The 70,487-nt window shown below is 48.6% G+C and overlaps 2 protein-coding genes and 2 pseudogenes across 11 annotated transcripts in view; 1 reads left to right on the top strand and 3 right to left on the bottom strand.

Moving 5' to 3' along the window:
- LOC115899956 (IQ motif and SEC7 domain-containing protein 3-like) overlaps positions 1-292 on the bottom strand; it is a 40,214-nt gene extending 39,922 nt beyond the window's left edge. The window contains exon 1 of the mRNA XM_030938930.1: positions 213-292. Coding sequence (XP_030794790.1) covers positions 213-292 — 80 coding nt within the window. The remainder of the gene's footprint in view (positions 1-212) is intronic.
- A 9,459-nt stretch (positions 293-9,751) lies between these two features.
- On the bottom strand, positions 9,752-13,233 carry LOC115899980 (annotated as a pseudogene).
- A 6,521-nt stretch (positions 13,234-19,754) lies between these two features.
- On the top strand, positions 19,755-21,607 carry LOC115899981 (annotated as a pseudogene). Its single transcript, XR_004059625.1, has 2 exons — positions 19,755-19,876; positions 20,417-21,607. The product of XR_004059625.1 is annotated as an ATP-dependent DNA helicase DDX11-like (transcript).
- On the bottom strand, positions 21,556-39,129 carry WASHC1 (WASH complex subunit 1). 9 transcript variants are annotated; one of them, XM_010376045.2, is made up of 11 exons: positions 38,440-39,129; positions 33,963-34,116; positions 25,495-25,606; positions 25,143-25,289; positions 24,829-24,965; positions 24,446-24,581; positions 24,067-24,268; positions 23,814-23,978; positions 22,975-23,127; positions 22,174-22,242; positions 21,556-22,033 (listed from the first exon to the last, which is right to left on the bottom strand). In XM_010376045.2, the coding sequence occupies exons 2-11, from the start codon at positions 34,109-34,111 to the stop codon at positions 21,900-21,902; spliced, it is 1,404 nt and encodes a 467-aa protein (XP_010374347.1). In that variant the 5' UTR covers positions 34,112-34,116; positions 38,440-39,129; the 3' UTR covers positions 21,556-21,899. The 9 variants fall into 9 exon arrangements, 8 of the variants coding, with proteins under 8 accessions (XP_010374347.1, XP_030795097.1, XP_030795095.1 ...); XM_030939237.1 differs by lacking the exon at positions 38,440-39,129 and adding an exon at positions 37,350-37,367; XM_030939235.1 differs by lacking the exon at positions 38,440-39,129 and adding an exon at positions 35,846-37,302.
- Positions 39,130-70,487: the final 31,358 nt, after the last annotated feature.

The following is a 70,487-nucleotide window of genomic DNA, read 5'->3' as shown; positions in this document are numbered from 1 at the left end:
TATAGAGGCCATCCTTCCTAGCTTTCCTCTGGAAAAGCAGGCTTAAAAGAGTATCGACTAAAAGGGGCCACCAGGAAGAGGGAAGTCCTATCTTTAAAAAAAGAAAGAATTTTTTTAAAAAAGAGACACTGAGGCTCTGACCCATCTGAGCACAAAGTATGTGCTCGGCAGCATCTGTCGCAGCAGAGCAAGCACACACATGCTCTCCATACCCTGTGCTCCCGGCCCCCGTGCTCCCCGCACCCGTGCTCTGGGCACTCGTGCTCCCGGCACCCGTCCTCCCCATGCCCATGCTCCCCACACCTATCTGTGCTCCCATGCCTATGCTCCCTGCACCCGTGCTCCCTGCACTGTGTTCCCTGCGTCCATGTCTGCTCCTCGAGCTCTCTTCCTCTGATTTCCTCTGTACGTCCCTCTTGATAGTCACTGTCACCTCGAATCACCTGGCTAAATGGAGGTAAAGAAAAAGTCTAGAGTAGCACTTTGGAGGACAGAGTGGAAGTGGCTGTTTACCAAGCAGGGCTATGAGATGAGCGCATCTGAACCCCATTAATCCTGACGGTCAGTTGATTAGCCCTGTTCAGCAGCTGGGGACACTGAGGTGCAGAGGGACGGGCTTGCTTACCCCGGACGATGCTGACAGTGTGGGCCCAGCCCAGTCCCACAGCCACCAGGAGGAGGCTCCCGAGTGGGCAGGCGCGGAGGTGCAGCCCAGAGAACGCTTGGGACCCTGGCACAGACTCCTCAGGAAGGAAACAGAGAAAGGTCCACAGAGACTCAAGCAGCACAGAAGAAGGTCACCCACAAGTTCAAAATAGATGTTTGTGCTTTATCGTCCCAGCGTGCTAAAAATCCAGCTCGCTCACGCGAACGGCCTGACGTGAGCCCGGCCTCCTTCAGCACTGGGCTAAGCGAGAGCTGCACCTGCCCCTCTCCCGACAATAGCAGGCTGGGCAGCTGTTCTTCAACGTATTTGACACACTTCCGTGAGGATTAAGCTACACTGTCGACTCTGGGTAAGTTTAATCCCGACACAGCTAACCGTGTCGATCTGCAGTGAACAAACAACTTATTTTGAATGATTCTGTCACTGACAAAGACCCTGAATCTCCCAGTAAAGCTTAGTGACACGACTTACCTTTCTGTTTTCATTTCAGGTACACTGGCCCATAGGGTCTAGTTTACCTGCTGATAATGCCTTGGAGAGACCACCAGGGGGCCCCACACCATTTTCAGCTTTAGAGGGATGTGAATTTCCCTTTGATGACAAAGGTGATGAGGAAATAAAACAAGGATCCAAAACAGATGCCTGTGTGTTTCCTGGGAGTGATAAGGTCAGGAACTGCCGCTCTGTGTCAGGTGAGGGAGTAACAGAGAGAATGGCACCAACTCCTGAGACAGGACCTGAGCATGGTGCAGCCACCGCCTGTGGCCACAGAAATTCCAGGGAATGCAGGCCCCAGTTGCATGGTACAGCCACCATCTGCGGCCACAGAAATTCCAGGGAATGCAGACCCTCAGTCACATGGTACAGTTACCATCTGCGGCCACAGAAATTCCAGGGAATGCAGACCCTCAGTCACATGGTACAGCCACCATCTATGGCCACGGAAATTCCAGGGAATGTAGACCGTCAGACACATGGTACAGCCACCATATATGGTCATGGAAATTCCAAGGAATGCAGACCCCAGTCGCATGGTGCAGCCCAGCCTGCAGCCACAGAAATTCTGGGGAACAAAGACCCCAGTCGCATGGTACAGCCACCATCTATGGCCATGGAAATTCCAGAGAACACAGACCCTCATTCCCATGGTACAGCCACCACCTATGGCCACGGAAATTCCAGGGAACGTAGACACCAGTTGCATGGTGCAGACACCACCTGCAGCCACAGAAATTCTGGGGAATGCAGACTCCAGTCGCATGGTGCAGCCACCACCTGTGGCCATGGAAATTCTGGGGAATGCAGGCCCCAGTCTCTAAAGTGTTATTTGTTTTATGAACTTTACTGCAGTGAATGTGGAAGAGTTTCTCTCTGTGCAGAGCTCAGTATCCAGAAGGGAAGTCGGCCCTAGGAATGCCTTCCTCCTCTTCAGAGCTCAGGGCCCAGGGCTGACGCCCTTGGGAGGGGTCCTTGTTTGGCAACTGTGCCTGTGGAGGGTTCCCCAACACTCACCGTGCACCTCCTAGGAGCGGAGGCTACAACAGGGAGCCAGAGACTAAGCTCTGCTCAGACAACAGTGAGCTGATGGCCTTCCACTCTAAGTTCAACAGGGAACCAGACACCAAGCTCTGCTCAGACAACAGTGAGCTGAAGGCCCTCCACTCTAAGTTCCACCTGCACAGAGTGTGTATTCCATGAATGCTTGTTAAATGAATGATTCATATAATAAGGTCGTCTGTGCTGACCTTTGCTGGTCTGCTGACTGCGGGTTTCAGAGCATAGACCTCATTCCTGGAGCAGCCAGTTCTTCCCAGAGCGATGGCTGCTGGAGGACAAAGCCCAGGGCTTCTGTCCTGCAGCAACGTGCTCAGGACCCTGCACTGGGCATGCTGGGGGCCTCTCCAGCAGGAGATCCCCAGTCCTGACCTTGCAATACCAGTGAACCCCAGGGGAGTCCCAAGTGCTCAAAATCAAGTAAATGTCCGTTGTGATTGAACATATCCATTTTAGAAGAAAGGGCAGATTGCCACCTCCCTCCTCAAACTAGGGACCATAAATCGATCCATGGCCCTAAATGAGGCTCTGCCTTAAATCCTGCTAAAACTACCAGCCAAAGACTCAAATTTACATTAGAGTTAAAGGAAAAAAAAAACTAAACCCCTGTAAGAAATGGTCAAGTCACCTGTGATACGTCAACCCAAAGATTAAACATTAAAACAATGAAGTAGCAAGATATTAAAAGAATAGAAACTCTATGTACATCATGGTTCAAGGTTCTAAAATTACACAGAGACAAAGACTGGAATGGAAGGGGGATAGGTTTACAGATACATTTTTTATTTTTTAATTTTTAATATTACTTCTCTAATGTATGATTTGACTAACCAGATAATTCAGCAAAAAAAAAAAAAATCAATTATGCCTATAGATAAATATGTAAAGAATCCTTCTCTCTGATGCCAATGGAATTAGTTTGGGTCTGGCCCATAGTCTTTAATCTTTTAATGAAGACACAAAAACCATCTTTCAAGCTATTAGAAAAAAAAAAAAAAGATTTAAAACCAGGAGCCCAGAAGAAAAGGACCCGCTATGTATCACAGCGTCTCTCCACGCCTCTCCACCCGGGACAGTGCTCTCGCAGCATGCTTCTTATCAGCATGTAGCTACCAATATTGTGACATTATTACTGCAGAGTGAATGATGACTGGGACATCTTAACAGGATTTCTAGGGTGTTTCTTTCTGCATAGGTACCTCTTCTCCCTCCTACCCACAATTGACAAGTGCCCATCCACTCCAGCATTACAGATGCCACTAAATGGGAATTTTTCGTGGTCCCTCCAGGTGAGCCTTCCCAGACTTTCCTTTTTTCAGGAGCTCCCCCTCCTCTTCATGTCTAGCCATCTATCTGCTCTAACAGAGCCCACTACCCTGTGTCTTTCCAAAAAATAGTGAGGGAACGATTATTGGAAACCATAGGAAATGATATGCATGTAGATGAAAACTTTACAACTTACACAAATAATCACTCAAAATCATCCTTACACTAAAAATGCAAAACTATACAATTTCTAGAAGAAACTATGGAAGAAAAGCTTTGTGCCTTTGGGTTTGATAATGAATTTTAACAAATGACACACAAGGTTGATATACACAAAAGAAATGACAATGTGGATTTCTTAATATTTACAGTTTATATTCTGGAAAAGACCTTGTTAAGGGAACAAAAAGACAAGCCACATATTGAAAATAAAATTTGCAAAATACAGATCTGAGAAAGAACCTGTATTCAAAATATATACAAAATTCTTGAAACTAAACAATAAGTTAAACAGCTCAGTTAAAAATGCACACAGTTCTGAACAGACACCTCACCAAAGACGATCTACGGATAGCAAGTAAACATACAAAAAGATGCTCAACGTACTAGAGAATTGAAAACCACAGTGAGATAGCACAGCTGGTCTATATCTGTTAGAACTGCTAAACTCTAAAAAAATGACAAATTGCTGGAGGAAAAACAAGAACTCTTTTCATTGCTGGTGGAAGACAGTGTGTAAGACCACCCCAAAATATGATGGTAGAAAACCAGAATATGCCACCCCAAAATATGTCCCTTTGGCATAAGAATTATTCTGAGCTGATCACTTTGAAAAAAATGCTAAAAAAGGAAGTTCTGAAAACAGAGTAGAAGTTACCCTTGTGTGAGGAAAATTTACATCTATAAAAGAAATCCCCATTTAAAAGATTTCTCTCTCTCTCTCTCTCTCTCTCTCTCTCTCTCTCTCTCTCTCTCTCTCTCTTTCTCTCTCTCTCTCTCAGCACCAACCAAGAAGAGAAGGATGACTAAATCACTAAAGAGTCTTATCAACACAGAACACACGGAGTTAAGTCTGTATAAGAAAACTTACCCTTGTCTACTGTGCTTTTGCTTGTTACCTCCCCACTACTGAGCCTCAAATCTTCTTTCTTTAAGTTGAAGATAGCATTTACACTTGGATTGAAAGCCACCTGCTGGGGATTTACTCATTTTTCCCTGAGTATCTCCCATGTATCTATAAGGTATACATGTTTTTAAACTTGTCTACTTTTTTCTCATTTTAATCTGTAATTTGTTACAGAGGGTCCCATCTAAGAATTCCTTAAAGTAGAGAGAAAATTATTTTTCCTCCCCTATTACAAGTTGGGCAGTTTTTCCCAAAGCTAAACAAGTCTCACCTTACAATCCAAAAATCACATTCATACGTATTTTGATAGCTACTTTGATATTATTTCCAAACAAAAGCTACCATGCAATGATGTACAGAAGCCCTATTCATAATGACCAAAGGGAAAAAAGGAATCAGAAAGTCTTACAACAGATGACGGTGTGGGAACCCACTCAGACATCAAGAGTTGTCATAGGGGCCGGGCACGGTGGCTCATACCTGTAACCCCGGCACTTTGGGAGGCTGAGGCAGGTGGATCATGAGGTCAGGAGATCGAGATCATACTGGCTAACATGGTGAAACCTCGCCTCTACAAAAAAAAAAATACAAAAAACATTAGCCGGGTGTAGTGGCGAGCACCTGTAGTCCCAGCTACTCGGGAGGCTGAGGCAGGAGAATGGAATAAACCTGGGAGGCGGAGCTTGCAGTGAGCCAAGATCGTGCCACTGCACTCCAGCCTGGACAGCAGAGCAAGACTCTGTCTCAAAAAAAAAAAAAAGAAAGAAAGAAAAAGAGTTGTTATAAAGATTATTTAAATGAAAACATTTGAGATACTGAACATAAAGAAAGAAATCTTACCAGAACTTACTTTATCTAATTAAAGCAGAGCTCCCAGAAAATACAGGTGCCATTAACCCCATCCAAGGAGCTTCTTTGAAATTCAGCTGCCAGGAAGACAGCCTACTCATTCCCATTAGCACTGATAAATGAAAATGAAATCCTAAGCTCCCAAATGACTGAACAGACCCACTCTTGGCTGAGGGGATCCCAGAGTGACTTTCAAAACGGAATTCTTGGGTTTACAGAGGGTCCCATCTTAGAATTCCGTAAAGGTAGAGAGAAAATTATTTTTCCTCTCCTATTACAAGTTGGGCAGGATGGGATGACAAGGGTCAGATACACCTCGCTATACCCCCTCCTTTGCTAACCATGATGAGGCTTTCTTCCCTAAGGATTTAACAGAAACAAGCCTTTCAAAAGACTCCACCACTGATTTCAACCAACTGCCTGAAGCTGCCTCTCCTCTTGCCTGATAAGAGACCACCCATGACGGAGAGATTCTGGACAGCATACACAGGATGCACAGAGCGAATTTTCATATCCTCTGCTTCACCTTTTAATGTCAGAGGGCTGAAAACCCCACCCTGGGATCATGCTAACACTGCCATTTTTTTGTACATTGGACCCATGAAGGAGCAAGAAACTCAATTGCGCATGCATGCATTTCTCCTTTCAGAAATATGCATGATTCCTCCTAGAGCTTATTAAATATGTGTATTTGGCCATGCCACTCAGTATAAATTACTATTTCCTTTACCTCTCCCTTAAAGTGTCTGTTTCTGACTTCTGGCTGGAGGTTATGCTTCCCAGCCTGTCAGGACTATCCTGCAGGCTGCAACCCTTTATAGGAAATAAATCTCTCACTGGGTGCAGTGGCTCATGCCTGTAATCAAAGCACTTTGGGAAGCCGAGGTGGGTGGATCACCTGAGACCAAGAGATCGAGACCATCCTGGCCAACATGGTGAAACCCTGTCTCTACTAAAAATACAAAAATTAGCTGGGCATGGTGGCCCATGCCTGTAGTCCCAGCTACTAGGGAGGATGAGGCGGACTAATCGCTTGAACCTGGGAGGTGCAGCCTGCAGTGAGCCAAGACCACTCCACTGCACTCCAGCCTTGGCAACAAGAGTGAAACTCCAACTCAAAAAAACAAAAACATAATGAAATCTCTCCTTTCCGAATTCATGAAGATCATCATTCTTCATTTGACAGCATTAAAAAGTTCAAAAAGACCTTCCATACTCTCCCACAGAAGCCCTAGAAATCTCCATTTTGTTAATCATTTTGGATGCCTGAGAACTTGTAATCCAATGAGTAGAAATGTTGGTACCCCATTTATGGCTGTCATCCTGCCAGTTCTCAGGAGTTTGTATAAGTCTAAATCTGCAAGGATCTCATCCCATAAGGACCCTTGTCTCTCTGTTGCTTTTGCCCACTGGCTCTGGCAACAGGGGTCTTTCTTACTCCTTGGCTATCTTTGGATATGGGGGCTCCCTATTCTGTGCCACCTTAGGAAATGTCTTTTGCATGCATGGCTAAGTCATTAAAAAGCCTACAGTTTCAGTAACATTTTGAGTGAGTACTCTCTGAAGCTGGGTTGGAATCTCAGGCTTCTTTGTCTGAAAGGTAACTCTTGGGCTAGAAGTTTCTTATCCTAGCTTTGGTTTTGAGGCCTCTCTGTTCTCCTCTTGGGTTGGAAGTTATTCCTGGCTTTTTGTTTCATGGTGTGTCTGTGATCTTGGTCTTGCTCCTTTCATGGCAACTTCTCAATTGACTAAATTCTCCCTTCTCAAACCTCTGCTGACTGTGTGTTCCACCAATATGGAACTGATTCTGTCTACTTCCTTTCCTGTTTGCATGACTTTACCAAGAATTATTTAGAACTTTAATGGTCCTTTTGAGAAAATTTTGATCTTCCAAATTTCCTCCTTTAGACCTTTCCTTTCCTAATTGAGTCTCTCAACTCCCTATAATCACTGAAACTTTAGGCACCCCACTCCATGCCTTGGAGGCTCTCAATGTGCTCAAGGATCTGCAAAAGCAAACACCTGAGGCTGAAAAATAAAATAGAAAAAAACACAAAATTTAATTCTCAGCTTCATAAGATTATATGTCAAAAGAAAATCTTAAAAATCTCCAAAAATACCGGTGAGAAAAAAGCTTTAGCCCTCATATGAAGAAGATAAAAACTTGTTCCATTTTCCAGAAACACAGTTATAATACAAACATCAAATGGGGTAAAGACAAAAACCAAGTCTTCTATATAAACTAGTGAATTTTGTATTATTGTAATCACATTAGTCAGGGTTCCCCAGAAAGGCACAATCCGTAGGATATATGTAGATAGACAGATGAGGAAGGTTCACATAATTATGGAGGCTGAGAAAGTCCACGATAGGCTGTCTCCAAGTTGGGGAACCAGGAAAGCTGGTAGCATTGCTCAGTCCATATCCAAAGGACTCAGAATCAGTTAAGCCTATGGTGTAACTCTCATTCTGAGGCCAAAGGACTGAGACCCTGAAGTTCTGATGTCAAAGGCAAGAGAAGGATGTTTCAGTTTCACAAGGAGATAATTCACCTTTCCTCTTCCTTTTTGTTCTATCTGGGCTCTCAAGCAATTGGATGGTGCCTGTATTAGTCCATTTTTGTGCTGCTATGAAGAAGTACCTGAGTCTGAGCAATTTATAAAGAGGGTTTTTTTGTTTTGTTTTGTTTTGTTTTGTTTTGTTTTGTTTTGTTTTGTTTTGTTTTGAGACGGAGTCTCACTCTGTCGCCCAGGCTGGAGTGCAGTGGCGTGATCTCCGCTCACTGCAAGCTCTGCCGCTTCCCGGGTTAATGCCATTCTCCTGCCTCAGCCTCCCTAGAAGCTGGGACTACAGATGCCTGCCACCACGCCCGGCTAACTTTTTTGTATTTTCAGTATAGAAGGAGTTTCACCGTGTTCGCCAGGATGGTCTTGACCTCCTGAACTCGTGATCCGCCCGCCTCGGCCTCTCGAAGTGCTGGGATTACAGGCATGAGCCACCGCATCCGGCCAAGAACAAAGAGGTTTAATGGGCTGACAGTTCCACATGGCTGGAGGCACCTCAGAAGGGGAAGCAAAGATGTCTTTCTTCACATGGCAGCAGCAAGAAGTGCTAAGCCATAAAACCATCAGATCGTGAGAACTCACTCACTATCATGAGAACAGCATGGCAGTAACCACCACCATGATTCAATCGTCCCCCACCGGGTCCCTCCCACAACATGTAGAGATTATAGCAACTACAATTCAAGATGAGATCTGGGTGGGGACACAGTCAAACCATATCAGTGCCCATCCACATTGGGTCAGAGTGGATCTTCCTTATCTCAGTGTCTTCCAGAAACACCCTCACACTTATGCCCAGAAACTGTGTTTTACCAGCTATGTTAGTATCTCTTAATCCAATCAAGCAGACGTCTAAAATTAACCATCAGAATATTTATGCCTGATTCATGGCTAAAATTTCAGGATGAAAGCTTTGAGATCTCTATTTGTGTTTGTATGTCTATTAATGTATGTTCTGTGTATGTGATTTTTCTTAACTCTGAATAGCACTGCAAAATTCATTTATAAAATCCTCTAAAAGTGTTCTATTCTAACTTGGCTTGGGAAAAAAAATCATTTATAAATAAATATTCCCCAAACTCCTAGAAATATAGGAACCGATCCAAATGTTTTTCAAGTTAATGCGATTTGGATACAACTTAGTTAAATAAGATAAATTTAATATTTTTTGTGTAATAAAACAACTATGTCTTCAGAGTTATCACTATTAAATATAAAACAAACAAGTTTCCTTTTTTTTTTTTTTTTTTTTTTCTGTGAGATGTAGTCCCTCTCTGTCACCCAGGCTGGGGTGCAGTGGTGCAATCTTGGCTCACTGCAAGCTCCGCCTCCTGGGTTCACGCCATTCTCCTGCCTCAGCCTCCCAGGTAACTGGGACTACAGTCGCCTGCCACCATGCCCAGCTTTTTTTTTTTTTTTTTTTTTTTGTATTTTTAGTAGAGACTGGGTTCCACAGTGTTAGCCAGGATGGTCTTGATCTCCTGACCTCATGATCTGCTCGTCTCGGCCTCCCAAAGTGCTGGGATTACAGGTGTGAGCCACCGTACCCGGCCAACAAGCAAGTTTCTATTCTGCTTGAGTGCTTACAAGAAGCTAATATTATATTTACTAGATAATTAGAATCAAATCTATAAGCTTTCAGATTTTAAGTTATTCTTATGAAAAACATTATTTCCTTTTTTTTAATGGTGAAAAGATATACATCTATTTAGAATCAGCCAGCTGGACTCAGTTTAGATGATCCCAAGTTTGTTGGCAACATCCAAAGCATCGTAATCAGGAGCCAGTCGAACATATGCCTTCTTCTCTCCATCAGGCCAAATCAGGATGTTGACTGGGGCCACATCCACATCCCAGAGCTTCTTCACAGTCTGTTTGATCTGGTGCTTGTTGGCTTTAACATCAACAGTGAACACAAGCGTGTTGTAGTCTTCTATCGTCTTCGTGGCTGACTCAGTGGTCAGTGGAAACTTGATGATAGCATGGTGGTCAAGCTTGTTTCTCCAGGAGGTGCTCTTCCCAGGATATCTGGGCTGCCACTGGAGTTGCAGTGTCTTGGGACGCTGGAAGGTGGGGGAGGTGCAGATCTTCTTTTTTTGGGGGGCTGTGGACACATTTCAACACTGTCTTCTTGGCCTTTAAAGCCTTTGCTTCGGCTTTGGCTTTAGGAGGGGCAGGAGCTTCCTTCTTCGCTTTTGGTGCCATCTTGTGAAAAGCGAAAAACATTATTTCAATAATAAGGTTTTTTACAGTAAATCTGCCTAATAGTAGTTTCCAAAATACTTTTGGTAATTTTTAATCTTAAAGTTAAGCTAAGTAAAATATTTCCATCAAATATCTAGATCATTTAAAAATAAGATACAATACTAAAACATTAATTACTTGACATAAGTAATTCAAGTTTATATACATTTGGCTTCTTATTTTTACAGAGAAACTAGATATTTTGGCCTGTTAATAAACATGTTTTTGCCTACCACACTGAGAAATTGTACTATGAGAAAACACATCCTGATGTTGGAAGATGGTATACTCATACATTTTCTAATCTACTACAGAATGTTAATATATGACAGTTTAAAACTATCTACATCCTAGTTTTCTCTGGAAAATAAAAGTATTAAAATTATAATCAATATATGTAAATAAAACTACTAGAAACAGGCCAGGCGCAGTGGCTCATACCTACAATCCCAGCACTTTGGGAGGCCAAGATGGGTGGATCATGAGGTCAGGAGATCCAGACCATCCTGGCTAACACAGTGAAACAATGTCTCCACTAAAAATACAAAAAATTAGCTGGGCACAGTGGCAGGGGCCTATAGTACCAGCTACTCAGGAGACTTAGGCAGGAGAATGGCGTGAACCCGGGAGGTGGAGCTTTCAGTGAGCCGAGATCATGCCACCGCACTCCAGCCTGGGGGACAGAGCAAGACTCTGTCAAAACAAAAAAAAAAAACAAAAAAAAAACACAACAAGAAACAATAGAATAACTAGAAACAACTCTATGCAAAGCATGTAAGAAAAGTAGGGCATGTTTTGCAAGCAAAATAGGATGCAATATTTTATGAGGCAAACCATACAAAATATACAAATAAAAAGAGATACCTAACCTTGTATATAATTATATAAAATTCCTGAAAATTTGTCAACGTCCTCCTTATTCACGCTATGAGCTGGTATAGAGTTATGAATCATAATTCCAGTTATTATTTTAAGTGTCGTATGTCACAGAAAAAAAAATCAGATATCCTTCTCAGTTGTGGTAGAATGAACTCTCATCAGATCTTTCATCACAACCATTTCATACCTTTTGTCATTTAGATATTATTTCCCACTGATGCTTTCCTGAAAGCTCCTGCAATCAGCTACAGGTCAGAATACCTAACCCTAACCCTAACCCAGGCCCTGACCCTAACCCCTAACACTAACCCTAACCCTAACCACTAACTCTAAACCCTAATCCTAAACCTAACCCTAACCCTAACCCTAAACCCTAAACCTAACACAAACCCTAACCCTAAACCCGGATCCTGACCCAGACCCTGACCCTAACCCTAACCCCTAACCCTAAACCCTAAACCTAAACCCTAACCCTAACCTTGACCCCAACCCCGACCCGGACCCGAACCAGAACCTGACCCGGACACAGACCCGAATCCGAACCCTAGCCCTAGCCTTAGCCCTAGCCCTATCCCTGACCCTAACCCGAACCCTAGCCCTGACCCTGACCCGAACCCTAGCCCTAGCCCTAGCCCTGACCCTGACTCTGACCCTGACACTAACCCTACCCCTGACTCTACCCCAACCCTGACCCTGACCCTACCCTTGACCCTACCCCGACCCTAACCCTAACCCTAAACCCAAACCGGAACCCGAACCCTAAACCCTAACCTGAACCCGAACCCTAACCCTAATTACCGGGAACTGCCATGCTTGAAGATCTCCCTGTTTTGTGGCTTTATCAATGATTTCATGCAGTGTACTACCTTTTCCACTAGGTGGTGCTGTAGGATTGAACACCATCGCCTTGGGTTGCTCGTATAGTACCGTGCTGTTTGGCACCAGACACACCGCTTGAGGTCTATATTGAACCTCAGGAGGTGGCCCATCCTGAAACTCGGCTGGCGGCCAGTATTGATAAACTACTGGCAGTTGGGTCTTATTTTCTACTGGATGATATTGTGGATACTGTGTCTGGATTGGCATTGCCAGGATAGAGACTCTATCCTTTTCTACTTGATATTCTCCTGGGATTTGCAGTTGTCTAACCTGCATTTGAGGTTGTAATGTCATAGGCATCTGAACCGCAGGAGGAGGAGTTGATGGCCATCGTGGTTTAGGCTCTGATGGCCCCAGTAATTCTGGCCCTCCTTGCCCCAATTTTGATGATTCAGGATATATTACCTCCTGTAATTGATTGTAGTCAACATTTTCGTTGACCAAGCCATTACAGAGTCCGCTACATTTTTACAATGTGAACTTTCCATTCCTTTCTTTAACTCTGTCCCTGACTCTTCTTCACAATCCATCACACAGCTTTCAGGGACATCGGAAACTCAAACGCTATCTTCTTCTGTTGAAATGGTTCTAAAGTTGCTTTTTTTTTTTTTTTTTTTTTTTTTTTTTTTTGAGACAGAGTCTCGCTCTGCCGCCCAGGCTGGAGTGCAGTGGCCGGATCTCAGCTCACAGCAAGCTCCGCCTCCCAGGTTTATGCCATTCTCCTGCCTCAGCCTCCCGAGTAGCTGGGACTACAGGCGCCCGCCACCTCGCCTGGCTAGTTTTTTTGTATTTCTAGTAGAGACGGGGTTTCACTGTGTTAGCCAGGATGGTCTCGATCTCCTGACCTCGTGATCTGCCCGTCTCGGCCTCCCAAAGTGCTGGGATTACAGGCTTGAGCCACCGCACCTGGCCTAAAGTTGCTTTAATAATGGTCCAATCATTCCACACTGTAAATGGGATGATTTTACCTTCCCTATTTGCTTGTTTTAATTCTTTGCCAATTTTTTCCCAATCTTTTAGATCTAAAGTTGCCTGTTCTGGAAACCAAGGGCAGAATTGTTCTATCGTTTGAAATAGCATAATTAGGTTTTCTGTAGAAGCTCTAACTCCCCCGCTTGTTAAAAGAATTTTAATGAAGCTAAGAGGCATATTTACTTTCAGTTTGTCCCATTGTTACCCTGGGTTCCTCCGAGTGCACAAGCTTACTGCAAGGATGACCGTGGACGTACTCGGGAATCTCTCGTCGACTCGTCCTCAATTCTCACATTCTTAGTGTACCTTCACCCTAGAGAAAGGCACCCACACTGGGTGCCAGAAGAAGGGGTGGCCTGCCCCTCCACAGGGGTATTTCTCGTCAGGTGGTACAAGAGACAGAAAAGAAATAAGACACAGAGACAAAGTATACAGAAAGAACAGTGGGCCCAGGAGACTGGCATTCAGTATACGGAGGACCTGTGCTGGTACCAGTCCCTGAGTTCCCTCAGTATTTATTGATTACTGTTTTCACTATCTCAGCAAGGGGAATGTGGCAGGAGAACAGGGTGATAGTGGGGAGGAGGTCAACAAGAAAACACGTGAGCAAAGGAATCTGTGTCACAAATAAGTTCAAGGGAAGGTACTATGCCTGGATGAGCACATAGGCCAGATTTAGGGATCTCTCCACCCAGACATCTCAGTGTAGTAAAGAATAACAGCAGCATTGCCACCAGCCTATCTCACCTCCAGCCACAGGGCAGTCTTCTCCTATCTCAGAATGGAATGAATGTACACCCGGGTTTTATACCGAGTCATTCCATTCCCAGGGGCATGCAGGAGACAGAGGCCTTTCTCTTATCCCAATCGCAAGAGGCCTTCCTCTTTTATTAATCCTTCTCAGCACAGACCCTTCACGGGTGTCGGGCTGGGGGATGGTCAGGTCTTTCACGTCCCATGAGGCCATATCTCAGGCTGTCTGGGTGGGGAGAAACCTTGGACAATACCCAGCTTTCCTGTGCAAAAGTGCCTGCAGCTTTCTGCAGTGCATTGTGCCCCTGGTTAATAGAGAATGGAGAATGGTGACGACTTTTACCCAGCATACTGCCTGTAAACATATTGTTAACAAGGCACATCCTGCACAGTCCCAGATCCCTTAAACCTTGATTCCATACAACACACGTTTCTGTGAGCACAGGGCTGGGGCTAAAGTTACAGATTAACAGCATCTCAAGGCAAAACAATTGTTCAGGGTACAGATCAAAATGGAGTTTCTTATGTCTTCCTTTTCTACACAGACACAGTTAACAGTCTGATCTCTCTTTCTTTTCCCTACACTTAACCTGCTCCTCAGTCATCCCTAGGCAGAACCATGTTCATTGGCTTCTGATTTGTCCTTGCCATTTTTATTGTGGAAAGAAGCAAATATGAGTTTCTGTTACATTCTGATTTCCCTTTTTTTCCTCACACAGTAGGTAGTGCACTCTCTCCAGTGCTCTGAATCTTGCTTTTATCACTTGTGCACACCAGGTGGCAAATATATTCCTTATTTTTTATGGCTGCATACATTGTGTGGATGGACTATAGTTTATTTGATCAGTCCCCTATGAATGGGCATTGGGCTGACTCTAATCAATCATGTTGTTGCTATCTGCTAGTTCTCTTAACTTTTTAAAATATAATTATGGGTTCACAGGTAGTTGCAAAAATAGTAGAGGGCATCTCTTGGATGACTTACTTGGCTTCCCCTAACAGTGCCGTCTCACAGAACAGCGGGACACCATCCAACCGGGCACTGGCATTGGTTGACTATTGTTAAGACTACGGACCTTGTTAGACTATGGACCTTATGCAGCCTTCAGTGTTTATATGCAGTGTGTGTGTGTGTGTGTGTGTGTGTGTGTGTGTGTGTGTGTGTGTGTGTGTTCTATGCATGGTGATCTCACGTGCAGTATCTTGTAACCATCTCCACCCCTGCCATTGCCATAGAACTGTTTCCTCACTGAGTGGAACTCACCTCCCTTGTCATTCTTCTTTTGAGTCACATCCCCACACATTGCCCCTGTGTCCCTGGCAGCCACAAATCTGTTCTCTGTTCTCCATCTCTAGTTTTGTCATATGGAGGATGTTATGTACGTGGAACCGTGTAGCGTGTAACCTTTTATAAGACTGGCCTTTTCCACCAAACTTCCTTCTCTCATGATCCTCCAGGTTGTTACCCATATCAGTAGTTGATTTCTTTTTACTCCCGGGTGGCAATCTCTTGTATGGATATCCTAGAGTTTGTTGACTCCTTCACCATTGAAAGATATTTGGGTGGTTTCCACTGTGAGGCTATTCTGAATAAAGCTCTTAGGAACATGCATGTACAGATTTTTGTGAACCTGAATTTTCATTCTTTGGGGTAAATGCCAAAGAGTACAGTTACTGAGTCACATGGGAAGTACATGTTTGGTTTTTTAAGAAACTGCCAAATTCTTTTCTAAAGTGGCTGTACCATTTTTCAGTCACACCGGCGATGTATGAGATGTTCAGTTTTCTTGCATTTCTGCTAGCACTTGGTGTTATTTTTTATCTTACCCATTCTAACTGGCATAGTGAGAGCTCATTGTGGTTTTAATGTTCATTTCTCTAATGGCCAATGGTGCTGACCATATTTACATGTGCACATTTGCTGTTCAGCTACTTTGTTTGGTGAAATGTCTGTCCATGTCTTTTGTCTCATTTCTCATGGGATTTTTTAAAAATGTATTGAGTTTTGAGAGTTCTTCATAGATTCCAGATACAAGTCCTTTGTTGGATATGTGGTTGCGGTTATTTTCACTCGGTCTGCAGTGTGTCTTTTCATCCTCTTAATAAGATCCTTCACAGAGCAAAAGGCCTCCATTTTCATGAAGCCCATTTTATCAGTTTTTATTTCTATAAATTATTTTGGTGTCATTTCTAAGAACTGGGTGTTGACTATTTCCATGTTTTTCCTTACTCACTAGAGTCTTCTTTCTACGTTAGAGGAAAAGGAGTTGCCTCTGCTACTCTTCCCATCCTGTTCCTGAGAAGAAAACACTGAACCCCCAGAAGCTGCATGCTGTGCTGACCTGGCTGCCACTCTCCCCACAGTCCTGGAGTGGGGAGGCTTGGTACTGCCTCCCACCACCTCCAGCCACACCTTTCCTTTCTTCAAAAACCTAAAACGCTGTTCTCTCTCTGAAGTTGTTTCAAGAAAGCTCCTAAAACAGTGTCTCAAACTTCTGTGAATTCTTCCCACAGTCATAAAGACATTTCACAAGAAGACCCCCTAGATACTCACATCTTTACCCACAGTCATAAGACATTTCACAAGGAGACCCTCTAGATACTCACATCTTTATCAATTTAACAAATGTTTCGCAGCACAGCACTTACCTTTGTGACGTGTGATGCACACTGATAGTTTGTATTGTGCTACACTGCGCTAATCTTTTAAAAGCCAGTCATAGCTGACCAAATGGATGTCACCACCTCCAACACATCTAGGTCTGCAACTAAAATACTCCAAATATTCCAGCAAGGACCAAAAATCTCAGGCCTAGATTTGCCACCAGTGCCCTCTTCTGGGCAGCTTTATTATAAGCAGTGTCTTGAAACATTTGTATGATTGTCAATATATGTATGTGTGCACTGAGTCTCACCAGAAAATACATCTATGTCTGTTGGTTACAGTCTAAAATGTTTAAGAAACCATGTTTAGAAGTTTTCCTAGTCAGGAAAGGCCAAATAAAAAGGGTATCGTGTGTGTGAGTCATGGGGGCTCTCATTTCACTAAGGAGATAACAGAGGCTGTGCAGATGTTTTTCTCTGTGATCTCCTCTCCTCCTACAAATCATGCCCAGAGGAGGGATCTCAGGGGTCTCCCCCTGCCTCTCCAGACCCTTCCCCATACCCAGGTCGGCCTGGGCAGAGGGCAGCAGAGCTCACATCTGTGTGGAGAGCAGCCATGCACTTTACCCAGGTGGTGAAGGAAGGCCCAGGGGGGCACCACCTGGGAGGCACCATGAAGCGGGTAAGGACACCTGCCCCAGCCTCTTGTGCCCTAGGTGTTGGGATGAGACAGGGCCTGGGGAGAGATGCACCATCAGTCCTATTCTCTCCTGGGGCTCCAAGTCAGAAAGGGTCAGCTCAAGTGGGCCCACTGGTGTCCACTAGGTGGTGCTGCTGTCCTGTCTCACTGCTGTGCCTTTGCGGCACGGGATTGCACTTCTCCAAGAGAAAGCTCTTCTGTGGTATCCAACTCTCAATGAGGTGCCTCAGTGCCACTCTCCTCCTTGAGAATGACTGTGCAGATTTGCCAGATTTCCTTTACTGTTCCTGCACGTAGTTTAAACCAGATTGCCAGCACCAGGTCTCATTCACCATTTTTCTTTTTGTTAACTTGCCGTCAGCCTTTTCTTTGACCGCTTCTTTCTGTTCATGTGTACTTGCTATCTCTTAGCCCAGACTTCCCGTGTGCTTTCCACCGGGCCTTTGGGAGGTCACAGGGTCCTGATGCTGTGGTCTTGGTCTGCAGGTGTCTGACTTCCAGCAACTGCTGGCCTGTCCCGGGGTGGAAGCTGAGCACTGTAGTGGAGTTTTCCTGTGGAGAGGAGCCACGCCCAGACTGGGACGGGCCAGTGTTCATATTCTGGCCCTTGTTGTCTGCATGTAACCTCATACCATGACCAGGCACGGGGCGGAGACAACCCCGAGAAGGGAGCCTCACCCTTCATGTGCTCACCTAGGCTCTCCTGCTCTGCTCCCTGCTGCCCAGTGTGACTGGTGATGGCAGGTGGGTGAGTGCTGTCAATCGCTGCTCCTACACTGTAAGAGAGCGTGAGAAATCCCCATCCAGCATACCTGCATCTCCAGTTTTCGGCACCTCCCTGGGTCTCACTGGATCACGTGATCCTGCCCCTTGTCATCTGCAGCGGGATCGCCAATCAGCCCCCGGAATTCACGTTCCGGAAGAGAGAGCTGCCTCAGATGGTCAGTCCCAGCCAGCTCGCCCTGCCACCGCCTGGGCTCGGGCAGAAAGGGGTTTTCCGGGGCAGGGCGCACTGGCCCACCCTGTGTGTTTCCAGGTGTTGGGCAATTGCACTGGGACACCTGCTACAGAGCGCACAGGATGAGCGGCACCAATCTAGATGCCTATGGAGGAAAGTCTGAGCTTCCCCACCCCTCAACCCTAAGGCTGCTACATTTTCTTAAAACCGCCAGGCATCCCCTGAGGATGCCACGCATGAGAAAGCTGCTCGTTCCCTTTGGCTCTTTTGCTCTTTAGTTATGTCCTCTCCTGCTGCAGGCAAGGATGAGGGACTTGGGGGCATCTCCTGTGGCGTGCCCGGGTGTGCAGTACCTGTCATTGCGTAGCCCATCAGGACCCTGGAGTGAAGAAGGGAGGACTCAGTGCCGGGGCAATAGGAAGGCACCCTGGGACACTAGTGAGGTGACATGTGTCAGAAAGGCACAGTCAGCAGCAGCAGCTGTGTTTGGTGGGAGGTGGCACCTTCCACCTGGGGTTCCCACCCAGGGCAGCCAAGTCCTCCCCCCAGCTGCAGTCATGCCATGGGTCTCTCTCCTCAGTTTTGAGCCTCAAGGTTAAGACACCATTTGTAGGGTGGCTGAGGGTTTGCTCCATGGGGGCTCCCTCTCTTCCTTCCTTAGATGGACAAGGTGGGTGGCCTCCTCTGTAACCTGTGCAGTGTGGTTCCTGGAGAGTTGGTCTGTTTCTTCCCATCCTACAAGTACCTGCACCAGGTCCATGCCCACTGGGAGAAAGGCAGCCTGCTGGGCCGCCTGGCCACCAGAAAGGTGAGTGGCCCGTCAGCTGGCCCTCCTACTCATAAGGACAGTGCCACTGAGTCCTCCTGGGAGCTCTTGTGCTCGAGTCAGGACAGGCTTCTAGCTCGTCATCCCCACCGGTCCCAGTCCCTGACTACAGAGGATTTCCCCAAAGCCCCTGGCTGCAAGGCTCTCCAGTCCTCCAGCCAGGAAACACAAAGCCACCAGCAGATCCCAGACACAGCACCCTGAACCCACCTCTGGGAGATGTCCTCTGCCTCCACATATTCCATAAACCTGAGAGCTCACAACAGGTGGAGCAGGTGCCACTGTCGTATTCCGGGTGCATTCAGGTGCGGGCATAACTCTGAGGCTTGGGCCTGAGACCTGGGTGGGGCGGCAGCTGGAAATGCTGTGACAGACATCCAAGCTTTGGCTCAGCACCTCTGGGGCACTGGCTAGGAGACAGGCCGAGTGACGGAGGCCCTGCTCCTCTCTGTGACTGGAGGAACGATGAGTGAAGGGATCAACTTCTCTGACAATCCAGGCCAGTAAGTAGTGCTTCTGCTCATCTCCTTGGCTGTGATACGCAACTGGCCCTCACTCCAGCAGCTGAACCCCTACTTGCCATCTGCTGCCATCAGAGCCCAAGGCCGGGCTGTGACTGCTCAGACCAGCCAGCTGGAGGGAGGGGCTCAGCAGCTCTGCGTTTGGCCCTGGGAGAGCAGGTGGAAAATCAGGTTGGCCATCGCTGTAGCAGGACCCAATCCATTGGCCTAGATGGGATCTCTGCGCTGAACAAGCCCTCTCCAGGTGGTAGGTACAGAGAGGGGAGGAGCAGGCACAGCCAAGAGGGCTGAGGAAATGGTAGAATGGAGCAGCTGGTGACGTGTGGGTGACGACCCAGGAGCTCCTGAAGTCCACCGGCCCCAGGCTCCTGTCTCACCCCAGGTGTGTGGTGATGGTGGGCATGCCCTTCCCCAACATCAGGTCTCCAGAGCTGCAGGAGAGGATGGCCTACTTGGCTCACACTCTTGTGAGCGTCCCCAGTGTTGCAGAGGGTGAGAGGAGACTGGACGGTGAGTGGGAGTGGCGTCGCCCCTAGGGCAGACACAGCCAGGACTTCCCCGCTGGGCAGGTGTCTCCCGTCTCCTTGGGAGGCTTGGAGGCCCCTGCACACCCTTTTGATCTTCTGTGATGTCATCTGGCCCCTGCTGCTTGCGGTGACCCCTGCTGCTTGCGGTGGCCCCTGCTGCTTGCGGTGGCCGACGAAGCCTCCTGGTCTGGCTCAAGGCCTGGCAGTCTTTTCCCAGGGAGAGCTACAAGCAGGAAACAGTCCGCATGGGTCATCCCCTGCACTCCCCAGTTCAAAGCCCCAGCCAGGAGCCCCCAAGAAAGGCTCTGGTGGAGAACCTGTGCATGAAGGCTGCCAACTGGTCCATAGGCAAGCCTGGCTGCCTCCGGCTGGGTGGACAGACGGGGGTTGGAGAAGGGGAGAAGAGGAAAGGGGGGCTGCCTGCCCTGTCTCCCACCTGAGGCTGAGGAAGGGGAGGAAGATGACATGGAAATGTGCTGCTGGGGAGGCAGCTGTGACTCAAAGCCTGAGCCTCCGTTCCCACGAAGGCAGGGCCATCAGGCACCAAAGGGATTCTGCCAGCATAGTGTTCCTGGACCAGTGACACACCCGGCCCCGTCCTGGCCAAGCTGCCAGCCTGGATCTGAGCCCTCGTGCAGGTCAATGCCACCTTTGGTTCTGCCATTGCTGCTGTGTGGAAGTTCAGTCCTGCCTTTTCCTTTCCCGAGAGCCTCCACTACCCCAAGATGGCATTTCTCACTGCCTTCTGTCTGCCCAGTTTCACCAGAAGTCGGCCTCTTCCTGACAGGCAACTGCACCACTGCCTGGTGCTGTGCCTTCTTTGCTCTGCCCACTGGAGACTGTTCGTCATGGGCCTGGTCTGCAGGGATCCCGCTACAAAGGTGAAACCCAGCAGAGTGTGGAGTCGAGTGCTGCCAGGACGCAGACACAAGCATTAGTGCCCACTGGAGAAAGCAAGGGAACCCCGAAGAAATGGCGGGTCTGGGCTATCCTTGAGGCCTTCCCAGGGCAGCTCCCCTCTGTGGAATCACATCTGTCTTTCAACCCGCATGGCCGAGGGCCGGGCTTCTCACTGGGCCTCTGCAGGAGGCTGCCATTTCTGTCCTGCCCACCTTCTTAGAGGCGAGATGGAGCAGATGCATCTGCTTCTGCCATTTCTATGATAACTAAAGTTAGCTGCCCTGGACTATTCACCCTCCCGTCTCAATTTAGAAAGATCCGCAGGGCCACAGGGCTCCCGCCCGGGGGGCTTGCCACTTCCCCCACCTTCTTCCTGAGTCACTCCCGCAGCCCTGCTCCCTAACCCGCCCCACAGCCCTGCCTGGATTTGTATCTCCCTGGCTTGGTGCCAGTTCCTCCAAGTCAATGGCACCTCCCTCCTTCTCAACTACTTGAGCCAACTCCAAGACACCTTCTACTCCAACACCAGCCATGGTGCCAAGGGCCATTAGGCTCTCAGCATGACTATTTTTAGAGACCCCATGTCTGTCACTGAAAGCTTTTTTCTGTGGGAGACTATTCCTCCCACCTGCAACAGCTGCCCCTGCTGACTGCACCTCTCTCCTCCCTCTGACCCCAGAGAAACGGGTCAGCTGGGATCTTCTGCCCCCATTGCCTAGGGACCAACAGGGGCAGGAGGAAAGTCACTGACCCCCAGACGTTTGCATCCTGCACAGCTAGAGGTCCTTTATTAAAAGCACACTGTTGGTTTCAGCTCAGTTCCTTATTGATTTGTGTGCTGCTTTCTCTGGAAGCCTCTTTAGAGAAGAGAACACACTGGTGCAGGCTGGGTGGAGCCGCCCCCCGTGGAGCACAGGCAGACAGAAGCCCCCGCCCCAGCCGTGTGGCCTCAGGCCAGCCTTCCACTCCTTGCAGGTGGTCTCCGCACAGTGCTGGTTCCATCACCCCCCGCTCCCAGGGAAGCAGGTCTGAGCGGCTTGTCTTGGCTGTGTCCATGTCAGAGCAACAGCCCAAGTCTGGGTCTGGGGGAGGAAGGTGTCATGGAGCCCCCTAGGATTCCCAGTCGTCCTCGTCCTCCTCTGCCTGTGGCTGCTGCGGTGGTGGCAGAGGAGGGATTGAGTCTGACACGCGGGCAAAGGCTCCTCCAGGCCCCTCACCAGCCCCGGGTCCTTTCCCAGAGATGCCTGGAGGGAAAAGGCTGAGTGAGGGTGGTTGGCAGGAAACCCTGGTTCCCCCAGCCCCCAGAGACTTAAATACAGGAAGAAAAAGGCAGGAAAGAATTACAATGGGCCAGCCCAGGGCAGGCAGCGGCCCTGCCTCCTACCCTTGCGCCTCATGACCAGCTTGTTGAAGAGATCCGACATCAGGTCCCCACCTTGGCTCGTGGCTCTCACTGCAACGGGAAAGCCATAGACTGGGGTGAAGAGTTCAGTCACAGGCGACCCCCGGCTCCCTGTTCCCACCCCTGGGACACTCCCCAGCCCTCCAAGGCCACTGTGCTTCCCAGTTAGCTGGGAGCCTCAGTCTATCCCTGACCCAGCACCGGGCACAAATGAGAAAGTGGTTATGTCTGCGAAGCACTCTCCCAGCCACCTCAGGGACAGGACCAGGGTGTGCAGCACTGACGGATGGGGAAACTGGCCCAGAGAGGCGAGGCAGCTTGCCTGGGGTCACAGAGCAAGGCAAAAGCAGCGCTGGGTACAAGCTCCAAACCACAGTGCCATACGCACAGGCACCGCATCACACCAGTGTCTGCGTCCGCAGCAGGCATCATCAGTGGCCTCAAGAGGCCTCAGGTCCAGTCTCTAAAAATATCTCAGGAGGCTGGGGGCTGACCATTGCCTTGGACCACTCGGCAGTCGAAGAAGATTCTCCTTGTCACTTTGAGCTGGGTGCGCTTAGAGAGGAAAGCTCCACTATGGCTCCCAAACCAGGAAGGAGCCATGGCCCAGGCAGGAGGGCTGAGGACCTCTGTTGGCGGTCCAGGGCTTCCAGCATATGCCCTAGGGGAAGCAGGGGCCGGCTGGCAGGGGGTGGGCAGAAAACACCCAGTGGACTCAGGGCTGGAGGAGAGGAGGCAATCTTGCCCAAGGCCCTCCGACCACAGGCTCCAGGGCCCGCTCACCTTGCTCCTGCTCCTTCTGCTTCTTCTTCTCCAGCTTTCGCTCCTTCACGCTGCGCAGTTTGGCCTTGCCGATGCCCCCAGCTTGGCGGATGGACTCTAGCAGAGTGGCCCGGCCACCAGAGGGGTCGACCACTTCCTTGGGAGCTCCCTGGACTGGAGTTGGGAGGTGGGGAACAGGGCAAGGAGAAAAGGCTGCTCAGGCAGGCCTGGGGAAGCTTATTGTGCCAAGAGCCTGCTGGAAGGGAAGGCACCTTCCCTCAAACGAGGAGCCCCGTGTTGGGGAGGCTGGACCTTTGGAGACTGTGTAGGGCCTGGGCACTGACTTCTGCAACCACCTGAGCACAGGCATCCTGTGTGCAGACACTCCCTGCTCCCTCCCTAGCCCCCACCCTGCAGAGCTGGACAGTCTCAGTGGCACACATGAGCCAGTAGAGGGGTTTTGTGCCACTTCTGGATGCTAGGGATAGACTGGGAGATATAACAGTAAAGCTGAAATGTTGTAATTTCAGTGACACTGAAAAATGTGTTGCTGTAGTTTGTTATTAGACCCCTTCTTTCCATTGGCCCTTGAGGGCAAGGGCTGGGTTCTTGGAGGTAGCGGAATTAGGAATGGGGAACCCAGAGCCTCACTTGTTCAGACTCCCTGTGCCCTAGAGGTGAGAATTCCAGAGCCCTACAGCTTGAAAACTACTATTTCATGGACCAAGTAGAACAAGATATTTGAAATGGAAACTATTCAAAAAATCGAGTATTTCTGACCACTGAACAAACCCGCAGAAAATCCACCTGAGTGCACAGAGCACACCCGAAATGAGGTGCCCTCAAAGAGCTGCTCCCACCTGAAGGAGACGCGCTGCTGCTGTTGTCCTGCCTGGTGCCTTGGCCTACAGGGGCCGTGGTTGAGGGTGGGAGTGGGGGTGCACTGGCCAGCACCTCAGGAGCTGGGGGAGGTGGTGGGGGCGGTGGAGGTGGTGGGGGTGCTGTTAGTACCCCATCTTCTAGGTCTGAAACACAAAGTGTGGGGTGTCTAGGGAAGAAGGTATGTGAGCAGGGAGGTCCCTAGCCCAGCCCTCATCCCAGAGCCCAGCTCACCTGTCTTGAGAGGCTCAGCTACCTCAGTGTGGAAGGTGGGCAGTTCTGGAATGGTGCCAGGGGCAGAGGGGGCAATGCCGGGGCCCAGGTCGGCACTGTACATGAGGTCGTTGGCAATGCCGGGCAGGTCAGGCAGGTAGGATGGCACATCAATCTCAGGCACCTGGCCCAGGTCTGGCACATAGAAGTAGTTCTCTGGGACCTGCAAGATTAGGTAGGGACACGTGAGTGGCGACAGGGACCTGCAGGGGCAGCCAACAAGACCTTGTGTGCACCCCCCATGGGTGGAATAAGGGGCTCAACAGCCTTGCCTGGAGAGGAGCCCTGGCAGGGCCCCTGGCCACTGCACCTGTCCCCACCCCTGCCCCGCCCCTCCCACCTGCTGTTCCAGCTGCTCTCTCTTGCTGATGGACAAGGGGGCATCAAACAGCTTCTCCTCTGTCTCTGCCCCCAGCATCACATGGGTCTTTGTTACAGCACCAGCCAGGGGGTCCAGGAAGACATACTTCTTGTACCTACAGGGGTGACATGGAGGTCAGGCAAGCTGACACGTGCTGTCCTGAGACCATGTTCCTGACCTACCTCTCCACATCATCAGGGGTACAGTGTGCACTGTGGGGTCCCAGGCGTCCCAAGCCAAGCCACCCCAGTCACCCCCTGGCTCCTGGCCTATGCGCTGTACCTGTGTCTGATGCCCTGGGTCCCCACTAAGCCAGGCCGGGCCTCCCGCCCACACCCCTCGGCCCTGCCTTCTGGCCATACAGGTTCTCGGTGGTGTTGAAGAGCAGCAAGGAGCTGACAGAGCTGATGTTGCTGGGAAGACCCCCAAGTCCCTCTTCTGCGTCATCCTCAGGCTCTGGCTTGGCGCTCACACACACAGGAAAGTACTTCAGCTTCTCCTGGGAGGGCCAGGATGGCCAAGGGGTGGTGAATATTTACTGCTGGGCCTCATCAGCTGCCACCCCAGCCCAGTCAGCCTCCTCTGGGGGACAGAACCCTATGGTGGCCCCGGCTCCTCCCCAGTATCCAGTCCTCCTGGTGTGACCCGGGCTATGTTATGTGCATGGCCAGCAGACCTGCAGGGCCTGCTCATCCAGGGGGCGGTGCTTGCTCTGGATCCTGTGGCGGGGGCGTCTCTGCAGGCCAGGGTCCTGGGCGCCTGTGAAAATGGAGCCATATTCCTGCAGGCACTCTGGAGCAGGGTACTTGGCACTGGAGAACACCTGTGGACACAGGGACAAGTCTGAGGGGCCCCAAGAGGCTCAGGGGGCTAGGATTGCTTGGCAGGAGAGGGTGGGGTTGGGAGCCTGGGCAGGAGGAAAGTCCAAGGTACAGGTGGGCAGCAAGGCAGAGACTGGGCAGCCTCAGAGGTACGGGGAAATGGAGGGACTGCCCAGTAGCCTTAGGACACAGGGGCATGGGGGCTACCTTGATGGCCTTCTTGCTGCCCTTGATCTTCTCAATCTTGGCCTGGGCCAAGGAGACCTTCTCTCCAATGGCCTGCACCTGGCTCCGGCTCTGCTCTACCCGCTGGGAGATCCTGCCATGGAGAAGATCACAGAGGCTGGGGCTGCTCCCCACCCCCTGCACACCTCCTGCTCCTAACAGCAGGCCTGCCAGGCCAGGCCTTCAGGCAAGGGCTCCTAAGTCAGGGCCACCTGCTTGCCAGGGCCCATCTTGGTGCCATTCAGGTGGCCTCTACAAGGATCATCTGACCTGCAGGGTCGAGGAGCTGACGGTACTGAGTTCCCTGCACTCTCAGCAGGGACAGACCCTGTGCTGGCACCTGGACATGCTATCTGAAGGACAGCATCTAGGGCACACCGAGGATGGTCTTTACACGTGCACACACGGCTACTGATGGGGCAAGCATTTCACAACCCCTCATGATCACGTGAAGCTGACAAAGTGGCCTCTGCAAAGGGGGAATCGAGACTGGAGGCTGGACTGGCAAGGCTGGACCTAAATTCAGACAGGGAACTGCCCCTGCACATAGTGAACGGCTCACTGAGCAAACCCTGAGTCCCGACCACGGCCCACGGGCTCTGTGTGGTGTCGCTCCTCACCCGCTCCCATCCTCCCTGGTGTGGGTGGGCCAGTGATACCAGCTGCCGTGCTGTTCCCCAGACGTGCCAAGTGCATTCTTGTGTGCTTGCATCTCCTGGAACGCCATTTCCCCAGACATCCCTGTGGCTCCCGGTGCCCGAGGCCCAGATACCTGGTGCTTTGAGGCACATAACCCCACTCATGCTTTTCCATGTTCTTTGGCCACAGCAAGGCCGCTCTCACTGCAAAGTTAACTCTGATGTGTATGTAACACAACATCCTCCTCCCAGTCGCCTCTGTAGCTCCGCCACCTCCAAGAACCCAGCCCTTGCCCTCAAGGGCCACACTCCACATTCAGAGCAGCCTCAGCATCCACCTGGCACGAGCGAGCCTGTGTGATGCACAGGGATGAGAAGGCAGAGGTACAACTGGGGTTCATGAGGAAAGGTAGGAGGAGGATGTGGGGTGGTAGAGGGGTTGCAGACTCTGGGCTAGGGAATGCTGGGATTTCTCTAAAGGTTGGAATGAATGGCCTAGAATTGGACCCTAAAAGCCAAAGCCACCTCCACCAACTTTAGAAGGCCTTGGCCCCCAGAGAGCCAATTTCACAATCCAGGAGTCCCCGTGCCCTAATGAGTCTGCCCTGATTACTCCTGGCTCCTGGTGTGCAGGGCGCTCAGGCATGGCAGGGCTGGGAGTACCAGCAGGCACCCAAGCAGCTTAAGTGTCCCATGACAGACTGGTATGAAGGTGGCCACAACTCAGAAAGAAAAAAGAAGAGCACCATCTCCTTCCAGTGAGAAAGTGGGGCCACCACCCAGCGTGTGCTCCATCTTTTCTGGCTGGGGAGAGGCCTTCATCTGCTGTTAAGGGTCCTCCAGCACAAGCTGTTTTAATTTACCCTAGTTCCCAAGGCAGCCTCGTTCTGCCCCTGGGTGTTGACACGACCTTCAGAAGTTGCATAAGCTCTGCACTCGAGATCCACAGGGGCAGTGGGAAGGAACTGAGACTGGGGAGGGACAAAGGCTGCTCTGTCCTGGTGCTCCCACAGAGGAGAGAAGGGCTGATCACTCAAAGAGGCAAACACCAAGCCCAACAATGAGCCCTGGAAAATTTCTGGAATGGATTATTAAACAGAGAATCTGTTAGCACTTAGAAAAGGCAGCGGTGAGTCCCAGGGGCCAGCATGGCTCAAAATGCACAGTGTTTCTCTTTGTAACAGGGTTATTAGCCTGCTGTACCCGGGGAACACTTGCAGCACAGTGCATCCTGAGTCAGCACGGATTTTGACGGCTTCTAACAAAATCTTGTAGACAAGATGGAGCTTTGGGGGTTGGAGGAGAGAACATACAGGAAAAATCAGAGGCAAATGAACCACAGCCCCAAAGGGCACAGTTACACAATGGACTGATTCCAGCCTTGCACGGAGGGACCTGGCAGAGTCCATCCAGTTCATTCAACACCCGGTTAGAAAACTGGGGCCAGCATATAGGGGAAGGGCAAACTGGTCGGCATGATCGAATCAAGGCTCAGATAATTTTTAAAGGCCAGAGGGTAGACTGCAATCACCAAGATGAAATTTACAAGGAACAAATGTGAAGCCCAACATCTAGGTTTTAAAAATCAAGTGCATAAATATAGAAGGTGGAGGGAACTTGATTTAGACACAGTTCAGGTGAAGAAAGACCTGGAAGCTTCTGTTAACTATAAGCTCAGTAGGAGCTCAAAGCATATTAATCAGCATAAAAAGGCAATGCGATCTGAGGGCACACAGCTCCCCGTTCCTCTTCTGCCCTTCATCCTTCTTTGAATCAGCAGGGACCATGCACTCTCTTAGAGGCACCACAGAAAACAGAGTCCTGGAATCATGAATGAATCCATGCCAGGCACCAGTCTGGGCCAGTCACATCTCTTTAAACCAGATCCACGCTGTAAGAGGACTCTGAACTTGCCTGCAGCCTGCAAAGTCTGTCTCATTCACTGCTATGTCTCCAGCACCTGGGACGGGGCCTGATGTGTAACAGCCGCTGGCTGAACAGAAAGTGACAAATGAGCAAACATCTCAGGGAGAGTGATAAGGATGGTGATGAGTGAGAAACTCCCGACACATGAAGATAACTGAAGGATGTTCTGACTAAAGATCAGAAGACTTTGAGAATATGATCATTCCCTTCGAATATCAAAAATATCAGAAGGGCTGTCAGGTGGAGAAGTGAGTACACTGACATCAGGAATAGCGGGCAGAGTTGCAAGGAAACAGATCTCTGTTCTGTTTTAAAAAAAATTCTAATAAACAACTGCATCACTTTGCAGAGCAATTAGGTTCCAGCTCACAAGCGCCTTCCAGGGGTGCCCCAAGGGCGAATCCTGGATAAGGTGGAGGTGGAGACATGATCCTGGGGGTCTCTCCTTAGCCAAGAGTCCATGAGACTAAGGAACTTGTGCTTGTTGACAAAGCCCCCAACAGTCTATCCTCTTATGGTCACAGGCTATGGTGCCGAGGATGAATGCAGACTCAGGATCAGAAAGCTTGCAGTGTATCTGCTATCCCCATGGACTAGCAGGATGGTCTGGAAGGCTGTGTCGGGAAGGCCTGTAGGCCTCACTGGGGCCAGGCCATGGAACAATGTCCACTCTAAGGGTGGGGGGATGGTGCCATGAGAGCCATTTGTTTGTCATTCCTGGTCCAGACACCTTTGGCTTGGTGGCCTACTTCAAGGTAGGTCAGTTAACAAGCTCAGTGCTGAAGCCGTACCTATGGCACGCTCACCCAGCACTACAGAGGAAGCTGCCTCTGTGGATATCAGGGATGGAAGTGGCTCGCCCAGCCTGTTCTGCGTGTGGTCTCACTAAAGGTCCGTCTTCCTCTAGCTGCCCTGGAGGGGACCCTCTCCAAGCATCCCTTGCTTTCCTGCTCCCCGCTCCACCCCTGCTTTCCTTCTCCCCTCTCCACCCATGACTGTTCAATAACTTGAGCGCATCTCGTCTGTCAAGCACAGTGCTGGGGCCGCGGGAGTCAAAGACGAATCAGACGACACACATCCACACTCAAAGGGACTCAGGGCTCCTGGGGAAGTGAGAAAAGAATATCAACAACCACCACATCCCACAGGCCTGGATTTCACATCTGTTTAGCAGCCGTGTGACCCTGGGGAAGTCACTAACTGGTCTTTGCCTCAGCTTCTTCCACTCAAAAACAGGAATGGTCCCTTCTACATCACAGGATTACTGTGAAAGTAAGAAGGAGCTGATCACGGCCCATCACCATCAGCACACCAGTCCCCCTAGAGGCTGCTGGGGAGGAAGAAGCAGGGAGCACCCACTCCTGACCCAGATTCACTGCTTCTCCTCCCCTGCCTCTGTCATGACCCCAGGGAAATGGACCCTGAACCTGGGCTCCTGCCTTCGCCTTTATCTTCTCCACTCTGGGATAATTAAGAATGACTTGGTAATTATGCAGCCATCTAGTGCAGTGTGTAACATTAGGGGCCACCAGGTGCCAATCAGTAGAGAGAACGGGGGAGAAGGAAGGATGGAGGAAGCGAGGACCAGGGGAAAGGGGAAAGGAGGAAGGGGAGAAGAAAGGAAGAGGTGGGGAAAAGGAAAAAGAAAGAGATGGAGGAAAGCACCAAGAGCTTTGCAGAGAAAATCGCCCTTCCCAGGGGGAAGGTGCTGGGCAGTGGCACTGCCTCTTGGGGGAAGAGCTTGGGCAGGGGCTGACGGGCAATGGCAGATGACAGCATCCAAACTTCCACACATAGTCTGTTCCTTCCTCTTCCCCGTGCCATCCCAACTCCCTCCTGCCTTGTCTTCTACACCATGGGAAGCAGGTGACATATCTGGCCCACTATTTTGGGGGCCTGGCTTCTCCCAGGTGAAGAGGGGGCAGATGGAGGGGCAGAAAGAGGGGGCAGGGAGGGTCTGGAGGACACAGCTGAAGAGCGCCTGGGAGGTGCTTGTCATCCCCTCCAGTCTCTGCACACTCCCAGCTGCAGCAGAGCAGGAGGAGAGAGCACAGCCTGGAATGTTAACTTGCCAGGAGCTCACCTGCCTGCGCCACTGGGCACCGACACCAGTGAGTCCAGAGGCCGGGCTGTGCTGGGGCCTGAGACGGGGTGGTGGGGAGAGAGTCTATCCTCCGTCCCTGTCTCTTCTGTGCAGGTTTCTAAGCAGGAGGAGCATGTTTAAGGGGAGAGATTCAAAGCTGGTCACATCCCCACCAAAAAAGCCCATGAAAAATGAAAAGCTCACATGCTTGTCCAGTGCCACAGGAGGGGGCAAGTGGAGGAGGAGGTGTCAGTGCTCCCCACTACACTGCCAGTCATCACTGACTCTCCCTTTCCTTCCCCCTCGTTCCCCATCTGTCACCATTTCCTGTCGTCGTTTCTTCTGAATGTCTCACCCTGCCCTCCCTGTTTGCAAGTCCCCTAACTGTAGCCTTATCCCTGTCACATCCTGACTACAATAACAGCTTCTGGGTGTCCCTGGCATCCACTCTCTCTCCCTTCCTGTCCCTTCCATGGCGGATGCCTGATAAACCTTCCCCAAACTCTTCTGTCCCTGCCCTGCCCTGCTCAAAATCCAATCACAGCTCCTTAACACTCCTGAATCAAACCTGAAGTCCCGTCCTGAGTACTCCGTGGGCCCTAACTCACTCATCCCAACTCTTCACTCACTGCCTTGCCCCACACCCCGCCAGGAGCCTCCCATGGCACGGTGGGGACACAAAGGAACCAAAGCAAAGCTCCCTCAGCACCATTCAAAGAGGCCTGGCCCACAGGCTCATGGGAAGTCAGCCTCTCATGCCCTGAGAGCTGAGTGCCTGGGAGCTGCAGCGCTATCTGTGCTTCCCATGCAGAAGCACCCCGCTCCCACCACTGTGCAGGCCGGCCTTCCCCGCAGACCACCATACACCACGTTCCAAGTCACACTGAGGCTTCTCGCCAAGCCTGCGGCCCCCATTTCTAGACCCCACCAGGGCAACCTGCACACCCACCTCCCTACCCTGCCCCTATCCTCCAGGAGCCTGCCCTAGGTGGAGTAGGCACGTGGTTTTCCTCTCCAGCAACTAGTTCCTTTTTACTCAAGCAATGGCCCCATTTCCCTTGGGGACTCCATCTCTCTCGCAGGCTTAGTCCCAGAGCTTCAGGTGGGGCTGCCCACAGAGCTCCTCAGTCTGAGCCAAGTGGCGTGTCATAGTCCCCTGGCCCCAACAATGGATGCTGGGACAGACACGAGGACCAAGCCAGGTGGGATGGGTGAGTGTGCCTTCTGGAGGAAGTGGGGACACGGGAGAGCATTCTTTCCTGCTGGACTGACCCTGTGTCATGTCACCTTTCCACCACGAGAGCACAGCCTGTCTGGGAATGCAGCCAGACCCAAAGCAGCAAACTGACATGGAAGGAAAGCAAAACCCGGCCCTGATAACATCATTTTAGCCCTTACTCCAAAGGTTGCTCTACTGATTGGTTACTTTTTGCTTAGCTTGGTGTGGGGAGTTCTGACAGGTGTGCCACCAATTCTTACTGATTTCTCTCCACTCTAGACCCTGAGAAGCCCACGCGGTTCATGCTAGCAATTAACAATCAATCTCACCCTATGTGTTCCCATTCTAGCCTCTAGGACACAGCGTCAGCCACATAATTGGTGTCTCCTAAGGTCCAGCACAAGGTGGAGCACATGGTGGAGAGATAGATGCAGTGACCTGGAACCCACAAGTGAGGGAGCCAGGACTCAGGCCCAAGGCTCCTGAGAGGCATCCGCCCCTCCCTGGGCTGTGCCAGCAGCTTGGAGAACCCACACTCAATGAACGCAGCACTCCACTACCCAGGAAATGCCTTCCTGCCCTCTCCTCATCCCATCCCTGGGCAGGGGACACACAACTGCCTACAAGGTGCCAAACACCAGGACGGGAAAGGAAAGACGCCAAAAATCCAGGGCTGCCCTCAGAGAAGAGCAACCATGCAGTCCCCGTCTTGGCAAGGAAACACAATTTCCGAGGGATGGTTTTGGCCTCCATTCTAAGTGCTGGACACGGGGTGGCCATAATCCGGAGCTGATGGCTCTTAAAGACCTGCATCCTCTTCCCTAGGCGTCCCTTGGGCACATTTAGTACAACAATAAGCACAAAAGGTGCATCCGGCACTTTCTGTTACTATTGGTGGTAGGTTCATGGATGGTGACCAAAGGCAGTGTACGGGTCAAGATTACCAACAGGGAAGAGCCAGCATTTTCTGAAGGCTTCCTAGGTGCCAGGCACTGTTCCATTCCTTTGCATGTTTTCATTAATTTAATCTTTACAATAATTCTACCAGGAAGCTACCATTATTACCACAACTTCACAAATGAGAACACTGAGGCTTAGAGGGGTTGAGTTGCCCAAGGTTACAGGGGAAGCAAACAGGGTAGCCGGATCTGAGCCAAGGCATCAGCTCCAAGGTGACCCCTCAGCCACTTCAGTGCATGGCCCCTGGTTACAGGGACATTCTTGACAAGTTTGGGGCAAGCCAGTGAGTCAGCGGGCGGGGGGCGGGGACAACTTTCAGGAAGAGGTGGGTTCCCAGCTGGTGACAGAAGAGGAGGCTGCAAAGTGAAGGAGCAGGGGCTCCAGGTCTGGTGACAACCAGGGAAGGGGCAAAGCAGGGGTGACGTGGACCATGAGAGGGACCTGAGTCAGGCAGTCACATACTTCCCACTGGGGTCTACCACGTGAGGCACGGTGTGGGACCCTGGGAAGGAGACCAAGCCTCATTTCAGGCTGCTTATGGCCAAAGACAAAACCTGTGTATAAAACAACCCCCGGGACCTTTGCCAAGAAAGAGCAAAAACCATTCACTCACTCATGTTAGATAAACACTGAGTGAAGTCACTGGAGCCCAACGACTGTGCCAGGTCAGCGCTGCCGATACAAGAAGCCGCACCCCTCCAGCTCGGCTCCCTCAATGGCCACTCCGTGCTCCAGCCATGCTGGCTTCCTTTTAGGTCCTTCACCTCAAAGCTGTAGTTCATGTGCTTCTTTCTGGCATGTTCTTCCTGACCTACCCACTCAACCCTCAGACTTTACCATAAATGTCATTTCCTCACATCCGCCTTCCCTGACCCAAGACCAAGCCAGGCCTCCCATGATGAGCCTTGCAGCACCCCATCTCCCCCTAACAGATGCGGTAATAACCCACAGAACCCGGGGCCATGATCTACGGCTTTGAATCCTGGCTCTGTCACTTGGCCAGGACTCTCAGCCTTTCTGTGCCTCAGTTTCCTCATCTATAAAATAGAGATGACAGCAGTGCCTGCTCATAAAGTGTGAGTTAAATGCACTCAAATCAATGGTGGTGCATGGTTTACGTTATATGAATATTAGTGATTACAAAATATTATCAATAGACCTTGTCACAACGGTTATTAAGAACGAATCATGCATTGGTTACTTAGGTCTTTCTCTCCTGCCAGAATGTGCGCTCCAGTTGGAGAGGTGTTGCCTCATCCATGGCTGGATATATAGAGATTCCCACAATGCCGTGCACTCAAGCACTATTGGGTAAATATTTGCTGGCTGCAAGAAAAAGTGAAGGAATAGGCCCTCCAATGGGAGCAAAAGCATAAGTTGCGAGGGCAGAGCCACCACAGGAAACCAGGAGGCTAAGTGGGGTGGAAGGGAGTGAGCTCTCAGACTCCCAGGAGCAAAACCTTCCAAGTTGGGCTCTCACTTAGGCCCCTCCCACATAGGGAAGCCAGATGGGTTCCCCAGGACCAGGAGTCCCCAAGGGGGCTGCTCCCAGACGGTGCGTTGCTGGGATTGCCCAGGATGGGAATGGCCCTCTGATCAGGTGGGGGTGGATGGCAGCACCCACCTGCTGAAGATGTCTCCAGAGACCTTCTGCAGGTACTGCAGGGCATCCGCCATCTGCTGGACGGCCTCCTCTCGCCGCAGGTCGGGCTGGATGAGGGGCACGGCATAGGTCTGACCTGCCAGGGAGTGCTGCGTCCTCACAGGAGTCATGGTGCCTGTGGACGGGAGCCGGAGCATCAGAGCCACCCACGTCCACCCGCACTCACCCACCACAGGGCGGGGTGGTGTTGAGACAACACAGCCCTCATCCCAGCCATGCACATAGCTTCAGCCTGCACAGATAGGGGAGGAGAGGACACAGCATTTGGTGGGAGGCCAGGAGCACATAGATGGGACTCTGCTGATGCCTGTTGAGTGAATGAGGGAGGGAAAGGGCAGGACCAGGGACTAGGGAATTTGTAGGGTCAATGGAGTTCAGAGAAGGTGCAACATTTCTGACCCCCCACAAGGTGCTTGGTGCCTGCCAGGCACCCTTTCCATACGTTATCTCAGTTCAGCTCCCTACCTTGGATAAATAAGAAAGAAACCTTGGTTGCAGAGGAAAAAAGAGGCTAGAAAGAGGAGTAGAAATGGAGTAATGGGGGAGATTGCCTGAACAACTGCCAAATGGTACCCAGTTCTGGAAAAGCACAAAAAATGTGCACACACGGGTTCTTCCCACTTTAACCCCTGAGGAATTTGAGGCCTGCTCCTGAAACAGACTGGGCAGTAGCTAGTGACTCTCCAGGTATAGAAGTGTCCAGCCCTCCTCACCCAGGCTAGAGCTTAGCCTTTCCAAGAGGAAAGAGGTGCATGCAGGGGTGGAGGACAGAAGGAAAAACACCTCTGGAATTGCAAAGTGAGGGCAGAGTCTATTTATACTGGGTTTAATTAACTCCTCTCCCTGGTGCCACTAAAGCAGCAATCACACTGCAGACGGCACTGATTTGATTGGCAAGAGATGTGCCAGGCAGCATATTAAGAGACCAGGCCCCTATAAATAGGCCTAATCACAGCCCCTCGCTGGAAAATGGTAAGGAAGACATTAATCAGGCCTGGCACTGTGCCCTAGACCTGCTCTCCTAGGCACTACAGTGGGGCCCTTGGTTGCAATACAAGTAGGTAGGGATGGATGAGTGTGGCATGAAGGGCCTAGGAGGTTTCACTTGGGTTTAAAATGCTGTGACCTTGAGTTTAAGTTGCAGTCTCTGAATCTGATCCTTTCCATTTCCCATTCTCCAGACTGAGAACTAGCATGGCTGAGACGTGGCTATTCCAATAATTTGTGTATTTCACATAATGTACCACACCAACATCTTTACCCAGCTGGAGCCTACTCCTTTGCTCCCCCTGCTGGCTTCCCCAGCCCTTCCTTCTGCCCTCCTCAGGCCAGCACTTTTCATGATCTGCGATGACCATCCTGCTCTTCACATTTTCTCCAGCAGTGAGTTCCTCCTTTGCATACAGGCTTTCCAGATCTGTACTTGCCTTGAATACTCATCAGGGCCCAGGAGTTACTCCTCACCTCCCACTTATTTTTCCTCCAATCAAATAACTAAAGCATGGTCAGCTGATACCCAGCCAACTGAAAAGCCTAACCCTCTGAGACCACAACACCTCTTTCAAGAATGTTCCTCCCTCCCCTTCTTTGTATTTATACTGATGCAATACAAAGTTAGGCTGTCCTAACTTATTTCTGTGCCTCAGTTCTCCCATAGGTAAGATCACAAAGGGGATAAAGATGCAAGATATTTCCTGTGCACATCTTCAGATGAATTCCTTGTTAGTGTATGCGTGTTTGCTCGCACACATGCGTGAGAAAAGAGTACATACACAAATCTCCTCAAAAGGGAAGCAGCAAGCCCATTCAAGAATAGGACCGAATACACCTGATGAGTGGTTTACCTTCTGTTTGCAAACATCTGCTGATCATCTATTTGGTGCAGGCCATGATCACAACAAAGACAAATAACACACTACACTAGCCAGGGAGATAGTCTCAAAAACAACTAAACTCAAATTAAATTCACTCTAATTCAGCCATGAGTACAAAGCTAAGGAGTGACAAATCCCTTCGGGAGTCAGGGGAGTCAGGAAAAAGCTCCTGGCAGAATGTGTGCCTCTCGGCTGGGCGTAGTGGCTTACGCCTGTAATTCCAGCACCTTAGGAGGCTAAGGCAGGCAGATCACCTGAGGTCGGGAGTTCGAGACCAGTCTGAGCAACATGGTGAAACTCCGTCTCTACTAAAATTACAAAAGTAGCCGGGCGTGGTGGTGCATGCCTGTAATCCCAGCTACTCGGGAGGCTGAAGAAGGAGAATCACTTGAACTGGGGAGGTGGAGGTTGCAGTGAGCTGAGATCGCACCACTGCACTCCAGCCTGGGCAACAAGAGTGAACCAGGTCCAGGAAGAAGGTGCAAAGACAGCATTCCAGGTAAAAGAAACAGCTTGAACAAAAAGTGTGTAAGGGAACAGCAAGTGGTCTTGAGTGCTGAGGGTACAATCATCCTCGGGGAAGTACTAGAAGAAAGAATGATAAACAGAGGCCACTTTGTTAAAAACACTCAAAATTAAAGCTAGGAATTTGAACCTCTGGCAGGAATGAAATGCTTTACACCTGTGCTGTCCAACATGGTAGCCACCAGGCACATGCAGCCACTGAGCACTTGAAAAGTGGATAGTCCGAACTGAGATGTGCCATAAGTGTAAAATACGCACCAAATTTCAAAGACTAGAAAAAAAGAATGTAAAATCTCTTATTATTTTATATTGATTACATGCTAAAATAACCATATTTGGGATATACTGGATTTAAAAATATATTACTCATTTCATCTGTTTCCTTTTACTTTTAGACATCACATATGTGACTTAAATATTTTTCTTTTTCTGTCCTCTCACTCAGTGTCCTGTGATGCCAAAGAAACGAGTCTCTGCTCTTTTTGGGCAGGAGATATCCTAGAACGGACTCTGACCTAAGCATCAAAATGAATCATCATAACGTTACCATTTTATGGCCCCTTCTTCCTATATCTGGTAGCTTTTAAATGATGATCATGTAGGTAACTTTTACTGTCCCTCATTCAGCAGACGGTATTTTCTTATGCTGCAATATGACTGCTAATAATACCTACATATGTTAGAACCATTCTGACTCCTCAAGAATCTCATTTAACTCTTATCAGTGAATTTATCATCATCCCCAATTTTAGATAAGAAAACGGGGTTAGAAAGACCAAATAACATTTGTTTCAACACCAAAACACTAGCTTGAGATAAAGCCCAGACTTGGATCTGTTGTCTGAATTCCAAGCTTTTTGTTATTTATTGATGTTTTGTTTTTATGCATTAATAATGCAAATCTTAGTTCAAAAACTTTGTTAGTACTACCAACTGTAAGTCACCTTACCTTGATACTTTGTCTTTATATAAACCTAAATTAGATCTGTTTCTGACAGAGGGAAGAACAAGGGAATCTAACACTAACCAGCCCCTAGTGTGTGGTCAGCACTTTCTTTATTTTAGTATACATCACCCCAACTGTTTGTCTTCACCACACACTTGATTTTGTTGGGGCAAAAAGAAAAATTTTATCAAAAGTCGTCTTCTATCAGGGAGTTTAATAATAAGAAACCTTAGCTCCTCAGTTCCACAGTAGGTAGTTGCAACTCATTTTAGGTCTGCGATATTTCCTGCCTATCCATCTTGTTAACAACTCTTCAATGCATTCCATGAATGCGTATTCTATAATAACGGTGTTTTTCTTGCATCTATGCCATGTTCATCAAGTTTTTTTCAAATTCTTTTTAAGCGACAAAACTTGTACATGTGTATCGCACAATATTTCTAGTGGACAGCACGGCTTTACAGAATGTAGTGTAAACTGCGCACTCCCAGGAAAATGCAAACACCGCACGCCTCTTTGGGACCACGGTTTATAATTTCGGAGTGCTCGGAGCCCTTCCTGCAAACCGTTCTCCCACACCCCGCTCCAGGGTCTCTCCCCGAGTTACAGGCCTCGCTGTAGGCCCCGGGAACCCAACGCGGTGTCAGAGAAGTGGGATCCCCTAGGAGGGCCCAGGCGCTCCGGGCGGGCGGCAGCTGCGGAGCAGCCGCACGAGGCTTCCCAGAGTCCGGCCCGGGCGGGAAGGCGCAGGAGTGGGGAGGCGGAACTGGGACCCCGCAGAGCCCGGGTCCCTGCGCCCCACAGGCCTTGGCTTCACTGCTAGGGCCGGGCAAGGCAGGGTGCAGGGCGCGGCTCCAGGGAGGAGGCTCCGGGGCGAGTCCCAGACACCTCCCGGGCGGTCGGGGCCCAGCGGCGGCGTCCGCAGTGGAGCCGAGCACCGTGCCGCGGCCGCGTGACATAACCTTGGCGCAGGCTTCTCGGCCAGGAAGGGTCCTGGGCCTCCCCTCCGCCTCCCTCCAGCCCCTCCCGGTCCCCAACTTCGCCCGGCTATGCCCACACGACCCCACTTCCCGCCGCCCCGACGCCTCCTCACCTACGCGACACCCTCCCGGAAGCTCCCGCCGCCGCTTCCGCTTCGCCGGAGCCGCTGGGTCCTAGCCCCGCCGGCCGCAGCCCGCCCGCGCCCCCGGGTCCTAACGCCGCCGTTCACCCTGCGCTGCGCCCTCCCCAAGCGCGGCTCCCGGACCCCGTCGACCCGGAGCACTGGCCTGGCGGGCCGAGTCGTGGGCCTGGGCACGGAACTCACGCGCACTCCGAGCTCCCGACGTGCACACAGCTCCCATCTGTTGTCTTAGAGCGCCAGGCCGCCCTTACCCGTGCTTTCTGCTCTGCAGACCCTCTTCCTAGGCCTCCGTCCTTTGTCCCCTCGCTGCCTTCCCTTCAAGCTCAGGGTCAAGCCGTCCGCCAGCCTCGGCTCCTCCGGGCATCCCTCAGCCTGGGTGCGCCCCGGGGCAGGATCCCCAGCCCAGGCCCAGGGCCCGCCCCTGCCCTCCAGCCCTACACCTTGACCTTCTTTCCTGCCTCTCTCAGCATACCTCACCTTGTCTTTACCTCTGTGGGCAGCTCCCTTGTGATCTGCTTAGTTCCCACCCCCCTTTAAGAATTAAATAGAGAAGCCAGACGCAGAAGTACAGATATCCGTATGAGTCCACTTTTGTGAGGTGCCTAGAATAGTCAAAATTCATAGAGACAGAGCAGTGGTCGCCAGGAATGGGGAAGCAAGGCGGAGCCGGGCAGCTTGTGTTCAATGGGTCGAGTTTCAGGCTGGGGTGATGGAGGAGTGGTGGAAATGAATGGCGGTGATGGCGGCACAACAGTGTGAATCTACTTAATCCCACCGAACTGCATGCTTAAAAATGGTTTAGACGGTGAATTTTAGGTTATGTATGTTTTACCACAGTTTTTAAAAAGCTAGTGAAAAGCTGGTAAAAAGAAAGAAAAGAGGCTTTTTTAAAACAGTTAAGCATGTATAAAGAGCATCAGTCCAAAGTCCAGCAGTCGTCCCTCCTGGAATCCGTTGGCTTGACTCCGGCATTTTTGGCCCTTGCCTTTTAGGGTGGCCAGATTAAAACAGGATGCCCAGTTAGTTTGAATTTTAGATAAACAACGAAGAATTTCTTAGCATAAATATGTCCCAAGCTTAGTTTGGAACATACTTATGCTAAAAAATATTATTCGTTGTTTATCTGAGATTCAAAATTAAGCATTTTATATTTTATTTGCTACCTCTGGCCACCCTCCTCTCTTCCTAATACTCTCTCCCTGTCCCAGTTTTGTCCGCCTTCCCTGCCCCCTCTTCTGGGGGAGTTGGATCCAATTGTAACAGAACATGCCACTGTCTCACTGTCTGCAGCGTGTGGTCCCCTTACCAGAGGTAAGGAAGAGACGGATCTCCACTCCTGTTGTAGACAGAATGTTTATGTCTTCCCCAAATTCTTATGTTGAAACCCTAACGCCTAATGTGATGGTATGTGGAGATGGGCCTTTGGTAGGTAATTACGGTTAGATGAGGTTGTGGGGTAGGGCCCTCATTATAGATCTGGTAAGAAAAGAGAGCATTGTCTCTCTGTCTCACTCTCTCCCTCTCGCTCTCTGATTTCTCTCTCTCTCTCTCTCTCTCTCTCTCTCTCCTCTGTCTTTTCCCACCAAGTGAGGATGCAAAGAGAAGGTGGCTGTCTGCAAACCAGGAAGAGAGCCCTCACCAGGAACCCATCCAACTGCCATCTTGAACTTGGACTTCCAAGCCTCAGAACTGTGAGGGATAAATGTATGATTTTAAAGTCACCCAATGTGTGGTATTTTGTTTTGACTAATACAACCTGAAAGCATTTTCCCCTCACTCCACCTGAGCAATATTTGAGTGCCTTAAGGTACTCAGGACACAACAAAGGAGAAATGTCCCATGCTCAAGGTGCACCCATGCCCGGGTAAAGCAGCCTGGCACAGAGGGAAGCACACAGGCTCAGGGCTCTGCCATTCATTCTTTGTGTGACCCTGGGCAAGCCATGAATGGAGCTTCAGTCACCCCATTTGTAATGGGATTTAATTGTGCTTGCCTTGTCTCCTTTTGAGGGCTACAGAGAAAGGATGTCAAAGTATTCTGTAATCTGGCTGGGCATAGTGGCTCTTGCCTGTAATCCCAGCACTTTGGTAGGCTGACGCAGGAGGATTGCTTGAGCCCAGGAGTTTGAGATCAGCCTGGGCAATATTGTAAGATTCCATCTCTACAAAAATAAAATAGCCAGGCATGGTGTCACACACTTGTAGACCCAGCTACATGGGAGGCTGAGGTGGGAGGATCACTTGAGCTTGGTGTTTTGTTTTTCTAAGACCACCAGAGCGGGTACAAAAGAACCAGCGACTAGGCAAGGGTAGGAGCAAAACTGCAAGTTTATTTTGGTCACCTAGCTTCAAGGGAAGAAGGTGGGTAGGGAGAGGTCTGTTGGCCCCCGACAAAAGAGGCCCCCAGAGTCGCCGTACAGCTCTCGGACGGAGTTCCAACAGTCCCGACTGCAGTGGCGAACTGACCGCAGTGGGGAAGCTGGGAAGTCCGCGCGTGGGGATCCTCCGGAGCGGCTTTTCTAGGAGTGGGAGGGCGATAGGCGGGGCACGGGCGTGTCCGGAGGCGTTCCGGAGGTGCGACCAGGTAAATCTTGGTCTCTTCAGATTGACATCACCTGGTGCATGCCTAGTTGGTCTGCACCTTCCCGGGTCGCCGGCTGGATTTTCGCGCGCTGGGGAAAAGTTGGGGGGGTGAAGAACCCGGAAGTGCGCCATCTTGCCTCCGTTCATCCAAACACTTGGGAGGTCAAGGCTGCAGTGAGCTGTGATTGTGCCACTGTGCTCCAGGCTGGGCGACACAGAGAGACCCTGTCTCAGAAAAAAAAAAAAAAAGTACTTTGTAATCTGTAAGGTTTATTTCAACACACACAAAAAAAGTGTATATGCTCCATGATGCCTGTGAATATACACACACCACATCATATACCAAGACTGGCTGTGTCTTCTCACAAATGCACTGCTAGGCACCACCCCCAGTTCCAGAACCACACCAGCCAGTTCACCCTCCAGATGGTTCACCCTCAACTTCATAAAAGTTATTTACCTAATCTACTGACAGATTCATCCCAGGCCTAATTTTAAAGATTTCCTAGGAGCTGAATTGCAAAGACTTTTACCCTCAGCCCCTCGAGCTGCATTGGGAATTCTTTACCTCAGCCTAGACAAAGAGCTGCAGGTCATTCTCATGTGTGGACATGGAAGCCCTGCCTGCCTTTGCTGGTCAGCTGGGCTGAGTGGGCCTAGGGAATTAAGGCTGCAGGGTTGGTCCGAGGCAGTCTTGCTGAGGCTTGCCAGCATCTGCCAGCCTCCTGGATTTCCCAGGATCCATGAACATGGACTTTAGGAATTCCTGGTGGAGGAGTGAAGAAAATGCGGCAGGGTGTCCTGAGCCCTGATCTACAGGAAGAAAACTGGAAATAAGACGGAGGACTTAGTTTAAGATGTTCCGTACTCAGCCTCTAGCTTTTGTACTACAGTTCCGGGAACACACTCCCCTCTCCTGAAAACCACTTGCCTCTCCAGCATTAAATTTCACCAAGATGTCTTGCTTGTGGGAAAGGCTTCCAAGGATGCCTGGAGAGAGGAGGATGGAAATGTCCCACTCTCTAAACAGATAGACAGATGCAGCCAGACAGAAAATAGTTTATCTTGCTGAGGTTTCTAACATACTTGAAAGAGGCCTAGGTCGAAATCTACCCAGAGGGCTCTCTGTTGTGCAGGCAAAGATAAGAACCTTCCCTGTGGGAGTTCCAGAGCCGGTTTTTTTTTTTGTTTGTTTGTTTGTTTGAGACGGAGTCTGGCTCTGTCGCCCAGGCTGGAGTGCAGTGGCCGGATCTCAGCTCACTGCAAGCTCCGCCTCCCGGGTTTATGCCATTCTCCTGCCTCAGCCTCCCGAGTAGCTGGGACTACAGGTGCCCGCCACCTCACCCGGCTAGTTTTTTGTATTTTTTAGTAGAGACGGGGTTTCACCGTATTAGCCAGGATGGTCTCGATCTCCTGACCTCGTGATCCGCCCGTCTCGGCCTCCCAAAGTGCTGGGATTACAGGCTTGAGCCACCGCGCCCGGCCCAGAGCCAGTTTTAATAAACACCCATGGGTGACTGTGTTCAGAGTGAGTTCACACCATCCTGACCGGCCCTGAGTTAGACCTTACAGGGTCTTCCTCCTCTGCGAAGCCTCTGCAGCCCAGGAGCCTCCCTTTATCTGAAATGAACAGCATTTGAAGCTTCACCAGACAGACCAGACGGCTTCGCCCTTGAGCTGTGCTCTTTGGGTGGTTCTCTGAGAGGCAGTAGAGCCTCAGGTTACTAGGAAGGGAAGGGCTTTGGGACTAGACTGCCTCTGCTGGAGTCCTCATTCTGCTTCATAGCCACGTGATCTCAGGCATGTTACCTGTGCCTCAGTTTTCATTCTCTCAATATATGATAACTGAATCTGTCTTTGTGGTGAGGATTCAGTGAGTTAACATATTTGAAGTGCTTAAAAATGATGCCTGTGTCCATAGATTAATGAATGAATACACAAATTGTGGTGTGGGCATACAGTGGAGTCTTAGTCATGAAAAGGAACGCAGAGCTGATCCATGGCACCATACGGCTGAACCTCAAAAGCATTAGGTTAAGGGAAGAAGCCAGACACAGGTCACCTATTATGCAATTCCATTTATAGGAAATATACAGAATATGTAAATCAGTGGAGAAAAAAAGCCAATTGGTGATTTCCAGGGGCTAAGGTGAGGGGAAAACGGGAAGTGGCTGCTTCATGGGTACAAGGTCTCGTTTTGAGGTGATGAAAATGTTTTGGAACTACATAGAGATACTGTTTGCACAGCATTGTGAATGTACTGAATGCCACTGACTGTTCACTTTAAAATGGTCAAATTTATGTGAATTTCACTTCAATTAAAAAAAAGAAAAAAGGACCAGACGTGGTTGCTCACATCTATAATCCCAACACTTTGGTAAAAGGTGAACAATTTTTTTTTTCTTTTCTTTTTCTTTTTTTTTTATACTTTAAGTTCTAGGGTACATGGGCACAATGTGCGGGTGGGATACATAGGTATGCATGTGTCATGTTGGTTTGCTGCACCCATCAACTCATCATTTACATTAGGTATTTCTCCTAATGCTATCCCTCCCGTAGCCCCCCACACCCCCAACAGGCCCTGGTGTGTGACGTTCTCTGCCCCATGTCCAAGTGATCTCATTGTTCAGTTCCCACCTATGAGTGAGAACATGCGGTGTTTGGTTTTCTGTCTTTGTGATAGTTTGCTCAGAATGATGGTTTCCAGCTTCATCCATGTCCCTACGAAGGACGTGAACTCATCCTTTTTTATGGCTGCACAGTATCCCATGTTGTATATGTGCCACATTTTCTTAATCCAGTCTGTCATTGATGGACATTTGGGTTGCTTCAAAGTCTTTGCTATTGTGAATAGTGCCACAATAAACATACATGTGCATGTGTCTTTATAGTAGCATGATTTATAATCCTTTGGGTATATACACAGTAATGGGATTGGTATTTCTGGTTCTAGATCCTTGAGGAATTGCCACACTGTCTTCCACAATGGTTGAACTAATTTACACTCCCACCAGCAGTGTAAAAGTGTTCCTATTTCTCCACATCCTCTCCAGCATCTGTTGTTCCCTGACTTTTTTTTTTTTTTTTTTTTGAGACAGAGTCTTGTCTGTCACCCAGGCTGGAGTGCAGTGGTGCAATCTGGGCTCACTGCAGGCTCTGCCTCCCGGGTTCACGCCATTCTCCTGCCTCAGCCTCCCAAGTAGCTGGGACTACAGGCACCCGCCACCACGCATGGCTAATTTTGTTCCTGACTTTTTAATGATTGCCATTCTAATTGGCATGAGATGGTATCTCATTGTGGTTTTGATTTGCATTTTTCTGATGGACCAGTGATGATGAGCATTTTTTCATGTGTTTGTTGGCTGCATAAACGTCTTCTTTTGAGAAGTGTCTGTTCATACCCTTTGCCTACTTTCTGATGGGGCTGTTTGTTTTTTTCTTGTAAATTTGTTTAAGTTCTTTGTAGATTTTGGATATTAGCCCTTTGTCAGATGGGTAGATTGCAAAAATTTTCTCCCATTCTGAAGGTTGCCTGTTCACTCTGATGGTAGTTTCTTTTGCCTTGCAGAAGCTCTTCAGCTTAATTAGATCTCATTTGTCTATTTTGGCTATTGTTGCCGTTGCTTTTGGAGTTTTAGTCATGAAGTCTTTGCCCATGCCTGTGTCCTGAATGGTATTGCCTAGGTTTTCTTCTAGGGTTTTTATGGTTTTAGGTCTAACATTTAAGTCTTTAATCCATCTTGAATTAATTTGTGTATAAGGTGTAAGGAAGGGATCCAGTTTCAGCTTCCTACATATGGTTAGCCAGTTTTCCCAGCACCATTTCTTAAATAGGGAATCCTTTCCCCATTTTTTGTTTTTGTCAGTTTTGTCAAAGATCCAATGGTTGTAGATGTGTGGTGTTATTTCCAAGACCTCTTTCTGTTCCATTGGTCTATATCTCTGTTTTGGTACCAGTACCATGCTTTTTGGTTACTGTAGCCTTGTAATATAGTTTGAAGTCAAGTAGCGTGATGCCTCCATCTTTGTTCTTTTGGCTTAGGATTGTCTTGGCAATGCAGCCTCTTTTTTGGTTCCATTTGAACTTTAAAGTAGTTTTTTCCAATTCTGTGAAGAAAGTCATTGGTAGTTTGATAGGGATGGCATTGAATCTATAAATTACCTTGGGCAGTATGGCCATTTTCATGATATTGATTTTTCCTATCCATGAGCATGGGATGTTCTTCCATTTGTTTGTGTCCTCTTTTATTTCGTTGAGCACTGGTTTGTAGTTCTCTTTGAAGAGGTCCTTCACATCCCTTGTAAGTTGGATTCCTAGGTATTTTATTCTCTTTGTAGCAATTGTGAGTGGGAGTTCACTCATGATTTGGCTCTCTGTCTGTTATTGGTGTATAGGAATGCTTGTGATTTTTGCACATCAATTTTGTATCCTGAGTCTTTGCTGAAGTTGCTTATCAGCTTAAGGAGATTTTGAGCTGAGACAATGGGGTTTTCTAAATATACAATCATGTCATCTGCAAACAGGGACAATTTGACTTCCTCTTTTCCTAATTGAATACCCTTTATTTCTTTCTCTTGCCTGATTGCTCTGGCCAGAACTTCCAACATTATCTTGAATAGGAGTGGTGAGAGAGGGCATCCTTGTCCTGTGCCAGTATTCCAAGAGAATGCTTCCAGTTTTTGCTCATTCAGCATGATATTGGCTGTGGGTTTGTAAATAGCTCTTATTATTTTGATATATGTTCCATCAATACCTAGTTTATTGAGAGTTTTTAGCATGACAGGCTGTTGAATTTTGCTGAAGGCCTTTTCTGCATCTATTGAGATGATCATGTGGTTTTTGTCATTGGTTCTGTTTATGTGATGGATTACGTTTATTGATTTGCATATGTTGAACCAGCCTTGCATCCTAGGGATGAAGCTGACTTGATCATTGGTGGATAAGCTTTTTGATGTGCCACTGGATTCGGTTTGCCAGTATTTTATTGAGGATTTTCACATCAATGTTCATCAGGGATATTGGTCTAAAATTCTCTTTTTTTGTTGTGTCTCTGCCAGGCTTTGGTATCAGGATGATGCTGGCCTCATAAAATGAGTTGGGGAGGATTGTTTCTTTTTCTGTTGCTTGGAATACTTTCAGAAGGAATGGTACCAGCTCCTTTTTGTACCTCTAGTGGAATTTGGCTGTGAATCCATCTGGTCCTGTATTTTTTTTGGTTGGTAGACTATTAATTATTGCCTCAATTTCAGAGTCTGTTGTTGGTCTATACAGAGATTCAACTTCTCCCTGGTTTAGTCTTGGGAAGGTGTATGTGTCCAGGAATTTATCCATTTCTTCTAGATTTCCTAGTTTATTTGCAGAGGTGTTTGTAGTATTCTCTGATGGTAGTTTGTATTTCTATGGGATCAGTGGTGATAGCCCCTTTATCATTTTTTATTGTGTCTATTTGATTCTTCTCTCTTTTCTTCTTTATTAGTCTTGCTAGCAGTCTATCAATTTTGTTGGTCTTTTCAAAAAACCAGCTCCTGGATTCATTGATTTTTTGAAGGGTTTTTTGTGTCTCCATCTCTTTCAGTTCTGCTCTGATCTTAGTTATTTCTTGCCTTCTGTTAAGCTTTGAATTTGTCTGCTCTTGCTTCTCTAGTTCTTTTAATGTTAATGTTTAATGATCTCTAGTTCTTTTAGATGTTAGGGTATCAATTTTAGATCTTTCCAGCTTTCTCTTGTGGGCATTTAGTGCTATAAATTTCCCTCTACACACTGCTTTAAATGTGTCCCAGAGATTCTGGTATGTTGTGTCTTTGTTCTCATTGGTTTCAAAGAACATATTCATTTCTGCCTTCGTTTCATTATGTACCCAGTAGTCATTCAGGAGCAGGTTGTTGAGTTTCCATGTAGTTGTGCAGTTTTGAGTGTGTTTCTCAATCCTGAGTTCTAATTTGATTGCACTGTGGTCTGAGGCAGTTTGTTGTGATTTCTGTTCTTTTACATTTGCTGAGGAGTGCTTTACTTCCAACTATGTGGTCAATTTTAGAATAAGTATGATGTGGTGCTGAGAAGAATGTATATTCTGTTGATTTGGGGTGAAGAGTTCTGTAGATGTTTATTAGATCCGCTTGGTGCAGAGCTGAGTTCAAGTCCTGTATATCCATGTTAACCTTCTGTCTCATTGATCTGTCTAATATTGACAGTAGGGTGTTAAAGTCTCCCATTATTACTGTGTGGGAGGCTAAGTCTCTTTGTAGGTCTCTAAGGACTTGCTTTATGAATCTGGATGCCCCTGTATTGGGTGCATATATATTTAGTATAGTTAGCTCTTCTTGTTGAATTGATCCCTTTACCATTATGTAATGGCCTTCTTTGTCTCTTTTGATCTTTGTTGGTTTAAAGTTTGTTTTATCAGAGTCTAGGATTGCAACCCCTGCTTTTTGTTTTGTTTTGTTTTGTTTTCCATTTGCTTGGTAGATCTTCCTCCATCCCTTTATTTTGAGCCTGTGTGTGTCTCTGCACATGAGATGGGTCTCCTGAATACAGCACACTGTTGGGTCTTGAACGTTTATCCAATTTGCCAGTCTGTGTCTTTTAATGGGGCCATTTAGCCCATTTACATTTAAGGTTAATATTGTTATACGTGAATTTGATCCTGTCATTATGATGTTAGCTGGTTATTTTGCCTGTTGGTTGATGCAGTTTCTTCCTAGCATCAATGGTCTTTACAATTTGGCATGTTTTTGCAGTGGCTGGTACCAGTTGTTCCTTTCCACGTTTAGTGCTTCCTTCAGGAGCTCTTGTAAAGCAGGCCTGGTAGTGACATAATCTCTCAGCATTTGCTTGTCTGTAAAGGCTTTTATTTCTCCTTCATTATAAAGCTTAGTTTGGTTGGATATGAAATTCTGGGTTGAAAATTCTTTTCTTTAAAAATTTTGAATATTGGCCCCCACTCTCTTCTGGCTTGTAGGGTTTCAGCCAAGAGATCCGCTGTTAGTCTGATGGGCTTCCCTTTGTGGGTAACCCGACCTTTCTCTCTGGCTGCCCTTAACATTTTTTCCTTCATTTCAACCTTGGTGAATCTGACAATTATGTGTCTTGGGGTTGTTATTCTTAAGGAGTATCCTTGTGGTGTTCTCTGTATTTGCTGAGTTTGAATGTTGGCCTGCCTTGCTAGGTTGGGGAAGTTCTCCTGGATAATATCCTGAAGAGTGTTTTCCAACTTGGTTCCATTCTCCCCGTCACTTTCAGGTATACCTATGAAACGTAGATTTAATCTTTTCACATAGTCCCATATTTCTTGGAGGCTTTGTTCATTTCTTTTTACTGTTTTTTTCTCTAACCTCGTCTTCTCACTTTATTTCATTAATTTGATCTGCAGTCACTGACATTCTTTCTTCCACTTGATTGAATCGGCTATTGAAGCTTGTGCATGTGTCACGAAGTTCTCGTCCCATGGTTTTCAGCTCCATCAGGTCATTTAAGGTCTTCTCTACACTGTTTAAATTCTAGTTAGCCATTCGTCTAACCTTTTTTCAAGGTTTTTAGCTTCCTTGCGATAGGTTAGAACATGCTCCTTTAGCTCAGAGAAGTTTGTTATTATCGACCTTCTGAAGCCTACTTCTGTCAACTCATCAAAGTCAACTTCCGTCCAGCTTTGTTCTATTCCTGGCAAGCAGCTGCAATCTTTTGGAGGAGAAGAGGTGGAGGCACTCTGGTTTTTAGAATTTTCAGCTTTTCTGCTCTGGTTTCTCCCCATCTTTGTGGTTTTGTCTACCTCTGGTCTTGGATGTTGGTGACCTACAGACGGGGTTTTGGTGAGGATGTCCTTTTTGTTGATGTTGATGCTATTCCTTTCTGTTTGTTAGTTTTCCTTCTGACAGTCAGGTCCCTCAGCTGCAGACCTGTTGGTGTTTGCTGGAGGTCCACTCCAGACCCTGTTTGCTGGGGTATCACCAGGGGATACTGCAGAACAGCAAATATTGCAGAACAGCAAATATTGTTGCCTGATCCTTCCTCTGGAAGCTTCGTCCCAGAGAGGCAGCCACCTATATGAAGTTTCTGTCGGCCCCTACTGGGAGATGCCTCCCAGCTAGGCTACATAGGGGTCAGGGACCCACTTGAGGAGGCAGTGTGTCTGTTCTCAGAGTTCAAATGACGTGCTGGGAGAACCACTGCTCTCAAAGGTGAGAGATTTATACGATCTGAAGAGCAACCAGAGTATAATCCCAACACTTTGGGAGGCTGACACAGGAGGATCAGTTGAGCCTAGGAGTTTGAGACCAGCCTGGGCAACATAATGAGACCTGTCTCTATAAAAAATAAAAAATTAGCTGAGTGTGGTGGCATGCACCTGTAGTCCCAGCTACTCAGGAGGCTGAGGCAGGAGGATTGCTGGAGTCCAGGAAGTCAAGGCTGCAGTGAGCCTTGGTCACACCACTGCACTCCAGCCTGGACAGCAGAGTCAGATTGTGTCTGAGAAAAAAAAAAAAATGATGCTGTGGCATAAGAAGTGCCCTACAAGTACCAATTGTTTTTATCCTGCATGTATTCCTTGACTTTCACCAATGTGAGGTCCGAGGCTATGTTTGATACTTTCTTCTCCTTTTTGGTGTGGAAATTTACTGCATATGAGGTGGAATCAATAAAAGTGACAGCTTGAAAGACCTCAGAGATCACAGAGCTGATGCTTCACCTACAGAGGAAATGGGGAGGAGATGCTACCGGCCTTTTCTGTGTCCTTCTGGGAAACCTTTTCCTTTCCTCAGATCCAGGAGGAGGAAAACACAACAGTGTACCTGTCACCATTCTCTCAGCACAATTATTGATTGTTTGCCTTGTGCCTTCAAGCAAGCCAGGGAAGGAGACACATAATCAGATGATGCGAGTGAGATGCGTGTTTTGATAGGCACCATGAAGGGGAGCCAGGTGCCTAGGAGCACTCACAGAGGAGCTCATCCAGTTAAGATTACTTTCTTAACTGTGGCCAGGAGAAACCCGACCGCAAGCTCAAGCACCAGGGTTCGTATTCTCCACACAACAGGAGAATGGAGGTCGGCAGCATGGGGCTGATGTGGTGGCTCCATGGTGCCTTCAGGAACCCAGGACTTCCTTCTACTCTGCCTGAGAACGTGGGTTTCAGCCTAAGAGTTCTAATATGTGTGGCCATTCACAGGCGCTGCGTCAGAGTCCCAGGTGGGAAGAAGGCAAGCATACACAAAAATGGTAAAAGGCAGAAAGGAGCCCAATCTCTTTCTTTTTAAAAAGCTTTCCTAAGAATCTCCACCCAGCAACTTGCTCTTACGTCTTATTGGCCAGCACTAGACCACACGACTGCTTCTAACTGCACAGGAGTCTTAGGATTCTGTGACAAAGAAGGGGAGGGTAGGCAAAGGGCAGCCAGCTGTGCAGCATCTGCAGGAGACACCTAACCCTTGGTGAAGGGGTCGTGGTGCTGGGAGAAGGCCTTCTGGATGGTGTGACAGCAGAGATAAACTTAAAGGCCAAGTAGGGGTTACCCTGGTGAAGCAGGGCAGGGTTACAAGCATTCCAGCAACATGAAGCAGCATGAGTGTTTTAATTAAAAGAAGGCAGTTGCTGTAACCAACTATAAACAAATAAAGGCTTCAACACAATGGAAGTTTATTTCTCACTAAGAAAACGTCCAGGCCAGGCGCGGTGGCTCAAGCCTGTAATCCCAGCACTTTGGGAGGCCGAGACGGGTGGATTACGAGGTCAGGAGATCGAGACCATCCTGGCTAACACAGTGAAACCCCGTCTCTACTGAAAAATACAAAAAACGAGCCGGGCAAGGTGGTGGGCGCCTGTAGTTCCAGCTACTCGGGAGGCTGAGGCAGGAGAATGGCGTAAACCCGGGAGGCGGAGCTTGCAGTGAGCTGAAATCTGGCCACTGCACTCCAGCCCGGGCGACAGAGCGTGACTCTGTCTCAAAAAAAAAAAAAAAAGGAAAACGTCCAAATCCGTGATACTTTAGGTCAAGGACCCAGGTTCCTCCCATCTATGGCTCTGCCATTGCTAATCTGGGTCTTCCATGATTGTCGTGTTCCTTGGAAGTGGGAAGAGCAGGTGGAGGACACGTGGGAGGTTTCAGGGACAAGCCTGGAGGCAGCGTGCATCACTCCTGTGCAGAGTCCATTAGCCAATGCTGGCTCTGATGGCCACATCTCACTGCAGGGGCAGCTGGTAAATACAGTCTGGCTGTCTACCCAGGAGGCAGAGTAGCCAGTTTCTGCTGCTGATGATCAGGAGGTGAGAAAATGTTCAGTTGGGCAGGGAGTGGGAATAAGCAAGACCACAAGCAGTTTGGTGCCCCTGAAAGGGAGAGGGGTGGAGAGGAGACCAGAGAGCGGGGTAGGAATACTGGATTCCACTGACCACATGCTAGATGTCATGTTTAGCCCTCCTCCTCTGTGCCAGGCTAGGCGCTTGGTGCTTTACATATATAATCTCAATTCTGTGAGGGCATCCGACCTGTGGGAAAAGAGCTGTTTGTTTCAAATGCCACTCCTGCTTCCTAACAAGTGTTTAGAGCTTAATCATGTGCAAGATACATATACAATGTGTAGTATTTACAATAATTTGGCGGGGAAAATATTACCATCATTCCCTTTTACGATAGGAGAAAAATGAGGCTTTGAGGGGTTTAAGAACTTGCCCAAGGTCGGCCAGGTGCAGTGGCTCATGCCTATAATCCCACCACTTTGGGAGGCTAAGGTGGGAGGATCACTTGAGGTCAGGAGTTCGAGACCAGCCTGAGCAACATAGTGAGACTTTGTCTCTATAAAACAAAGATAATAATAAATAAATAAATAAATAAATAAAAAGAACTTGTCCAAGGTCAGACAGGCAGCCTTTTTTTTTTTTTTTTTTTTTTTTGAGATGGAGTCTCGCTCTGTCGCCTAGGCTGGAGTGCAGTGGCTGGATCTCAGCTCACTGCAAGCTCTGCCTCCCGGGTTCACGCCATTCTCCTGCCTCAGCCTCCCAAGTAGCTGGGACTACAGGTGCCGCCACCTCGCCCGGCTAACTTTTTGTATTTTTAGTAGAGACGGGGTTTCACCGTGTTAGCCAGGATGGTCTCGATCTCCTGACCTCATGATCCACCCGCCTCGGCCTCCCAAAGCGCTGGGATTACAGGTGTGAGCCACCATGCCTGGCTGCAGCCTCTTAATAAGCACACGTATCCTCTATATTATACTACCTCTCGTGGAGGATCTCCTGTGTTCTGCAAAGTCCTGGACTTGAGCCAGAATGTGTTATAATCCTGGGATCATGGCCAGTGGGCTTAGAAGAAGCCATCTCTTTCTCATGCCAAAATGAGGCTCCCCCAGATTTGCTCAGGCTTACCTATAGTCAGCAGCATCAGGGGTCAGGAAAGACTTCATGAAGCCATAAATGCATCCTTCTCAAGGCAGCAGCTGGCTCTCCCAGGTGAGAGAGGACTCCATTTTCACAGGGAGGGCATGGGAGCTTTAGCACCCATCTCTGAGCCCAGAATGACCCACCTGGAGACCTTACGGCTCTCCTGCCACCCCCAATTCCTGCCCCCTCTGCAGCCTTGGGGGAGAATGGAGCTCAGGGGCCTGCCCTCCGTAGGGTGAGAAAGGGAGCCTGAAACCTGGTGCCCACTGCCCCGGCTGCTCGGCATTACAGGAGCTGCGCCCTTCCTTTCCTGGCACAGGGTCCACAGCCCCGAAACCCCACTTGTGTGGGAGCTGGGCACAGGGCAGCAGAACTAATCCTTGGAACAGCTCAGGGAGGATTATCTCAGCCACTGTCAGCAGCGGCACAGCTGGCTCATTTCCAGATAGGGGGAGGCCAGAGCCAGGGGCCTGCCACACGTGGGAAGGCTGGGGAAGAGGAGGCCAGCAGAGGTGTCCTGGCCGCGGGTGGCTCTGAGGGGGCTCTCAGGGGCAGGATTATGCAAATCAAACCAATTCTAGCCAGAGATCTAAAGCTTGAGAAAAAAAAAAAAAAGACCCGCCTGGGGGAAGGAATTTAAATTATAAAAACTTAGAAGTATGAAATGTGAAATCATCCGTTAGGTGCTTATTTAACAACGAAATCATCCTGACACAATGAGCCATATGTGAAAAGTCTTCCTCCCCCAACACACACCCCAACGGGCACTCCCCAAACCTCTACCACCCAAGTGCTGGCATCCTCCCTGTCCTGAGACACCCCTTGTCTCATAAGACAAGCAACCACAGGAGGGGTGACAGGAAGACAAGACATGACTTCCTCAGGCCCAGTTTTGGGTGGGGAGAAAGCCTCCTGATCCTGAAAGCAATAATTTGACCAGAGCAGAAGTAATCAGTATGCAGATTGGCTCTCTGGTATGTTAATGTTTACGCACAGATTATGAGGACCAGGTGAAAAGCGGGCCAGGGAAGCCAGCTGTGTGTGTGTGAGTCGTGGGAGGCTGAGATGAGGACAGGAGGGAAACTGTTTCGGAAGCTGCTGGTGATGGGGTGGGGGTGCCGGGAGGAAGGGAGGCAGTTGTTTGAATGTCTGCATGAAAAAGCAGAGGACAGCAGGGTCTGGGTGAATTCAGGCAACTATTTGGACCATGGAGAAAGCTGCCTATGTGTGGCTGATGACCTGAACCATTAATTTGTTTTTTAACTAATGCAAAGATAAATATAAAAACTGATACTCCATCCAGTTACCAGAAAACATTGAATTATGTGTGAGACAACTTGGATATGTGACCCTACCTTTTCAATGTAAATTCAGTGAAATCTAAATACAGATCCCATACTTCCAATAAAAAGGTAACATCCAAACTCAGATGTCCTATGAGTATAAAATAAAGACCTTCTAGGACTTAGTATGAAAAGGGAATTTTTTTTTTTCAGGTACCTCATTAGTCGTTTTTACAATAGGATTGCATGTTGAAATGATAATCTTTTGGATATACTGAGTTAAGTAAATGTCTTATTAAAGTTAATTTCACTTAAAAATGTTTAATGTAGCTACTAGAAATTTTAAAATTATGCATGTTGCTCACCTTATGTTTCTATTGGACGGCTCTCTCTAGACACAAAGGCTGCCCAGAGGGACCTCACTCTGGCTTCAAGGAGAAGAGAGGAATTAGGGAGGCCAAGCAGAGGCTCCTGAAGGCAGGGCCAAGGGTGGCTTGGTAGGGTGGGGATAGGGTGCACAGAGAAAACTCCAACGCTTAAGAAGATGTTTCCTGGAGCAGGCCGTGACATGTCATTTATATACTGAAGCTTAGGAGCCCCTCGGATGCCCCCAGATCTGCACCCCTGAATTCCCCTGGGCCCCTGCCATCTTTGTTTCCGTGCTGGCATAGAGGTCTTACCTCCGGCAGTATCACCACCACTGGGCGCAAGCTTCTCCAGCACACAGCTGTCTTATTTCTCCTGGTACTCCCAGTGTTCACACCATGCTGCACTCACAGAAGACTCTTTGGTGATATTTTGTGGACAGACAGAACGCAGTCGAAGGAAGAGCTCTCTGTGAGAGTGGGCTGAAGTGTGTGTTCGGCTCCAGAGACCTTAAGGAGGGGAGGCCAGGTCCTGAGTAAAGTTGAAGGGGGGGGGGGGGGGCTGAGGCCTGCTGGCAAGGAGTCTCCTCCCCTGGGGAAGATCCAGGGACCTTCAGAAGTGCGAGCGAACGGTGTTAGTGTCAGTCCAGTGACACAGCCCAGACCCTGCCTTCCATGGGGTTTCACAGGAGCCCCTAACTGCTCTTCTGCTTCCATTTTTGCCCCTTCAGTCTATTCTCAACAGGGAAGCCAGAGCATCCTTAACCATGTCAGATCATGTGGCTCCTCAGCTCAAAGCCGCACTCAGATGAAAGCCCTGGTCCCCTAAGAATGGCCCAGGTGGTGACAGACAGACTCTATGGTGAACAGACTGCTGCTGGATATCTGCTGCTCAAAGGCAGTGAGGATTTTAGCACTAGAAGCTGGAGGACAGGGATCCTTGTTAGGTAGGAGCAGAAAGCTTAGAAAAATGGTCACCTGCAGTTATGTGGAAAACGCATGTAAGTGATACATTGGGTATGCAGTTGAGGAGATTTCCAAGTAAAATGTTGAGGGTGCTGCCTGGTTTCTTCTTAGTGCTTATAATACAGTGTGAGAGAAGAGATACATTGAGAAAGAGACTGGTTTTTAAACTGTTAAAATTGAATCAGGACTTGATGATTTTGAAAACTGTCAGTCTCCCCACATGGCAAAAGATGCTGAAATTAACAAACGGCTTCTGAGCGTGTGGCATAGGGTGTAACTGTACAGTCTTTTGTTGACTCTGCATAAAGATCAAAGAATGGGAGTAGCAATGAGTCACACAGAGGCCTGTTGCAAGAGATTAAGGGTGTACCATGCAGAACCTCTCAACCAAAGCTTAGGGCCTCTGGGAAGCTTCAGTGAGTTACGCCCAGGGGCCATCTTGGCAGGAGCTGAAGGTAGAAAGGTAGAGAAGAGCTTATCTCTAACAGATTCCTGGGTATGGCTCTTGACAAATCGACTGTGAGCCCCACTGAAACCCACAGAAGACAGGCAAAGGGTTTGAGAAAGCTGTTTCACCCAGAGTGCTGGCAGATTGGTCTGGAAGGGACAGAGTGCAAAATGAAAGAAGACTGTCAGAGCCCCCAAACTCGACTGTCAAGAGGAAGGCTGATAAAACTACTTGGCTGCAAACACATGGATCTTTCATGAAAAAAGAAGGAAGACCCAGAGGCAGAAACCCAGAAGGCAGAGCCAAGAGACATGGAATATTCCCACATCTTAAAACCTATTTAGGGAGCACCAGCATTTGTCCAGCTGGATTTCAGAATCACCATTCCTTCATCCCTCCCCTGCTACCTCTTTCTGAACAGCAATGTCTCAAGCGTTACCCACCATTGTGTGTTGCATATGTAGGAGGCAGATAACTTGTATCTTTAGTTTTCCAGATCAGAGGAACATCCAAAGAAATCTGTTCTACACCTAAACCCGATTTAGATGACATTCTGGACTGGAAGATGAGGGATCTTGAGAGGGGTGAATGTACTTCGCATGCACAAGGGACATGAGAGGACAGGCTGTGGCGGCAGATACTAAGGTGACCCTCACAACCCCCACCTCTGCCATTCACACCCTTGAATAATCCCCTTCTCTGGTTGTAAACAGAACCTGTGGCTTGCTTATGAAGGTGGCAGTATATATGTGATTCATGTACTGACCACATTATATAAGATCACTGGCTGGGCGCAGTGGCTCACGCCTGTAATCCCAACACTTTGGGAGGCCAAGGCGGGTGGATCACCTGAGGTCGGGAGTTCGAGACCAGGCTGGCCAACATGGCAAAACCCCACCTCTACTAAAATACAAAAATTAGCTGGGCATAGTGGTGCCATTTTCTGGCTGGCGGACCTCTAGAGTCAGAACTCTAACACACTTTTCCTTGACACATCCTTTATGATAGAAAATGCAGTCATGCAGGTGGGGAATGAACAGTGAGTATTCCTATGTTCTGTAAAACACTGATGACTGTGGATGTACATCTGGTTGCTTTAGGTGTGTGCAGTGATCTGCACAATGCCACACTCAGTAACTGGTCAGTAGCAACAGAAGTGCCTCTCCTTTCCTCCTCTTTATACACGAGGATGGCTGGATACAGAGCAGTCAAACTTGACCAAGGTCACTCTCGTCATTTCATTCCAGACCTACGAGACAGAAGGGAGTTCTCCTGATGTTAGTCCCCAGTTGGAGAAAGTGGCTTGGTGCAAAAGCATCCCTAGGGGCAGCCAGCCTTCTAGGGAATGGAAAGGGAGGCAAGAGCTCTGGGTTCAAAGCCAGCTCCATTGGGAAGTGCAGACAGCCTCAGGACAGACCTCCACCCTGGGGAGGAGCCACCATGGTCACGTGGCTGAAAGCGGGTTGAATTCGGATCAGACACGATGATGAGGGAGCTGCCACTTGCTGGATGCCAGTTGCCCTTGGCTGACACACAGAAGGGCAGGTGTGGTCCTGGCTCCCAGGGGAGCAGGGTCCTCTGGGCATTGGCCAGGCAAAGAACAGCCGGAGAACCATGGTGGCCCTGCCAGGCCTTCCTCTGTCCAGCTCTCCTGTGCAATCCTCCTCTCCCTCCCTTCCCTCTTCTGCCTGACTCCCTCTTCTGGCACTGTCCTTTCTTGTTTCTGTTTCCCCTCTCTCCCTCTCGTCTTTACCTCCCTGGGTTTATTTTATTTTATTTTAAGTTCTAGGATACATGTGCAGAACGTGTAGGCTTGTTACATAGGTAAATGTGTGCCATGGTGGTTTGCTGCACCTGTCAACCTGTCACCCAGGGATTAAGCCCCGCATGCATTAGCTGTTTGTCCTGATGCTCTCCCTCCCCTCACCCCCATAACAGGCCCTGCTGTGTGTTGTTCCCCTTCCTGTGTCCATGTGCTGTCATTGTTCAGCTTCCACTTATGAGTGAGAACGTGCAGTGTTTGGTTTTCTGTTCCTGAGTTAGTTTGCTGAGGATGATGTTTTCCAGCTTTATCCATGTCCCTGCAAAGGACATGATCTCATTCCTTTTTGTGGTTGCATAGTATTCCATGGTGTATATGTACCACATTTTCTTTATCCAGTCTATCACTGATGGACATTTGGGTTGGTTCCATGTCTTTGCCATTGTGAATAGTCCTGCAATAAACATACGTGTGCGTGTGTCTTTATAAAAGAATGATTTCTATTCCTTTGGGTATATATCCAGTAATGGGATTCCTGGGTCAAATGGTATTTCTGGTTCTGGACCCTTGAGGAATGGCCACACTGTCTTCCACCATGGTTGAACTAATTTACATTCCCACCAGCAGTACAAAAGCATTCTGATTTCTCCACAGCCTCCCCAGCATCTGTGTTTCTTGACTTTTTAATAATTGCCATTCTGACTGGCGTAAGTGATATCTCACTGTGGTTTTGATTTGCATTTCTCTAACGATCAGTCATGTTGAGTTTTTTCTCATATGTTTTTTGGCCGCATAAATGTCTTCTTTTTTTTTTTTTGTTGAGACAGAGTCTCGCTCTGTCGCCCGGGCTGGAGTGCAGTGGCCGGATCTCAGCTCACTGCAAGCTCCGCCTCCCGGGTTTACGCCATTCTCCTGCCTCAGCCTCCCGAGTGGCTGGGACTACAGGTGCCCGCCACCACGCCCGGCTGGTTTTTTGTATTTTTTTAGTAGAGACAGGGTTTCACCGTGTTAGCCAGGATGGTCTCGATCTCCTGACCTCGTGATCCGCCCGTCTCGGCCTCCCAAAGTGCTGGGATTACAGGCTTGAGCCATCGTGCCCGGCCAATGTCTTCTTTTGAGAAGTGTCTGTTCATGTCTTCATGTCTTTGCCCACTTTTTGATGGGGTTGGTTTTTTTCTTGTAAATTTGTTTAAGTTCCTCGTAAATTCTGGATATTAGACCTTTATCAGATGAATAGATTGTGAAAATTTTCTCCCATTCTGTAGGTTACCTGTGCTCTCTGATGATAGTTTCTTCTGTTGTTCAGAAGCTCTTTAGTTTAATTAGGTCCCATTTGTCAATTTTAGCTTTTGTTGCAATTGCTTTTGGCAATTTCATCATAAAATCTTTGCCCATGCCTATGTTCTGAATGGTATTGCCTAGATTTTCTTCTAGGATTTTTATGGTTTGGGGTTTTACATTTAAGTCTTTAATCTGTCTGAGTTAGTTTTTGTATAAGGTATGAGGAAGCCCCTCTTGTAGCAGTGTGGGGAACGATTAGGAGTGGGATGGGACGGGAGGCAGAGTGAGCCACCTTGAGGCAGTTGTAACAGTCGTAGGGAGAGATCAGATCCCAAGATCTGGAGCTGGTCCACGAGCTCAGGGCTGGAAAATGTAGTTGTTTCCAGTTAATACTTCTGGAGTTGGAAAGTGTAAAGAGCTATGTCAGTGTCAAGATCCCTGGTAGTTTGGGGCAGGGTATGATTTCTCCTCTGGAGCAGATCTCATCGTGACCCTCTGGGTGTCTGGGAGCCCAGAAAGAATCCCTTACCGTGGCCTGGAATCGTGCTGGTATTCCCACTGAGGACTGGTGGGGAGAGCCATCATCACCATGGCAGTCCCCACACCTTGCAACCTAAGTACCTGTGTGATGGGTGATGGGTGAGGAACAGAACGTCATTTACATACACAGAGAACGGCACACTGTTTTCCTCCTTGAAGAGGAGCTGGCCCTCCTCCCTGCTTGGCCGTCATGCTCAGCCATGGGCCTGGGCTTGGTCGATGAGAGGCAAAGAATATGGGCCTTCTGATCAGATGGCTCTGGTTTTGAGCCCCGGCTATGCTACACAGTAGCTGTGTGATCCTGGGGAAGCCACTTTAGTTCTCTCCCATGCAAGACGGAGGCAGCAGTTCTCTTGTAACCCAACTCTATCCTCATCACTTAGTCAATCTTACCTAAATCCATATCTTCCATTTTTTTACATTTTTAATTAAGATAAAATATACATGCAGTAAAATTTATACGTTTTAGAGTGTAGTTCTGTGAGTTTTGACAAATGCATACAGATGTGTAACCACATCACAACTGAGATGCGGAGCAGCTCCATCACTCTCCAGAATTCACAACCCTCCCCACACCTCCTTGCCGTCAGCCACCCCCATCTCTGCCCCAGGCAACCTCAGATCTGATTTCGTCACTAAGGATTAGTCTTGCCTATTCTAGAGTGTCATATAAATTGCATCATACATACGTTCTCTTTTATATCTGACTTTTTTCACTCATCATGTTGTTACATGGACCGGTAGTTGTTTCTGTTGAAGAGCAATATTCCATTGTATAGATGGGCCAGCATTTGTCATCTAGTCACAGTCCAGGCACTTTGGGTTGTTTCCGTTGAGGGTTAGAACCTCTAGAGCTGCAATGAACATCATTTTGCAAATATTTCAGTAGACAAATGATTTCATTTCTATTGGGTAAATAGGAATGCAATGGCTGAGTTGTATGGTATGTATATATTGAACTTCTGAAGAAACTACCTGTTTTCCAAAGCAGTTGTACGATTTTCCATGTCCCCCATAATATATGAGGGTTTTGGTTGTTCTGCATCCTGGGAACATTTAGCATTGTCAGTCTTTTAACATTTTAATTATTCCAGTGTGAAATGGTATCTCATTGTGGTTTTAATTTGTATTTTTCTACCCCAGTAGCTGGGACTACAGGCGCCCGCCCCCTCGCCCGGCTAATTTTTTGTATTTTTTAGTAGAGACGGGGTTTCACCGGGTTAGCCAGGATGGTGTCGATCTCCTGACCTCGTGATCCGCCCGTCTCGGCCTCCCAAAGTGCTGGGATTACAGGCTTGAGCCACCGCGCCCGGCCTAATTTGTATTTTTTAATGGCTAATGATGTTGAGTACTTATGTGCTTATTGGTCATTTGGATAATCTATTTTGTGAAGTTCCTGTTCAAGCCTTTTGTGTGTCTACAATTTTTACGAGTGAGTTTATTTCTTCTTATTTAAACCTCACTTCTGGGCTCCAGACAAATATATCAATGGAATTCTTCACACTGCTGCTTGTATGTTGCAAAAGGACCTCAACTGAACATAAAGGTAAGCTTACAATCTTCTCTCTCACTCTTCCCCTTCCACTTTTAGACCTTGGCCTCTACCACGGACACATTCTCTAGTAGATGACCTCACCAACCACACAGTGGCACAGACCAGAAACTTAGGCAGCATTCCTGATACCCCTTCTCCTCTGTTTCCCTACTCCCACCTAATCCATCGCATTTCCTCCTATTTATTGAACCCAATCAATTCCTCCATCTCCACCACTGCCTAAGCCACCATGGGCTCTCACCTGCATTACCGCAATAGCCCTCTTCCTTCCTTCCTTCTTTCCTTCCTTCCTTTTTTTTTTTTTTTTTTTTTGGAAAGGAAGTCTCTGTCACCCAGGCTGGAGTGCAGTGGCGCAATCTGGGCTCACTGCAGCCCCGCCTCCCAGGTTCAAGCAATTATCCTGCCTCAGCCTCCCAAGCAGCTGGGATTATAGGTGCTCACCACCACAACCCACTAAGTTTTGTATTTTTAGTAGAGACAGGGTTTCACCATGTTGGCCAGGCTGATCTCTAACTCCTGGCCTCAAGTAATCCTCCCACCTTAGCCTCCCAAAGTGCTGGGATTATAGGCATGAGCCACCACACCCAGCCAATAGCCTCCTTTCTAACAAGTCTTATTCCCTTCAGGCTGTACTCCACACACCAATCACTGTCAGGCCCTTAGAAAACACAGATGTGATTGCAAGACTCTCTTATTCAAATCCTTAATGGCATCCCATAACTTTTAATGTAATTATTTGTTCCTTAATGTTATCTATAAGAAGAGCCATGCCCCAACCAGATGGTTGTCTTTGAGCCACAGGCTCCTTGTGTCTCAGGGCCTTTGCACAGACTGCCCTGTGTTTTGCAACACTCCTTCTCTCTTCTTTTTTTTTTTTTTTTTTGAGAAGGAGTCTCACTCTGTCACCCAGGCTGGAGTGCAGTGGCCAGATCTCAGCTCACTGCAAACTCCGCCTCCCGGGTTTACGCCATTCTCCTGCCTCAGCCTCCCGAGTAGCTGGGACTACAGGCGCCCACCACCTCGCCCGGCTAGTTTTTTGTATTTTTTAGTAGAGACGGGGTTTCACCGTGTTAGCCAGGATGGTCTCGATCTCCTGACCTCGTGATCCGCCCGCCTCGGCCTCCCAAAGTGCTGGGATTACAGGCTTGAGCCACCGCGCCCGGCCGGCCCTTCTCTCTTCTTTACCTCACCAATGCCTGCTCATTCTTCACAGCTCAGTTCAAATTTCACTTCCTCCGAGAAGTCCGCCCTGATCAGAGGCAAGATTAGGAATGCTCTAAGCTTTGTTCATAGACTTGTCTTATTAGAATGATGTATTTCTGGGACAATTCAATTGAGTGTGTTTCTCTCACTAGACTAATAAGCTCTGTGGGGAACGAATCTGTTTCGTTTGTCGTGCGTCCGGGGTACCTAACACCAGGACCAGCTGCATAACATATGAGGCCCAGTGCAAAATGAAAATGCAGCACTTCTGTTCAAAGAGCAGGAAAAAGGCCGGGTGCGGTGGCCCACGCCTATAATCCCAGCACTTTGGGAGGCCGAGGCGGGCGGATCGCGAGGTCAGGAGATCGAGACCATCCTGGCTAACACGGTGAAACCCTGTCTCTACTAAAAATACAGAAAATTAGAGCCAGGCTTAGCATGACATTAAACAGCAAATAAAAATACCACGACAAGTCAAGCGAGAGACAACACGAAGAAAGGAAAACACTACATATTTGAGCACCTTCGATGACACTTTTTCCTGCTTTTTTTTTTTTTTTTTTTTGAGACGGAGTCTCACTCTGTGGCCCAGGCTGGAGTGCAGTGGCGCTATCTCGGCTCACTGCAACCTCCGCTTCCCAGGTTCACACCATTCTCCTGCCTCAGCCTCCCGAGTAGCTGGGGCTACAGCGCCCGACACCTCGCCCGGCTAGTTTTTTGTATTTTTAGTAGAAACAGGGCTTCACGGTGTTAGCCAGGATGGTCTCGATCTCCTGACCTCGCGATCCGCCCGCCTCGGCCTCCCAAAGTGCTGGGATTATAGGCGTGGGCCACCGCGCCCGGCCTTTTTCCTGCTCTTTGAACAGAAGTGCTGCATTTTCATTTTGCACTGGGCCTCATATGTTATGCAGCTGGTCCTGGTGTTAGGTACCCCGGACGCACGACAAACGAAACAGATTCGTTCCCCACAGAGCTTATTAGTCTAGTGAGAGAAACACACTCAATTGAATTGTCCCAGAAATACATCATTCTAATAAGACAAGTCTATGAACAAAGCTTAGAGCATTCCTAATCTTGCCTCTGATCAGGGCGGACTTCTCGGAGGAAGTGAAATTTGAACTGAGCTGTGAAGAATGAGCAGGCATTGGTGAGGTAAAGAAGAGAGAAGGAGTGTTGCAAACACAGGGCAGTCTGTGCAAAGGCCTTGAGACACAAGGAGCCTGTGGCTCAAAGACAACCATCTGGTTGGGGCATGGCTGGTCTTATAGATCACAAAAACAAATTTGAGGTTAGGTGTGGTGGCTCACACATGTAATCCCAGCACTTTGGGAGACTGAGGTGAGTGGATCACAAGGTCAGGAGTTCAAGACCAACCTGGACAGCATAGTGAAACCCCATCTTTACTAAAAATACAAAAAATTAGCTGGGTGTGGTGGCAGTTGCCTGTAATCCCAGCTACTCGGGAGACTGAGGCAGGAGAGTGGCTTGAACCTGGGAGGCAGAGGTTGCAGTTGGACAAGATTGTGCCATTGTGCTCCAGCCTGGGCGACAGAGCAAGACTCTGTCTCAAAAATAAATAAATAAATTTAAATTATCGTTAATTTTTACCATTTGCTTTTGTATTGTAGGATGCAAGTTATAAATGAAAATATTAGCATTGACCTCATATGTGGAATCCACACAATTACACAATTCACATTCCATAGCTCAGACATGTGCATGTATTTCATTCTTATCAGAACAGTAGAGATGCTGCACAAAACTAGCTCAACGGTTTCTGTTTCACTTCCTGACACCCACACACTCCAGCAACGCTCTCTACCTTGGGGTCATGGACACTAAGGAAGGACTGAAAGGACAGGAGCTATAGGCTGCTCTGTCTTCCCCTTTCCTTGTTCCATACAAATACTAAGGAGGCCCGGCCCTGCTTAGCTTCTGAGACGTGATTGGGCACCCTCAGGGCACTGTGGCCATAGTGTCCTTCCCTTTCCTTTCATGTCATCTCAACACAGGGGTCGGTTAACACAGGGAAGTAACTCCAGTAAGAGAGGATACGACAGGGCTTCTCCGCCACTTGTGTCTCCTCAAATGTCATTGCCTTCTTTCTGTGTACAAGCACGTCCTGGTTTCAGGGGAAAGTGAGGCCTCTCCAGTTTGTTAGAGCCCTGCTCACTAAGTCACTGACCTCCACGCGCCACGGAGTTTCCCGCGCACCCCTCAGCACGGCTCCCCAGGGGCATGGAGAGGATGATGCGAATGGGGCAGCAGGGAACGGTGGCCACACACATCACATGTGGCCCCTCTGCTCCTCTGCATGCTCCCTTGTCCTACAGGACTTCGCTGAGAAAACAGAAGTGTAAAGATATCATTATTAACGTGACAGCAGAGTGTTAAACCAGATGCAGGACACTTTCGAGTGCAGGACACTGGGCAATTGACTTCGCGGGCTCAGAAGGTGGCCCTGCCTAACACGGCCACATAGTAGATGTTAATCAATGTATTAAGTCAAGGAATTAAGGGTTGTCACCTGATAGAAGATAAACAGTTCTTCTGGTTTTGACAAACTAAAGGCCTCTCTCCTCCGTCACCTTGCAGATCCCACATAAATGTCAGAGGAGCACCACTGCCTGTGATAGCCTGTCTTTCTGGAGAGGAGAGAGACACTTGCCCTAATATGTCAGAACAAGAGTGAGAGGGAGGGCATGAGGGGAAGCTGACAAGGCTTATCTGTGAATTAATCACCGCACTTTGCATGTACTGCAGGTAACACCTTGTAGCTTACGCTCTTAAGAGATGGTTCAAGTGTGAACTAAGCTTCATAGCTCACTGCCTTCATCTACCTCCATGCCCACTCCCAAAGAGGGCTCGAGTTGAATCTTCATTAGCAGAAGCCCTCTGGGACCCATCCTGGAGGGGTCCAGGAGCAGATAGGGCAGCTCAGTCCAGGTCAGAGCCACAGATTGCTGGACCTTCTCAAATTCCTCATGTACTGCCTTGATTTTCAGCCCACAGCTCATCACATGCGGAAAGATATCTGAGAATCACCAAGCCCAAGAACCAGGAGACCTGTGTTCAAAATCTGGCTTTGTGTGAGTGTAGGCAAGTGATATCTTCTCTCTGGGCCTCATTATCTGCTCCATTAAATGAGAAAAGGAACTAGTTAAGTGGTCTAAAAGCAATGCTTCCCAGGAGCTCCCATGTCTCAGGACTTGCACTGGTCAGGACAGGGGAGATTCTCCCCAGCTTCAGTCAGCAGTAATAATAATAATAGGAGGCCGGGCGCAGTGGCTCACGCCTGTAATCCCAGCCCTTTGAGAGGCCGAGGGTGGTGGATCATAAGGTCAGGAGATCGAGACCAGCCTGGCCAACATGGTGAAACCCTGTCTCTACTGAAAATACAAAAATTAGCTGGGTGTGGTGGCACATGCCTGTAATCCCAGCTACTCCGGAGGCTGAGGCAGGAGAATTGCCTGAACCTGGGAGGCTGAGGTTGTAGTGAGCCAAGATCACGCACTCAAGCCTGGTGACAGAGTGAGACTCTGTCTCAAACAATAATAATAATAATAGGAAACACTTACAGGGTACCCACTGCCCCAGGTGCCATCATAAATGCTTCACATACATTCACTTGTGCAGTAGTCACAATATTCCTATGAGATGGGTTTCAGCTTCTATGCCCATCATCAGATGAGAAACTGAAGTGCTGAATGTGTAAGTGACTACTCAATGTCACACAGCTAGTAAATGACAAGGCAAGGATTCAAGCCTTTGAAATCTGGCTCTAGGGTATGTCTACCTAACTACACTCTTCCCATTGTTTTACCTCCCTCCCTCCCACCAACCCATCCATTCACCCACCCATTCATCCAACCATCCACCCGTGCGTCCGTCCATCTGCCCACCCACGTATGCATCCATCTCGAGTTTCATGTAAGTGTTTATTTAATAAAGGAATTCTTCTGAAGAATTATAAAAAATAAAAAACTTGAAAACTACTCGGCCGGGCGCGGTGGCTCAAGCCTGTAATCCCAGCACTTTGGGAGGCCGAGACGGGCGGATCACGAGGTCAGGAGATCAAGACCTTCCTGGCTAACACGGTGAAACCCCATCTCTACTAAAAAAATACAAAAAAACTAGCCGGGCGAGGTGGCGGGCGCCTGTAGTCCCAGCTAATGTAGTCCCAGCTACTCGGGAGGCTGAGGCAGGAGAATGGCGTAAACCCGGGAGGCGGAGCTTGCAGTGAGCTGAGAACCGGCCACTGCACTCCAGCCTGGGCGACAGAGCGAGACTCCGTCTCAAAAAAAAAAAAAAAAAGAAAAAGAAAACTACTCAATGTTGCTATTTAAACTGCAAAAGTCCCCAGGGGTGGGGTTCTATGACTCTCCCCACTTCCTGGGTCATTCTGAGAGAAGTTTCTGTGGGTGGGGGTGAGGAAGAGTTGGCATAATTAGAAGAAGAGAAGATTTTAAAGCAGTTTGTCAAAGGTGGCAACCTGCAGCTTCTGTGTAGACAGAGTGATGTAAGAAAGCTTGGGTGGCTTGGAATGTGGCTTCTTTCTTGCTTCCCTCCTTCTTGTCCCCTCCTCTAAGCAGAACTAGAAGGGGTATTAAGGATTAACTTGTATAATGAGACTCCAGAGGACTAGACTCAGACCAGCAGATGAAAGAGAAAGGAAGGTTGATCACAACTCTATCTAAGGAAAATCTTTCTAGCCATCTTGTCGTCCTAAAATTGAATAATCATCTCGTGATGCAGAAATCTGTTGTCCTGGGAAATTTTGGGCAGAGCCTGCTGATCAGGAATGAGGTAGTGGGTGCCTGATGGGGTGGAAGGGTGTCTTAGAGTGAGTGAGTCCTTCTTCCTCCAAAATCATGTGATTCCATTTCCACCTGGTTCCGCTGTGGGACTTTCAAGGCCCAGGGAAAGAGTATGTATGGTCCCAGCCCACAGGGAGAGGGGGCAGTCAGGACAGGTTAGAGCAGTAACCAGGATTCTCTGATGTGTAGCTCCAGCTTGAAGCTTTCTCAAGAATACTCAACTCACTACCATCGTGCCCTCCTCAAAGCCAGCGTTAAAGAAAGAGGAGGCCAGGCTCAGTGGCTTAGGCCTATAATCCCAGCACGTTGGGAGTCCAAGGCAGGAGGGTCACTTGAGTCCAGAAGTTCGAGACCAGCCTGGGCAACACAGGGAGACCCTGTCTCTGTAAAAAATAAAATAATTATCTGGGCATGTTGGCACACGTCTGTGGTCCCACCTACTTGGAAGGCTGAGGTGGGAGAATCACTTGAGCCCAGGAGGTCAAGGTTGCAGTGAGCTGTGATCATGCCACTGCACTCCAGCCTGATTGACAGAGCAAGACTGTATCTATAGAGAAAAAAAAAGAGGAAAATTTTGTCTATGCCCTTCTCACAGCAGGGCTTGCTGGATTGTTTAACATGTCTGTCATGGAGGCCTCTAACCTCCAAATCAAGGCAGGTCATTTACTGGGGCCGGGGCTGGGGGTGCAATGGGTGAGGGATGTTCCCACGTTCAGCTGGTCCCAAAAGTTCTGTTTAGACCTGAGCTCACTCCCCAAACAATTTGTCTAGCACTTTCCTGTGCATATAGAAGGTACAGATGGGCCGGGCGCGGTGGCTCAAGCCTGTAATCCCAGCACTTTGGGAGGCCGAGACGGGCGAATCACGAGGTCAGGAGATCGAGACCATCCTGGCTAACACGGTGAAACCCCGTCTCTACTAAAAATACAAAAACTAGCTGGGCGAGGTGGCGGGCGCCTGTAGTCCCAGCTACTCGGGAGGCTGAGGCAGGAGAATGGCGTAAACCCGGGAGGCGGAGCTTGCAGTGAGCTGAGATCTGGCCACCGCACTCCAGTCCGGGCGACAGAGCGAGACTCCGCCTCAAAAAAAAAAAAAAAAAAAAAAAAAAAAAAAAAAAGAAGGTACAGATGTAAGCTCAGGGGATACCAACACAGACCCAGTTCACAGATGAGGATAGGGAAGCTCAGAGAGAGAAAAACTCACCCTGGGTACCTTGACCAGTGGGACAAACTCAGTCTCCTGGCTCCAGGAAAACTCTCACTGCTCCTACTAAATGCGAAAATCTGTTAAGCATTTACTCTATGCAAGACATCGTGCTCCCACAACAACTCCATTATACCCATAGTACAGGGGAGGAAACTGAGGCTCAGAGAAGTTAAATAACTTCCCCAAGACCCCAATGCTGGGAAGGGGCAGAAGGAGAGTTCAAACCCATGCCTGCCTTTTCCAGAATCCATATTCTTTTCCACGACCTTATTCCACTTTTAAATCCAGAGAAGCTCCAAGGAAATGGTGTCCTGGGAGAAGGGGTGAGGGCCTGAGTGTTCCAGATGCTTAGTGCCTGGCAGAACTGGCTCCACCCATCAGGCAGGCATCAGGGGAGAGTAGGGTTTCCTAGCTCAGAATGCAACTATAACAGGGACCCAGGGACGCCCTCCCATCTCTAGGCTGCACACCGCATCCCCTCAATTAACTGTTGCTATGTGAGATGCAAAAAAAGTTGTACCTCAGGCTGCATTTAAGAGAAACCCTGACTGAGAAAACTCAGGACAACCTGGTCTGAGCGGGGTTTCTGGCTCTGGCATGTACTAGATTTGGGCAAGTCCCTTTATTTCTGTGCACCTCTGTTCCCTTTGCATACTTGGCGTCATATCATCAAGCATCCGTTTTCAGGGTCATTTGCTAACTCCCTGCCCAAGTACTCTCTTCACATCGGAGGTCCTAATGTGTGGTGCAGAGAAATAGGGGCAAGGGCTTACAGTAGGAGACATGGGTTTCAGCCCCAGCTGTGCCTCCATCAGCTGTGTCACTTCAAGCAACTCACTCACTCTATCTGGGCATCACTGGCCGTGTCTGAGAAGCAGGAATAATAACTGTGCACGTCTTGTGTATCACTCACTTAGAATCAAATAAAATGAGTATGCACTGACATGCATTGTTTATCCTCACAGGAACCTACAATGTGGATTCAGTTATTGCCCCCACTCCATGGTTGAGGAAACCAAGACCCAGAGAAGTTGAAAACCATAAAGTGAAATACAAATGCTGGCTGGCTCGGATGATCTTCACTATTTCAATATACTAATAAAGCAAACGCCTATGAAAACAAGTCCAAAAGGTTACAAGGAAAGGCTGTATTTGCTTTATTTCCCTGAAGGATAATGGCCTGGGTTATCTGAAGTCCAGCCACAGAACACGTAAGTGTGTGTGAGCCAGAAGCACTAGCCACTCTGGTGTGCACGTGTGGTTACAGCAGGGTTAGCTTCTGTTCTGCCCAGAGGCAGAGAGCTGGATGAAATGACCCCTGAACACCCTCTCTAGTCACACAGGATTCATCAGAACATCTGGGCAGGAGCAGATGTCCCTTCCCCATCCCCCTGCCCATCTAGAGAGCTGTCCAGCCAGATCCTGGTGGGAAACCCGGACTTATGTGCTGAAGTGAGAGAAAGTTCCCCTAGGGTAATGCGGCTCATTGGCAAGGAGGCCATGCCTTCCACTCTTGTCAGGTGGTTGAGGGAGAGGGAGGCACTGAAGTAGTGCCCAGGGTCAGAAAAATCAAATGCCTTGCTGTTCTGGCAGGCAGTCCTTGGACATTAAAGCCTCTATCAATGTCCCTTCTGCTTCCATCAAGTTATCCTGGAATTGTGATCTTAAAACATACATGTCAGAGCTAAAAAAGGAAACCTAAAGATGGCCTTATTTTATAATCTCAATTTTAAAACATTTTATTGTTGATTATACATACACGTGGAAAAAAGTACATTATCTATTATATATAATCTATGTGTAGATGTAATATAGACATAAATACAAACACATGCACACACAATTCAACCAAATATCTTACACGGTCATGTAAAAAGTGAGACTTCCAATTCCACAGGGGAAAAATTTTTCTTTCTCTCTCTCTTTTTTTTTTTTTTTTTTTTTTTTTTTGAGACAGAGTCTCACTCTGTCCCCCAGGCTGGAGTGCAGTGGCAGGATCTCGGCTCACTGCAACCTCCAGTTTAAGTGATCCTGCCTCAGCCTCCCCGGTAACTGGGATTACAGGTACCCGCCACCATGCCTGGCCAATTTTTGTATTTTTAGAAGAGATGGGGTTTCACCATGTGGGCCAGGCTGGTCTCAACTCCTGATCTCAAGGGATGCACTTGCCTTGGCCTCCCAAAGTGCTGGGATTACAGGCGTGAGCCCCACACCTGGCCCCAGCTGGATTTTTAAAAGCCAATCCAACTAAATGTTACCAGTGAGAAAAGCACTTTAAATTTCAGGATGCAAATAGGTTAAAAGCAAAGGATGGAGAAAGATGTCATGTGCTGTGCTAGTTTTCTATAGCTGCCATAACAAATTATTACAATGCAAGTGTGTGACTTAACCAATACAAATGTTCAATCTTACAGTTCTGCAGGCTAGAAATCCAGTGTGGGTCTCATTAGGCTAAAATCAAGGCATTGGCAGGGCTGCATTCCTTTCTGGAAGTTAGTGATCTTGTCTCTTCCAGCTTCTAGAGGCCACTCACATTCCTTGACTCACAGCCCCTTCCTCTATCTTCAAAGCAGGCAATGATGGGTCTAGTCCTTCTCATATCACACTGCTCTGACCATCGTTGGGCTGGCTCACATATTCTT

Source organism: Rhinopithecus roxellana, chromosome 10, assembly GCF_007565055.1.
Source record: "Rhinopithecus roxellana isolate Shanxi Qingling chromosome 10, ASM756505v1, whole genome shotgun sequence".
NCBI classification, from domain to species: Eukaryota; Metazoa; Chordata; class Mammalia; order Primates; family Cercopithecidae; genus Rhinopithecus; species Rhinopithecus roxellana.
Note: the sequence above shows the minus strand (reverse complement) of the source record. Positions and strands in the feature narration are given on the sequence as shown.

Excerpts from the sequence above, each read along its gene's own strand:
- WASHC1 (XM_030939235.1), bottom strand. The coding sequence starts at position 35,873 with ATGATCAGCAGATGTTTGCAAACAGAAG. Across the intron at positions 34,117-35,845 it reads CAGATGTTTGCAAACAGAAG|GCACCATGACTCCTGTGAGG; the intron begins GTAAACCACTCA and ends TCCCGTCCACAG. Across the intron at positions 24,966-25,142 it reads TGGATGAGCAGGCCCTGCAG|GAGAAGCTGAAGTACTTTCC; the intron begins GTCTGCTGGCCA and ends TGGCCCTCCCAG.